At 54.7% G+C, this 65756-nt stretch overlaps 3 protein-coding genes across 3 annotated transcripts; 1 reads left to right on the top strand and 2 right to left on the bottom strand.

Annotated features, from left to right (window-relative positions):
• Window positions 1-5810: 5810 nt before the first annotated feature.
• Window positions 5811-42439, bottom strand: LOC119094264 (immunoglobulin superfamily member 10-like). Its single transcript, XM_037217339.1, has 7 exons — window positions 42344-42439; window positions 12748-12900; window positions 11749-11958; window positions 10873-10991; window positions 6844-6912; window positions 6268-6421; window positions 5811-5878 (listed from the first exon to the last, which is right to left on the bottom strand). Exons 1-7 carry the CDS (start codon window positions 42387-42389, stop codon window positions 5811-5813), a joined length of 819 nt encoding a protein of 272 aa, XP_037073234.1. The 5' UTR covers window positions 42390-42439.
• An 8719-nt stretch (window positions 42440-51158) lies between these two features.
• Window positions 51159-59725, top strand: LOC119093809 (aarF domain-containing protein kinase 1). The gene is made up of 11 exons (XM_037216819.1): window positions 51159-51322; window positions 52434-52590; window positions 53201-53337; window positions 53569-53727; window positions 54391-54549; window positions 54895-55061; window positions 55787-55880; window positions 56232-56429; window positions 56940-57082; window positions 58881-59022; window positions 59567-59725. The coding sequence occupies exons 1-11, from the start codon at window positions 51176-51178 to the stop codon at window positions 59678-59680; spliced, it is 1617 nt and encodes a 538-aa protein (XP_037072714.1). The 5' UTR covers window positions 51159-51175; the 3' UTR covers window positions 59681-59725.
• Window positions 59726-64388: 4663 nt separating this feature from the next.
• LOC119094263 (phospholipase B1, membrane-associated-like) lies at window positions 64389-65324 on the bottom strand (the record flags this gene model as incomplete). The annotated part of the gene is made up of 2 exons (XM_037217338.1): window positions 64389-64881; window positions 64963-65324. Coding segments are annotated over 2 exons (855 nt in total), but the record flags the coding sequence as incomplete, so codon positions are not given.
• Window positions 65325-65756: the final 432 nt, after the last annotated feature.

Below are 65756 nucleotides of genomic sequence, written 5' to 3'. Positions count from 1 at the left end.
TATCGTACTTTGCAGGCTTGTTTGGTGGCTTTGTTTTTTAGCACTGAGTACCGGACACTACGCCACGATATGCTATCGAAGTCGAATTTACATGATGGTGGCATGCGACGGAACCTGCTGCGATCACATGAATTGCCTGCTGAACTGAACTGCTCGGATGTGTGTCTGCTTAAAGGGAATGTTTCACATTTGAATATATTGAAGCAAGCATCAAAATGATGCTTGATAATGATGAAACAAGCTCACAGAACTACTGGCATCCTTTTGAAGAGGAAAACTGTTCTAGACAGCACAATTCTTTGTTTAGTAAATATGCTCCCCAATGCAGTCATGGTTTGATTATGTCATCGCGCCTTGCACAACATTGATTGAGAGTTAATTGATGACTGTTATATCTGGACATCGTGCTCACGACATCCAGATATAAACACCTCGACAATTATCTTTTTCTTCGTCTTGATCACCGATTGGCTTATGGATTGGCAGCATTTAAATGAGGTGATTGTGATGCCATCAGTACCAAGGTGACCTTCAAAAATTCTGCCCGAAATATTCCACATTTTCGCGGGCATGTAGCTCAGAAGCTAGAGGGGCTCAGAGCTTGAAAAAGCAGGATTATGAACAGCACCGGAAGACCTTCAGAACTGTTATTTCAGCTCAAAACCCCATATAAATGTGGAGCACTCCCTTTGAAAGCTTGACACATCATGATAAACGCATTTTGCAAGGGTTAACGCGAACAGACCACCTGCTTATGTTTTAGATCAACGAATTTAAAGCAACGTCGACATCGGTTCGCTGACCTACAACAGATTAAAAAAATTTAGCTATTGAATTCGATAAAGAATGCCGGTTTTTGCTGTCAATCCTGCGTTCCTTCTGCGGTCAATTGGGTAATATTCGATCGCCCGTCAAATTCCTTCCTGGACAAATGCCATTCCGGCCTGTCGGAGCCATTACATGCTCGCATCGCCCGAGATTACATAACCTGCACCAGAGCCCAATCTGTCCGCTCCATTCATTCCTTACAATCCAAGCTACACATTTGGGAAGGCGAGATAAGCACAACTGAGCGTGAATGGAATCCATGTACATAAATATACCCACTGGGTGGAGAGACGGGATGGGCACATACACCGGCTTTGTCAACATAGCCCTCTGTCGCTCTCCCAAAACTGTCGTCCAAAAATACACACGTTTCGCGATTTTTCATTTCACGATGCTAGTGATGCTCAGGCTGTTTCCTTGACATTCTGGCCCGCCATCGCAGGGCCCAAATCGTGGTTACATCCACGCCCGTTGCGAATACAGCCGGTGAGTCGCGGCTCAGGACCGCAAGTCGCTGGCTACGCATTGTGCGATGACTGGACTCTGGACTCCCTCGGCTAAACTACATGACTGGCTGAAACCGATCAGGTTGGTGAGGAGGCCAGGTGAGGGATACGGTTGCGGTATGTTGTATATATTTCATAGGAGCGGAAAAGTGCAGTAATGATAAGAAACTACGCCAAGTTGTGTCTCCCTGACGCGCGGGTAACGTTGAGCTGCGAATACAACGTGCTTCTTTTTGACAAATCACAAAGACGGGCGCCAGCGCTGGTGTGCTGATATATGTTCCAGTGAACAGCAGCAGAGTACAACTGACAGCTGGAGGCTGATCCGCAGCGTCAGCGCGCTCGGCTGTGTTACAGACAGCGACAGCGAGGAGTCCGGCCGGCCGGGCAGAGGAGCCGACCGGGATCCCGCGCCGCCGGCGGGGTCCCAGGGGCGCCGAGGCGCCGCCGGATCGTGACCACCTGGAAAGTTCTCCCACGACCTCGGAACCCAGTTCGTTGCGTTTTCGCTGATGCGCTGGAGCATCATCAGTGTAAATCGTAAATTCTGGCGCCCGAAGTCCCAAACTGTCATCGTCATTTATTATCAGCCTTACGGAATGGTCAGAGATTTGTCGCTCGCCCTGATATAGGAGATTTTCCAGTGGATTTACCGTCAGATCGTCAACACAACAAGGGCAGATCCATGGATGTCGATCCGCATCCCATCGAGTGATTCACTACCTCCACCCCCCGATATCTGAGTTGCTCCCCCCTCACCAAACGGTGGGTTTGCCCCCCCCCCCCCCACCTTCTGGAGCATAAGTACGAGCCAGAACATTAAGGGTCAAAATTAGATGAATTTTGAAGACAGTTTCTAGAAAATGCTTCTCAAATATAAAGAACAAATATGTAAACATGTCATGCCTAGCTAAATCGTGCTAACTTAGCCGATGTAAATCTCCGAGCTCGTATCATATTCACTTGTGTATATTCTTTATTCACTACTTGCTGGATGTTTTGAATTAAAAGTCTTGTTGACTCTGGTCTAGTTTTTTGTATGTCGTTTTAAAGGTCCAGCGGTGGTTAAAGTTTTACAGCGTGTAATAAGTTTCGTTTTTCTGCCACCATATCTAATCGGTACACTTACTGCGAATGAAAACAAATCGGTCACATATTACCACCCCAAAACGTGACGAGCCTTCTAGTCGTCTACATCTGGGAAAACCATTGAAATGCGCCGATCTCTACTTCGACGTAAACATTTAATAAAACAGTTATGAAAACCTGACCACCGACTCCAACCAACGACACTAATAACGGTCGTCATCCGACAACGACCACCATAGAAGCAACACAAGCCGTGTTGAGCACGCGCGAGGCGGGTGCTGCCTCCCAGCCTGCAGCCCGTACTGCAGCCCCCGGCCGCAGGGGCTTCTGTGGCAGCATCCCACAGTTGTTTACATCAACTGGAATTATTTGTTCCCGAAGCTGTACAGGTCCAACAAGATCTATAGCCACATAATATCGACCATATGTCGGTAAGCGAAAGCTAGCTTTGACAATTGACGCCCCCCCAAATAAAAATAAAAATGATGTTCAACGGCGGCATTATCCGCCGAAATAGAGCGAGGAGGCGTGGTGTAGCAGGGGTTTGCTTTCTTCTTCAGTTGAACAGGCTTCAGTCCCGAAGTTAAGGGAAAGGGGGTCAAAGCGAGGATGAAGCCTGTTTTTTGCTCATTCTGAGGTAGGTTTTGAGCTATTTCTCACTCTCATCCCCTGACCTATTTCGCAAATCTTCACCACGGTTGTGGAGCTTTAATGATCGTGGCTCGCAGCGCATTCTGAAAGCTGGCGTTGCTGACCAAGTCGGACGTGTCAGATCTAACAATAGATGAAAAATACGAAGATGGTGGTTTACTCCCTTTAAATGTCCCCTGCGCAGGCCCCATCTAAGTGCCCAGCACGTACACCGCATAGGGCACCCTGTGTTGGCTTACGTTCGGTGGATGACTAGCTAGGTGCGCGTAGTTCTTCGTCTCCTTTGCTAACATCCCTCGTCATCCCACAGCCCTGAAATGGTCATGACTAGATGCCGATAGCGCTGTGGGTCTGCGGAAACAGACGCTGACGTCTGAGGTGATGTCATGTGGCCTCAGCAGCTGAGTGTGTTCCTCAGTGACACAAATGGACATGACTGACAGAAAGGGATCTCATCCAAACACCATACTGTAGGTCATTTCACGTTAGCATTACTATAAATTTGACTCCAAACATGCGATACTCGCAAACCGGATAAACAAAAGCAGGATCATGGTTTGTCGTCATAGTTATAATAGCCGTAACTGATCCCTCCATATGCGTGTTAACTTTGTCGTTTGTTTCTATTTGTCATTTCACGTTTGCGTTGCTTTTTTATTCGATTTTACGGCACAAACCACAGAAATGTAAAATGACCAAGTGCACACAATGAAAAAGCAAAAACGCTGCCACGGTTAAATTTACCATCTATGTTAACATGCCTGAGTAAAAACAATGACCTTAGCGCGCTGTTCGCATCATTTTCCGTGCTTTTCAGGATGCGGTGCCTGAGTCTTGCGGCAGGATCCGGAGCGGTCTCCCGCCCCCGCAGCGCGGTTAGGGGGGGGGGGGGGGGGGGGTCGCGGCCGGGCCGGCCGGCGCCGTGACGGCTGGCGGCTCCGCCGGAAGTGGCGCGGGGTGACCTGTCCCGTGGGATCGACGCCGCCTGATGTCACACCGGGGGCGGAGGACCCCGGTGTGACATCACCGGATGGGGGTGCCGTGTTGGCCAACCGGGCATGGGTGCAAGACGACGTGGGAGGGAGGCTGTTCCGGGAGTGGTCTCGCCGGATGGGGGCGCGACGTCGGCCGACCGACCGGGTCAGGCCGTGAGAGAGGGAGGCAGCTCCGGCGGTGGTGTCAGCTGAACCTCGTCATCAGGCCCCCGGGCCGGCGCTGCACGAAGGACACCCATAGGCGGGCGCTGGACGGATCCGGGAGTGGTGTCATCATGCGAGCCGCTCTCTTGCGGGGCCCACCAAAGACGGGCCAGTGAAAAGACAGTCAGTGCCACTGAACTTCGCAATGGCTAGAAACTTCAGCTGCACGACCGGGTGTTTTGCTTGCTGATTGGTGTTTACGCGACCCCATGCTGCACGACTTACCAGCTAATGTGACCGAATAGGCGAAACGTACGCTCCTACTTTCGTGCGACGTTCTGGCCTCGTCTCGGAGCCGCAGCTATCCTCATATTTATCCAACGCTGACCAATCACCCCGAGTCGCAGCCCCGTAACGCGCGAGGACGGCGCAGAACAGCTGCCTGTCGGCCCATCCGTCACGAGCGCATCCGCCTGCTCTCAGCTGCTCAGCTGGACCCATCACCTCAGCCAGGCAGCCGTCCTCAACTGCGTCGGCGGGGCCGCTGCACGGTGCGTGATCCGTCCCAGCCGGCGGGACCACCCTCCGCGACCGCCCTGGGCGGGTCCGACCTGCCGGCCGGCCGACACTAGCCCGGACGAGACGCTGAGCCGGCCGCCGACTGGGCACGCCGGACGGGCTGCTTCGGCTACGGTCATGGGCGCAGCGAGCTGGGCACTGGGCGCCTGCTGGGTTGTACGCGGCCGGACAGGGGTGCGGGAGCCGGCTAAACTTTGGCCATTAAGGATTTGCGGGCAGACTTAAAACAAATGACCGACAGTGACCGATGACCCCGACTTCCACTGTCCCTGGGACTAACGATACCAGCTATTTTGATACGGTGCAGGCGGCAGCATTGGTCTGAGAGAGACGATATCTTTAGTTCTGGCGAGACAACATACGGGAAAGGAGCCGTGCCACTTTGCCGACAATGACATTAACTGATCGATGCCTGCAGACTCAGCACGTGCCAACGGTGTCAGGGCCCAATGCGTTGCGGAAGAGCAGCAAAAATGCAAACAATCTTAAACGAGCCATGGAATGACTGCACCCGTGCGAGGTATTGCGTGACGCTGAGCAAACAGCAGCACGTGTGTTTAATCAGCGACAGCCGGTCGTCAGGATGAGCCCTGGGCGCGTGTCTCGGCTATGAGCGCGAGCCCGGGCCAGCGCGGAGCGCCGACACCACGTGGACGTGACAGTGACGTGAAATGCCTTCGCCAGCGGTCGACGTCCACCATCTGTCCCCTGGCTAGGTGCCAGCCGGCCGGGGCCGCGGCCGACCGTCGCCCTGGGCCACGGGGCAGTGACCCGGCCCGGCTCCGTTCTGTCCGCTTGACAGGACCGCCAGGCCGGTGGCGGCGCTCGGCGACGCGCAGCAACGAGCCCCAAACGTCGGCCGAATACCGAATTCTCTCGATCGGGGCCGGCAACGTTCCGACACACGACAGAGGCATTGGGGGCATGGCGGGGGAGGGGGGCACTGATAGTGCCGATGCAATCGTTCTGCTCGAATCTCGACACCTCGGCACACAGGGCAGGACGGGGACCTCGACGCCTAGGCACGCAGGGCAGGACAGGGACCTCGACGCCTAGGCACACAGGGCAGGACAGGGACCTCGACGCCTAGGCACACAGGGCAGGACAGGGACCTCGACGCCCAGGCACACAGGGCCGGATGGGGGCGGCTTTGAGGCGCGCACGTTGGTGAGCTAGGGAAGTAAGGCAGGGAAGGCAGGGGGTGCTGAAGTCGCAGCAGGCACGTCGCACGGGTATAGATAGCCCTCAGTTCGACCAGAATCGCCCCACAAGCAACGACGGCCGAAACGTGTCCTTAGTTTGCAGAACGAAAGGACACGCAAATGCGCTCAGCAATGTGCAGTTTGGGGTCACCCTGCAAAGTTCAACGAACAATGCAACAGCCGGAATGACATGCCCGTTGCACACGGCGAGAAAAAGAGAGAGAGAGAGAGAGGGAGAGGAGGGGGGGGGGGGGGGGGGGGGGGGGCACTTACGGACCACCTCGAGCCGCGTGGTGAGCACGTCCGGCGGACCAATCCCGTTCTGAGCCGTGCACGTGTACGTGCCCGTGTCGTGTGGCTCCACTCTGTCAATGGTGAACGCCACGCCGCGGGACGAGTCCTCCTGCAAAAACACCAGGTCGTCGCCCTGCCGGACGAACCAGGTCAGGTCAGGTCAGGTCATATCAACCATCCGTGTCAAAATTGCACGCGATCCTCGTCTAGAATATTTGCCGGGTCATTCCGTTAACTTTTCCTACGCCAACAATGCCCGTCCGTTGAACTGAGAGAAAAAATGTACCCCGACAAAAGCAAGAGTCCGATGTACTCGCTGATACGGGGGAAATAGAAAGCGAGCGTAAACATGAAACTTGCCAAATACTAACGGTTTCTAAAGCGGAAAATGGTTCTGCAGCACGACAGAGATATTGTGAGGCTACATCACGACTTTCATGCCGTCTCACCGCACGGTGAGTCAGCTGACGCCACAAGCACGACTAGCTCCCCAGCTGGCAAAAGGAAAATTCGCCGGCCGTTTACCAACGACAACAGTTAATAAAGCAAGCATACCTCTGGTAAACTAGTAGTCGCTAGAAAATCTCCGTTGTCAAAATAGGGTCCTTCGGTATCCTCAACACGCTGAAATAAAGCCAAAACACACGTAAAGCGGGCAGCCAACGGACGTAGTCGCGGTCGGTCGGCAATTAGTGTGTGTGCCAGGGCGCGTGCCAGACTGTGCGTGACGACGCCGGCCGGCCGCGGGACTGTCGGGGGCCCGGTGGCCGTCGCGTCAGCGGCCGCGGCAGACGTGGCGCGCCGGCGACGCGCCACCTGATAACCAGGCGGTGGATGTTTAGCCGCGGCTTCCGGTGCGGGGACCAGACTAACTAGCTGGATCATTACCACGGCCATTGGTCATCATGGCGCCCAGATAGATGCATCTCTAGCGGCCGAAGGGCCGTTGCTTACAGAACGGTGTAATGACTACGCTTTAGTTTTCTGCTGCAATTAGCGTGAGATGCTTCTCACCGATGACCGGCACGCTTGCATTTGTCGCTCGCGAGAAAGGCAACTCAGGGTAACTTTTGTACTTAACAGAGGACAAGGCCGGACGGTTACCAACACATCCAGTCATGAAGCAGCATTTGCAAAAAAAGGATTTGTGCTTTGCAGGAGCGAATTACCTCGTGCATTAACCATTTTGTGCATCAATCGGGACCTAGTGGGGCTGGATAAGCGAGCACTCTTTCTATGTGCAGCATTGGTGCATTACAAACATTGACGGACCTTGCACGGTGGCTTTAAAGCCACCTAATGTGGCGATTTCGTTCAAGGAATAAATGTTCGCTCGGATGTTGACTGGCGGCCGCCCCTGCATCGGCACCGAGGTCGACCCTCTGCAGGAGTAAAATATGAAGTGCAGAGCAGGGGTGCCACTTTCTAAAGTCCGTGTGTGGTTGGGTGGGGACGGGGGAGGAGCTGAGCCGATGACGCGGAGCTATCCTGACTCCAAAACTCGATTTGTCTTCGGATTTCGGTTACTTTGGCTGGCCTCCCCAGTGTCAAAACAAAAAAAAACTTTATATTTGATCGATATTTGTCGCTGACTGGGAAAACCTTTCGTCAGTGGCAGTGTCTGCGCTAACGACAGGTAACGCCAGTGGGCACGTGGACCATGCCGAGACTTGCGGCACGTTAGCATTAGCCGCAATATTCCGCCGCTGACCGCCAATTTCACGATCGAATGGCGGTCACGGACCAGCGCTGCTTAGCGTAAGGCATGATCCCAGAATTGTCGAATCGAAACCCCACAGAAGATGCGTCTTCGAGGACGATAACGGGGATCCTGTCAACACCACCTCAGAGCGCTTCAGCGCTTCAGACTTAGGATGGGACGTGTCACCCTCAGCAAGATCGAACGGACAATCGACCAACCGCAGAACGTTGAAAGAAATCTTCCATGCTTGTAAACGGTTTTAACTGAGGCAGCTTCAAGATAATTCCATGCAATTATAAGTTATGCACTCTTCAAAACTGAAATTTATCTCATTCCTGACCTAAAAGCGCGCAAACTTGTCCAAACTATTTCGCGTCCCCTATTTCGAAATCCCTCAGACGTCCTCAATAGCCATACTGTTCAGTTACATAACAATGTGACCATTTACTTATTCTTGTCTGGAGTGCGTCAGCACAAATCGCCTTATTAACAGAAAACAGTTCAATTTCAGTCAGCTTAAGCCGGCGAATGCAAGTCCGATAACAAACCCGTTTTGTGATGCGTGATATAGGCTATTGGACACTCCTTTGAGTTCTAACGGACATGCAGCTGGGAATCGAATGACTTAAGAATAGGGCCGTAACCGAGAATAAGAATACAAGCAAAAAGTATAAATCACGGACAAATATATGAGAACACCATGGCAAAGGGCCAAAACACGCGCACGTAACAAAAGTCGGACCCACTATCAGCGTTTAAATAAACAAGCCACCTTGCAGCGCGTTGAAGTACTACAAGTGCGTCAGCCCGTCCACCGCATGAGCAATTCTGACATGGCAAGTCTAGCAGGGACTCAGCCATCAAAAGAAGGTTTCATGACGTAATAAAGCGATCGTGCATTGGGGAACGTATTTATTACGTAACAAAATTTTTGTTATCTAGAGAAGTCCCTTCACGTAAAGCATAGTCAGTCACAAATGAGCCTTTTCTATTAAAGGTGATGCTTTCCTCCATTTCGTCAAATGTGAAACATTTCCTTTACGCTGTTAGGCTTCCTGGAACGCCGGGGGCCATCTGGACCATCTTTTGTTGGTCCGATTTGACGTTTAAACTTTTGCCTGAACCCCTGTACTGTACTACACATATCGCAGCCTATGTTTTGTTGATCCATCCGTCTTATCTTGTGAGGAACCTGCTAATGCTTGCAGACTGGCGTGACATTCGAGATATCGGGCATCACAAAAACGTGACATGTGTACCTACCGGCTACTCTCTGGTGCGTATGCAACATGTTATTTAGTGACGTGTCTAGATACCTAGATACCTAGAGAAACAATAGTTTGCAGGGAGCCAAAAATCTGCATTTCTTCGACCTCGTACTTTTTGTTTTGTTCATTTGCATCAAGGAGGGAGAGGGGGGCTCAGAGGGGCATTGAGTGACTCAAATGAGCATTTGGGATAGGGTTCAACCCCCCTCAAAGGCATGTAAAGAGTGTGGTGCAGAGTCTGGCACGCCACGACCCAGCTGGGAGTTAGTTCCATTGTGGGGGCCGAGGTAGTACGAGCATCCCGTGAGCGATGTGCACATGCAACAGAGACCCGCTAGTCGGCCCAGCGGCGCGCGAGACGAGCGATGGGCGGTGACGCCGGCAGACGGCCGCCGAGCCCCCGTCACTGGCCGGCCGGCGGCAGTCGTGTGGGGAACACGAGCCGGACGGGACAGCGCTGACCGCTCCGCCCGTCCGGCGGAGCGAACCAGCGCGTCCGACAGTCTCGTGAGTGCCGCGTGCCAAGGGGAAGCACGACATAGCACCTATCGGATGCCAGCGCACGGAGGACTGCGAGCCCCGCGGCTCAGCATATGTGCAAGAGCACAGCTGACGTCACACCGGCGGCAGCTGCACGCACGAGACATTCCAGACACGGGTCCATACAGGGCACGGGGGTTGGCTGTGAAGTCCCCGGAGCTACCCACTACGTGGAAAACGACTGTTCCAGTAGCCGTTGCATCGCAGCCAAATCATGTCACTGAAGCGTCTACACCATGTGCACAGCGTCATAAATATATGTACATAGGAGCACGCGAACTCATTCCACGTGCGTGAGTATGCTTGGCTAACTTCGGGACTCCCTGGCACGCAACACGTGCGGGTGCTGTAGTGATCAGGCATGGGGCAGGTATCGGGCGGCCCTCCCGGTCCCGGTAGCCGGGTGCAGAAAGGACACATGCTGGGCGCGGACCATTGGGGTCCGTCTGAACGAGCCATCCTGCACCAGACACCTACCGAGATGGCCCGTTGCGGGGCTGGCCCGAGGCAGACCAGCCGGGGCCGCAGGCCACCCCGGGACAGGCGGTCTGTCGGTGAGTCAGTGCTACCTAGGAACTGGTGCGGGCCGGATTGGTGTGGACCACGCGATGGTGTTAGGATGCTTTGATCCGCGTCTTTTGAGCCTGACGGTGCGTGCATCGGCAGAAGCCGTCGTGATAAGCCAGCTCTACCTGCGGCCGTCAGTCGGGACTAGGGGATAGCTAAGGTTCATTTATCTGGAAGAGAAGCAGGAGAGGACATCTGGTTTGGAACGATAAAAACGGGAGATGGGGACACACAGCACTCTCCAGTTTGGACCAGGAAACGGGGAATGACGTCAGTCACCAATTTGGACCAGGAAACGGGGGACAGGCAGCACTCACCAGTTTGGACCGGGGGACGGGGGACTGACGCCACTCATCAGTTCGGACCGGGGGACGAGGGACTGACGCCACTCACCAGTTTGGACCGGGGGACGAGGGACTGACACCACTCACCAGTTTGGACCGGGGGACGAGGGACTGACGCCACTCACCAGTTTGGACCGGGGGACGGGGGACTGACGTCACTCACCAGTTTGGACCAAGAGACGGTGGGACGCGGTACGCCATCCGCCTGGCACACCAGCTCGAAGCTGTCCCCCTCCGGCACCTGGAAGTGGTCCCTGTCCATCGGGTGCAGCTTGGCCGGTCCTGCGGGGCATGACACATTTAATAGCCGCGGAGTATTCAGCACGGTGCAGAAGGATAAAGGCGTTGGCTGGACAAAGAGACGCATGCAACACTTCGGTCGTCAGGTCTCACGCAACGCCACCCGAAAAGGCAATATCAACCAACAGCATTCATACATACTTGAAATAGTATGAATGCTGACAAGTGGGATGGCCTATCAAATTTGAAAACTTCAACTAGCACGAACTATGCACTATTTCAAACATTGCCGCATCACTGTATGGTTCCTTTCCTTGTCCTTTGAGCCCGACAGCATGCATCAGTTGCACAAAGAGGCAGATCGCATAAGCTTGACAGGCCGAAGAAATTGAACGGCCAGACGGTCCACCTCCAGCTGCAAATCGCTTTGCACGCGCGGGCACACAACGAGCCCGGATGACAAGATGATGATAAGCTGATGATTCGAAGACGATTACTTTGCTTGGCCCGTGACAAAACTGTCACGCGGCACGTTAGCGGCATTACAGCAGCTCATTGAAACGAGACCCGCTTCATCCGCATCACAGCCTGGTCACAGGGACAGCCCAGCCACAGGCGCCCGCCCAGCCTCGCTACCGGGGTCATCTGGAGACGAGCGATGAATATAGCCAGTATGCAAACTGAGAACGTAGGAGGGGACATACAAAAATATTTATCGGCGCTGTCGCTTCACAGAGGGGCCGGAATATCGGTAGGTAAGGAGCCGCCGACCACATCCGAGCTGCACCACGTGACTTACTCTGCACGGTGACGGTGTGATGCAGCTCCAGCGGGTCCGGGTACAGCGTCAACGCGCACACGTACGTGCCGTTATCCTCAGCTTTGACACCTTCGATCAGGAGCTCGTTGTTGTTGCCCAGCTTTATTCGATTGTCCACGGACATCTTGATCACGTCCGTGAACAGTATCATGCTTGGCAGCTTCTTCCATAGCACGACGACGTCAGAAACTGAAACGAGGTACGCATGCTGTCTGTCGGGTATCGTGTACAAGGACTCGGACCACCCTATAACAAAGATCATGCATTATGTCTTCAAAGACGTTCATTATCTTTGTATTAAACATTGCTATAATGCTAATGAAGCTACCTTAAAACGTATTGAGCAATATCGGTAGTTGCAGGTAATTATGCGGGCTTAAGACCAGCCAGCACCAGCTATATGTGCATTATTTATACTGTGGGAGGGAAACGTCCCATTATCTATATGTTAAATAATTTAAAGATGCAAACCGTACTTTATGTAATACATTAGAACTCCCCTTAATCACTACTTCTGTTGCTCTTTTGTCATTCAGGCTCCGATCATGCACCTTCCAGCTACGTCCTACATTTAGAGTAGCATCGGTAGGTACAACCAATTGCGTCTTATGAAGAGCAGGCACCTGCACTAACCTAGATAGATATTATCTTGAAAAAAAACGTTCAATTACATGGATAAGCCTCGCAATTTCTTTACAATTCATTCTTATCACGCAGCAGCCTTGCAAAATGCTCTTATACACAGCCCCAAATACATTTCAGAGCATTGCAAACCGCTCGTATTTGTATTGCGAACCTCTCGTCGAGCTTCGAAGACATATCTTTTAGATGCGCCTATCGGCGTGTTCCCTTTTTCTGTTAGAAAGCGGGCAGTCGTTGACCCACCTGTGCCCTCCCACTGGCAGGATAGCCGCTTACCCACTTGTGCCCCGCTGACCCACCTGTGCCCTCCCACCGGTGGAGCAACCGCTGACCTACCTGTGCCCTCCCACTGGCAGGGCAGCCGGACGTTGTCACCCTCCTGGACTGTCAGCTGCTGTGAGCTGGAGGTGATCTGTACGTCCAGAGGGTAGAGAGCCTGCTCCTCCGGGTACACCAGCTGCTCGTCCTCAGCCAGCTGCGACGCGCCCCCTGCCAAGCAACGGAGCACAGGTCAGCACGGAAACAGGCGAGCACAGCAGATGAAGCACACATAGGTGAACACAGACTGACATTGCACGTGTAAGACATAGACAAACTACACAGAAAAGGGCACAAAGACTGAGAATCGGAGCGGAAAATAGAAGGACCACATGTGGAAAGCAGACGGAAAGATCGTGGCAATGGAATACGCGGGTGAATGACGCGGTTGGCATTCGTGGCTTCTCTTATTTTTCAAAAATGGCATTCTGGTGAGTCTTGGTTATAATGCGATCACATCCACTCAGCTTTGAAATCATTTCTGGCATATGCAATTATTTCACATACATGCACTTGCCTCACTTACGTATTTGTCACTTTCACATGCGAGCGGCCCCGGACTGATTGATGTGTTCTACATAATGACTATCCGTAAGTGGAACACTGTTCTGTTCGTGATCAGCTGAATGAGCCCATACATGCACATGATGAGTAAGAATATACCCAAATATTGATACAGTCTGTAGAAGGTTGCTGATTTTAGATGTGGGTACTACTCATAGCCATATATCTTTATGCACGTGTTTAGTATGCATTACTGATGCTGTGGATGTCTTTCGTTTCACTTCTATTATTTGCCTGTCGCCCGCTTCAATTTAAATGAGTTCAAACACCGCCGGACCCACTGCGGCGGCTCTCCACCACAGCTTCCCATCGATCTCTTTTTTTCTTTGGATTGTTTAGAAGGTACCGCTCCGGCATGGGAAAACCCCGAGTGAGATCTCTCCCGCCACGGCTCGAGGACATACATCCGTCGTCGATCGAAAACCTTATCACATAAACCCCGCACAGCAAATAAACACGGATCAGACATAACTGAACCAAGCCGTGCTCGTGATTCCAGAGTGAGTCCACACTTCAGTAAACATTCGAGAGCTGTCTTCATTTAGCCGGGACCTTGAAGAGGTCGCTGTAAAATTCAGAGACGTTGGAGAAGCGTGTTTGTATTAGCACTAGGCGACGAATGGCGCGGGACGGGGACGCAAATCTGATGATCCGTCCCGATGGATAAGACACCCGGAAGAAGCGGAAGTAGGGAAGACGCTTGCGACTCTACCCTAGTCACGACGCCAAAGTCATGTGAGGTTGTTTTTTCCTATGCAGCCCCTTGCAGAGACTTTTCAAAGGAACCAATAACGGCTCCACTGACAGAAAACTGTTTAGCCATTGAAAGCTCGCTTCAAGTTTATGACTGCTTCATAAAACCAGGCCTGGCTGATGGCAGTTCCAATTTCAACACGCCTGCACGACTTATCCCCAGACCTCCGCTGGACACCTGCACTGGACGGTGCGAGTGCGACCGACCCGACTATAATAGACGGTCTGGCAGGCCCCCAACGGCAACACGTGCGGCCGTCTGTATTTTAATATAGTGCCGGGCCTGGTGCCGGCCTGGCCGCGGCCGGCCGCCGCTCTGAAGCGGCTCGGGGTCCACATATCACGCCACAGGCGCGTCCCAGCACCTCTGACTAACGAGCCGTCTACCAGCCCGGCCAGCCGGCAGCCTGCAAGCGTCAGGTGCGGAATTAAAGAAAAACAGACAAAACGGATTATACGTTTGGAAGACCCAAAGGAACAGTGTAACAATTTTTTCAAACGGCGGAAGGTTGTATACTGCCATTTTAGTAATAATAAAGCAGGAAGACATCACCTTATAACGTGCACATAGTCTTACAACACCATGCACTTATGGTGTATCTCTAACGTCTTGCAGTGAGCAAAAAAACCTCTACCGCACAAAGAATATTCCGTCATCCGTAAAAATAGCCATAAGGTCATTAGTGTTCCAGGCCCTTACGTCGGTTGCGCGTCAGCCAAATACGTTGGTCGTTCTTCTGATAAATTCTAGCAAAAATGTACCGAAAGAAAATGTGCCGCATCTTAAGATATAGCAATCATCAACGATGATGAAATAAGCTCACTTATAACTACTGATATATACATATATATATATATATATATATATATATATATATATATATATATATATATATATATTTGATACAATATAACAACCGTGTCATCATAATTATATTAACAGTCTTCCTGAAATAGTTTGTGCAATCTTCGCAGGCGTGTAGCTCAGAAACCAGAAGGCCTTAAGTCTTAAGAAGGGCAGGTCTGTGACCTGCAGCGAGTGATCTCCAAGGAAGCTTTTCAGTCCAAAACCCCGTACAAATGTGCAGCAATCCCTTTTAATAATGGCGAATCCCACATCACATCTTTGATTTTTGATAGCTTGGACCTCCACATAAAATGGGTGCTGCATACTGCGAATAGGTTTGGTCAAGCGCTTAGCACATTTCTGGATTTAAAAAGATCTTTAATGCTTATTCCCTTGCATTCTGGACCAAGAGAAAGGTTTGGACGGACGGCTTTTGGAGGGTTGTTCCCTCGCGATCGTTCATCAACACTGCTCGCTAGACGCGGCAGCCGCAGGTGGCCGTACATCAGCCGCCGATCAGGCCCAGCTGAGGCCGTCCGCCTCGGTAACCCGTCCACACGGACGGCCACTGCGCCACGGCAACCGGCCGGCCCGCCCGCGGCGGTGGCCCCGGCCGATCCGCCGCTCTGGCAAGGGCAGAAGAGCAGACCCGAACGCTGCGGCTGCGGCTGCGGCGTCACCGCAGGTTGGCGGAGACGCTGCTGACGCCGGCGTGGCCTGCCTCGCGCCGGGACGAGCCGTCCACGGCAGCGGCACAGCGCGCCGGGACGAGCCATCCATGCCAGCGGCACAGGACGCCGGGACGAGCCGTCCACGGCAGCGGCACAGCGCGCCGGGACGAGCCGTCCACGGCAGCGGCACAGGACGCCGGGACGAGCCGTCCACGGCAGCGGCACAGCGCGCCGGGACGAGCCATCCATGCCAGCGGCACAGGACGCCGGGACGAGCCGTCCACGGCAGCGGCACAGCGCGCCGAGACGAGCCGTCTCCGGACGCGCGGCGGCGTCGCGCGGAAGCGCTGTGATTTACGACGCCGTTGGCGTCTGGACGGCTCGCCGCGCTCGCCCGGGACGCGCAGTCGGAACGAGAGGGCAGCGGCTGAACACGACTGAAGGGGGGGGGGGGCCACCGTCAGCTGTGTGGCACCTGCGGTGTGACATACGTGCACCGCGCCGCTGCACGCAGGCTCCACGCCGCGTCTTAACGTGCGGCTGCTGCGTGGGAAATCCACCCGAGCTGAGGTGCAGCCGCAGAGAAAGAGCGGAAGACGCGTGGACGCACTGGTGTGCTCCCGTGAGCGGATGTCACCGGCGCCGTGGGCGGGCTCCGGGTCTGTCCGAGCCAGGCGGACGCGACGGCCGATCGCATCCGACGGGCGCGCCTGCTGTCGCCAGATCGGCTTCTGATTGGTGAAAAGATCCGCACGGCAGAGACTGAGAAGTCGAGATGAAACGGCATTTCTTAATCGTGTGCTAGCTAGCAACCAACTAGGAAAATATTTCGATGCCATAGAGTGTGAAATAATACAAATCTTAAAAAGCGCTAGGACAAGCGGTTCTTGCCAATAATTGCACGCCATAATGACACAGCACGAATAATACGTCGCCACAAAAGGGCTCGCTTCACCAGAATAAAACACGTTCAGTTCAAAGGTGAGCGTCTGATGCTTCAATAGGCACATCATAAGCTACCTGTTTACTTGCGACCATTCACCATTTTATTTTACCATTTCATTTCATTTCACCATTTCATTTCATTTCACCATTCACAGAGTTCTTCATCTATGGGATTCTTAGAATTCGGTTCTATTCAATCCAATTGTAGACAATTTGGAATTTTACAATCCACACACTGATCTACGCACTCACAAAATGCAAATCTGATCTGGTAACGCTCCTCACAATTAGGATACATCCTGCCACAATCGTGTCAATGTGTTAAAGTTCAGCCACCTTTAACATGTCCTTAAATCGACATTGAGATCTTCAGTCCGTTTCAAGCCACTTGTTTGTCATTTGTCAAAACCAATCCAACTCTTACCCGTGTCATTCATCATTCATCATCTAAATCCATGTACTTATCCCATCTGTATCCCATCCCACTATCCCATTCCTGCAAGGACATGCCGGGCTTAAGATACCGCAGTGGGGTAAATACCCTCCGGATCACTATCACATCGCAACAGATCACAACGCTGGGAGTGAGGCAGCTAACAGCCCCTGAACATTCTGAGCTTCTGTCCACTTGATGTCAAGTGCCTGACGGCGATCAGGGATGTCGTTGAGATCACGGGCGACACATGCAATGAGCTCATCTCGGCACCTTTAACGTGCAGATATCGCTGAAGGGAGCACTCTGCCTCATCCATTTATGTATTTCGCCCAACCAGTGTGTTGTTCCCGTGACCAATGATAAGGATCAACGCTAGTTGAAAGTCACGATGCAAATGCGGCTCCCAGGAAGCAGGTGCTGACAATACGAATAGGTCTGTTGGCAAGGCGACAGATCCACATTAAGTACGCACGGTCGCTTCCTTCCCGCTCTTCGAGCCGCGGTGACTGAGGGCCGGCTTCCCCGCTCCACCAGTGTTCAGCACCACTCTTCACTTGCTGGATGTCAACGACGGGGCGGCGGCCACGGTGCCCTGCACTGCTCTCCAGCGTCCCGCCACATCGACCGAGCCTCGGTACCAGTGCTCACCACCACTCTTCGGTCTCCACCATCCCATCACAGCGGTGGAGCCCCGGTGTCAGTGCTCACCACCACTCTCCAGTCTCCAGCATCCCGCCACAGCGGCGGAGCCACGGTATCAGTGCTCACCACCTCTCCGGTCTCCACCATCCCACCACAGCGGCGGGGCCTCGGTGTCAGTGCTCACCACCACTCTCCAGGCTCAAGCATCCCACCACAGTGACCGAGCCTCGGTGTCAGTGCTCACCACCAGTATTTAGTCTCCAGCATCTCCAGCCCCGCCGAATCGAACCTCGGTGCCACTGCTCACCACCTCTCTCCAGTCTCCAGCATCTCCGGCCCCATATCGAACCTCGGCGCCGGCCGAGCAGCTGGTGCTCGCCACCCCTGCTCTGTTTACAGCGGCGAGTGGCGGCGCGTGACCCCCCAAACGGCCGGCGGCAGTCGGGCGGCGCCGGGCCCGCCGACGCGGCTATCCCCGGAGCGGCGTCCGCGGCCTGCTCGCCTCCCGGCCGCCGCATACATGAATGGCGGGGCGACCCAAGCAGCCGGTCACGAGACCTGTTGATCGGGCTCGGGAGCGGCGCGTGACCGACCTGGCCGGCCCCCGCCGCGCCGGCGCGCCGCCCTGCCACGGCCTCCAGCTGGGGCGTCGGCCCGCGGACACTCACGGCTCGAATCGGCCCGACGGATCTCATGCAGCACCTCTTCGCGGACCGCTCAGCGCGTCAGGCCGTTCGCAGCCGGGGTGCAGTGGCGGAATCTCCGGTTTTATTTGGTTTTCTCCTGTACAATGACTGGATTTCCTCGCGCGTTGTTGTGTGCATTGAGCCGCTGTTCACTATCCGTAAAAGGTTAAGTCCGCGACAAGATGAGATCGAAAGTACCGCAAATGAAATCAACATCATACGCATCTGTGAATTTTTCGGCGCTACCTCGGCCGCCAGCTGATGGCAATACCGGTGTTGGTGCAGGTCTTTCAACATTCCTTATTGTGTCACACCACACCGTCAACATCTCCGCTTGGCTGCCCAGCTGCCTCAGCATGAGCTCTTCTGTCAGAGGACCGACCCTCCTCGCCACGTGCGTCTGGTGACGTATGACCGGCCGGCCTCTCCGGCGGCACGTGCCGTCCGCCGCGAGCCAGGGAGGCCCAAGCGACCGCGCCGGCTCGCCGCCTGTTTCCACATTCGTCTCCGGCCTGAATGCGAATGACTCGCCGCACTGACGGACCGGTCCAGACTAACAGGCCGGCGCCCACGACCCGGCTTGTGCCGGCGCGCACGTGCGAGCTGCCACGGACCCTTCCCCTCCCCACCGCTGTCGACGCGGTGACACGGCCGCGGCTCAGGTCAACAGCGGACCTGCGAGCCGAACATTGCCGGCTGACCCACAAACTGCGGAGCACAGCTGTTGTTTGGCAGAGCGGAAAGGCGCGACCGCTGACGACCCCATCCGGCTATGAAAGGGGCACTGTCACATGCCTCGTGGCCGCGCACGTGGCATGGGGAAGTGGCTGGTGCGCGGCCGTCCGTCGGCTCTGACGTCCGTAGGTGCTCCTGCGACAGAGACGGACGGGACGCCGTCCCAGCCGCGCGCAGTTGAGCACAGATAGGCCTGCTGTAAACATGTCGCTAACGACCAGACACAGTCGGCATCTTTCTAACTGGAATCTTGTGCCGCACAACTGTTGTATTTGTCGTTGGACCGGGGCCAGGCAGTGTGTAAGGCAGTTGGTGGTTAACGATTTCTGCAAAATTAGGCCACTCCCATTGGAAATCGCGCTTCATCGCAGCCGACGTCTTCGTGATCATTTTTTTCATGCAGATCGGACAATGACATACGCCTCAGCCCCGACCAGACTAACATCCACATAATATACCAATGAGTTGCACCTTGTTAGCGAAAGATGAGCGTCAACAGAATCAAAGCAAACACATTGCTTTGTTTTTGTCTCTCCGTACCTTATGGTATGGAATGCACGGTGAACATCTCCATGCTGACCCCGTTCAAAGAAGCAAATAAGCTATCGACTGATATGCTCTGAGTGCCCAGACCCATGGACACTTAAAGTCACTCCATGCCGTTATTTTTGACAAACATCCTACCCACGCAACTGTAACTCCTCAACAGCTGATTACAACGGCCACAACCTCAGCCGCAGGGAACGACAATGGCCCGCTTTGGCCTAACAGGAGGGTTGTAATTACTCTGACCGGGGACGCCAATAGGTTCGCTGGTACGCAAATAGTCGGCGGCGGGGAGAGCGGACGCACGTGTTTGTTTGTAGGCACTGTTTGTTTTGTCTTTCGGCGGCTGGCCCGGGGAGCACTGAGGATTCGTCCCGGGAACAATGAGGAGTCGTCCCGGGAACAATGAGGAGTCGTCCCGGGAACAATGAGGAGTCGTCCCGGGGAACAATGAGGAGTCGTCCCGGGGAGTACTGGGAGACCGTCGCGGGAGCACTGAGTAGCCATCCCGAAGAGCACTGAGGAGCTGTCCTCCCGGGGAAGCACTGAGCAGCCGTCCCCGGCCGTGTGTTCGTCTGCAACATATCTAGGGGAGGGGAGTGCCGCCCGCTGGGGCGCGGAGTGTGATCCGCGAAAGAAGAGTGTCGTCTACTGAGGAGCGGAGTGTGGTCCGCGGGGGCGGGGTGTGGTCCGCGAGAGAGGAGTATGGTCTGCGGGGGTTGGAGTGTGGTCCGCGAGAGAGGAGTATGGTTCGCGGGGAACGGGGTGTGGTCCACGGGGAGAGGAGTGCGGTCCGCGAGAGAGGAGTGTCGTCCACTGAGGAGCGGAGTGTGGTCCGCGGGGGGGGGGGGCGGCGTGTGGTCCGCGGGGAGAGGAGTGTCGTCCACTGAGGAGCGGAGTGTGGTCCGCGGGGGGGGGGGCGGAGTGTGGTCCGCGGGGAGAGGAGTGCGGTCCGCGAGAGAGGAGTGTCGTCCACTGAGGAGCGGAGTGTGGTCCGCGAGACAGAAGTGTCGCCCGTGGGAGAGCGGAGCGTTGTGGAGCGGTGTGCACTGGTCGCGGTCGGCTGTCCTGAGCGCGCGGTCGGCTGCCCTGAGCGCGCCCTGAGCGTCTGACTGGTCTGTGCAGCCGGCCTCATTTGTCGGGGTGATGCCGTAGTGCGAGTTATCGCCTGACCAGCAGGCCGGCACCGTCTGACGGGCTGCGGCCCCTCAAGGTCGGGTCAGTCACGAGCACGAGAGACATGGCCATCCCCGGTCGTTAGTGGACCGCCGACAGCGCTGCGGAGGTCGCCCCCTGGTTATGGCGGTAATCAACGGGCTGCAACGGTGTCAGCTATCCCACGAATGGGATTGATCAATTAATATTGAATAACTGCGGTCGTTTCGCAACATTGCGAAATGTCATCGGAATGGCATATGTAGGTCACGTAAGCACCAGCACGACGGACACAAATCGGTTACGCCAACTTTTGGGGCCCTGGTTTACCGGGCGCCTTGGAATGTTCTACCACGACGTTCACAGAGCGTGTGGGGTAGTCCGTAAATTACGTTAAGAATTTTTGGCTATCTCCAACCCTTTCTCCCCCTGGTTACGCATTGGTAGCCAGTTACGCTGGTGACGCATTGGTTCCACTGGGTCGCCCCTTACCTGGTTACCCTCCGTTATGCACAACGTATTAAAAAGTAACGCCTACGTGTGGCCCCTAAGTGAGCTGGAGTTGCGAGACAAATTACCGGCGCATTCCGTGTTATGCGAGAAAGCCAACGGCATCCATCTCCAAGGTCTTAATCATGATTTTTCGTCATACTAGAACATAACGTGACTATCCAAAACCTCCTCGCCACACTCAGTTACGTTTCCATTTTGCATTATCCCCCTCTCCTCTTCCATGCGTATCGGAGTCAATGGCCGAGCACTGCTCGGGTAACCCTGTGTTGACGCAAATCAACGCACCGAGTGCTCGCTCTAAAATCATGACAATTTCAGGCTAGCCGTGGACACCTGTACCTGTACCCGGACACCTTGTATTGCACTTTTTACACCAGTCCTTCCCAATTTTCCGGAGGGAGGAAAAACCGTATGTGAACAACATTAGCCAAATGTTTGTCTTGCATTAACACAGTTATTACTACCATCCAGATTTTCCTGTAGATCCATAATGCGCCTTCTTTCTCTACTCCTTCAATGATGTAGCACGAGATGCTCTGCAATTACAGCAGACAAGTCCGAGGTCAAATGTAACGATCGATATCATTCCAAAGACAGGAGTGATATCAAGCACCAGTTTCATCCTAGTATTTGCCATGGACGAAGAACGCACGGCTCCTTCCTACGCTGTGCGAGGCTTCAAAACCGACTGCTTTTCCGCAGCAATCCCGGAAATGGTGTTACAGTTCGTGCCAGTGCCTCCCAAGTCATTCCACTAACGAGTGGCTCCAGGTCCGCCCACACTCAGGAGGATAATCAAACCTCTCTGATTCTCCTCAAACGGACTCATGGGCGCTCGAAGCCTCCCGCGGCCCTCTTCATGAACGAAGGAGGGAGGGGAGCCTTTCATGAGTTGTGAAAGCTCATTTGACTCTCCGAACACGGGCACGCCCACTCAAAGTACGGGGACTAGCAGCCGTCCGTGCCATGCCAGTCCTGAGCCGTCCCGAGAAGAGAGAGAGAGAGAGAGAGAGAGAGAGAGAGAGAGAGAGAGAGAGAGAGAGATAGAGGAGAGAGAGAGAGAGAGAGGGTGGGGGGGGGCGGGGAAGCACTGGAGAGGCAGAGTCCAGCCAGGTCCGAGCGGTGAGCTGGAGCGGAAGCTGCCGCTGGTACCCCCGGCGGCCGGCGGCCGACGGGCGGTGTCGTATTTCAGGGGCGGCAGCGGTGCTCCTCCCACGGGCCGTCGGCGGGCGGCACGAGAGACGGCAGTAAAGCGCGGGCCCATTACCATACACACTGGCCAGGTGCTGCCGCCGCGCCGCCGCCGTGCAGCGGCACCTGACCTCGGTGCCGCCGGGGTCAGCCGGCGGGCCGGCCGCCGCGAACCCTGCCCCCCGCCGGTCGGCGAAACACCGCCCGGCCGCCGCTATCGCACCGGCCCGGCATTGTCCGGCAGCGGCGGCCGGGCCGCGGGTCGCAGGGGTCGACTCTGCCCAGCGCTGACGCGGCTCCAGCTCGGTCGTGACTCATCACGCAGACCGACCATCAGACGAGCAGCGCGTACTCTTGGGCCGCTCGCACCCCGGGATTAGCGCCGCGTTCTGCTCCTCGCAGCCGGCGACGCAGCGGGACCTCGGCCGTTTGCCGCCCGCTGCGCCCGACCATGGTTTTTGTCACGGGGCTCTGTGCAACCAGTGCTGCACACTTCAGCCGGTGCATCGGGCACGAGGACGAGGAAGCGAAGTGTGCAGACGCAGCACGATGAGCCGTGATCGTCGACGTCTTTTTACTCTGCTGGGACTGAGTGCGACGGGTCGTCTGCCATCCCTCAGATGGGCTAGAGATGGTCCGAACGGACGTGAGGTATGTCTGACCTGGAGGGAGGGCCTGCATATGCACGGAATTTCGCTCGCTGCCTCCAAACGCAAAGAATCACGCATCATCATCGTGCCAGGTACCGTGACCAGCAGCCAGTACAACAGCGACTGCCTCGATTTGTGCGGTGTCTCGGGCTCCGTCGTCCGCGGACTCGTCCCCGACGGCGGCCGCCGAACGGGACCGTCGTCCGGCGCCTGCCGCCGTCTCCAGCCCCGCTCTCCGGGTCGCAAGGTATGCCAAGCGCGCCGCTCTGGCTCGGCCGCCCCGTATCCGGCACGCACCGTCGCGCCTATCATGCGTCTCACGTTTTTACAAGGGCTAGCCGCTCAGCGACGGCGCAGAAAAAGACGGCGGCGTGCCGGCGTCACCTGTGCGGCCCGGTTTCGTTGCGGTGCGTGACAGATGACACGACCGCCGCCCCCGCAGCTCGTCCCCAAGCGCCGAGGCGCCGCGCCTCGGCGCTCAACGTCTGGTGCGATGGGGCGGCGCCGCGTGGGGAGAGGGAGGGGGGGGGGGGGGGGGGAGCGCGTGCGGCTGGCGCGTCTGCAGCCCAGGACCGGACGGACGGCGACCCGTCCAATCAGCGTCATGACGTGACCTTCAGGACGCGTGTTCTGGCGTCGACCGACGGCGGCGGCGCGGCCGGGGCGTGCCGGAGTCTGCCTCCGTCGAGCCGGGAGCAGCGCGGCGCGGCGCGGCTGCCAGCAGAAGGGATGGCCGGGCACGCCGCCAGTACTGGCCTGGGCCGGGACCGGCTCCAGCCGCTTACAAGGCGATAGGTGGCAATCAACGCCACCGGGCAGGCGTCGAGTCTGCACACCACATCAGCTTACCGATGGGTGACAGTGGCAGCACCGCCAACGGGAGATAGAGGTGGAGGTTCGGCGTAAGGGACCGCCAGCGGAAAAAAAGAGATGGAGGCTCGGCACGAGGGAGCCCCAACAGAAGAAAGAGGTGGAGGCTCGGCACGAGGCGTACTGAGGATGACAGCCCAACTCCTGTGCACGTCTTCCCTTTGCACGCTTAGTCCCAAAGGCCGTGCGCGGTTTAAAACCACTTAGACAAGACTTCGACGTGAAGAATCTGTTCGGCAAGATGCAGAGGGAGGCCTGGTTTTCCCTGGAGGTGCTCTGGTCTGCAAACTTGCACACGAGAGCGGCGTGCGGGATAAACCGTCTCCGCGCACAGCGAGGGCTGACGTGAGCGTTCTGCACGGCTCTCGTGGCGTCCGGGGGTTTCTTGCGCCTGCTCTCCAGCTGCCCATCGGCAATTCTATCTAAATATTTGCACGGTTACGTATTTCGCTTAACACAGCAGATGTAGCTCTGTAAACCTGCTTAGATATCGCTTACCAAAAGGCATGCAGAATGCTTGCTAAATACCGATGGGTTTACCACGGGCTGAGCGAAAACGCATCAGGCCACGTCAAGCTAAGATAAAGGAGCCTCATGAGACAGCGACGTTTCGGCGATCACCGCTGCTGTGACACCGACATCCAAATAAATCAGTTAATGTCACGACCAACAAAAGTCTGGCAGATACCGGCAAATCAGTGGCCACTTGAGTTTGCATAGAACCCGCTATCCCGGCAGTGTAGACATACCCCGTTAACCCGGCAGTGTAGACATACCTCGCTGACCCGGCAGTGTGAACATACCTCGCTATCCTGGTAGTGTAGATATACCCCGCTGTCCTGGTAGTATAGACAGTATTGGCGTACCCCGCTGTCCCGGTAGTATAGACATACTCCGCTGTCCTGGCAGTGTAAACATACCCCGCCGTCCCGGCAGTGTAGACGAATCCCACCGTCCCGGTGGTATAGACATACCCCGATGCCCCGGCAGTGTAGACATACCCCGATGTCCCGGCAGCGTAGACACACCCCGCTGTCCCGGCAGTGTAGACACACCCCGCTGGCCCGGCAGTGCAGACATGTCCCGCTGACTCGGCGGTATAGACATACCCCGCTGTCCCGGTAGTATAGACATATCCCGCTGTCCCGGTAGCATAGACATTCCCCGCTGTCCCGGTAGTGCAGACATGTTCCGCTGTCCCGGTAGTATAGACATACCCCGCTGTCCCGGTAGTATAGACATATCCCGCTGTCCCGGTAGTATAGACATATCCCGCTGTCCCGGTAGCATAGACATACCCCGCTGTCCCGGCATAGACATACCCCGCTGTCCCGGTGGTAAAGACATACTCCGCTATCCCGGCAGTGTAGACATACCCCGCTGTCCTGGCAGTGGCACCCGCCCCGCTGTCCCGGCATCAGGCCTGACAACGGAGCCCACCGCACCGGCAGCGGTCTGGTAAACAGACCCGATGCTTCAACGGTGGGTCAGGTCTGCCGGAGCCTCAGCGGCGGGGTGCGGCCCGTGGTGGCTGCTGTCGATTGACGCCGACGGCTCGCGCTGGTAATTAATTGGGTGACGCGGGCCCTGTCCCTCGGGAGATCCGCCGCAGACGGACGGGATACGGCGCACCCCGCGTCCGCCCCAGCTCTAACGACCTGCCATCAGTTCAGACAGCGGCCAGCTGACTGGTCCACCGTCGACTAGCGGACAGCTGATTGGTCCACTGTTGACCTCACCCGCCGTATGGACGGGTGCCTGAGGAAAGTCGGGCCGTGTCGAGGCGCGCCATTGCTTGGGCATGTGTAAGTTTCACAACTGGGGCACACAGGAGTGTGGTTTCGCCAAATAAATTGGGGAAGCTAAGCAGGTCGAGCGATAAGAAATGCACCGAGGGCGCATACATCCCCAGATTTTAACTACTTTCATCCCAAAGTTGAAGGCGACGGAGTCGCTGTAGATCTTAACTGAATACAAATCTATATACCGGGGAACTATTTTTTGCTTCATTTTTGCTCCTTTTTATTTATTTTATGAGTTCGCCGCCGACGCCGATGATTTCACTTTTGACAATTATTTACATAGATTTCAATGCATGTCAAAGTTTGACTCAGGGTCCATCCCTTGAACACCCTACTGCTTCTTTCTTTATAATGCACCCATATGCTTAAGTTTGATGTGTTCTTGGTATAGATGTTATGCTTAGGCAGGCCTATTCACATCATATACCTCGGTTTTTGTGTTTCTTACGTTCATTATTTACCTGGACCCAAATTTGAGGGAGCTGCTTCGGAGAGTTTTGATATCGGTCTAAACAAAATTATGCCACACCGAACTGCCTTCAGACGCGTGCTTTATGGTGCTTACCTAGGTGTCAAACATTTCGCATGATAGGTGTGACACGTGTTCCATATTCAAAAGCAATTCGTCGTGCCTGATTTTCGCGTTGTATTGCCCGAATTCAAGTATACCGTTAAAATCTAGAAAAGGGCATTTCAGTACATTGTATTTCAGCTCAGAAATCGAAGATCCTCACACACAGATAAGAGCAGCACAGGAAAATAAAAACAGCTGGATCTTGCAATGTTGCAAACACACTTGTCATGCACATCGGAAGCCTTGGGTCAAGGGGGACAAAAAGCAGCTCATGACTCCTGCAAAACAGCTGCCATCCCTGTCAGGTCAGCTTCGGCGCGACAAAAACCTCGCGATCGTGCTGGCTCCTGACGGGACGGGACATGCAACTGGCCAACTATGTACAAACCGGAGCGGATGCCATGGCGTCGGGCCACGTGCCAGGCACACATCTGATGTGGCAACCGGCAGTCTGAGGGCTAGCCCGACATGGGGCTGTGTTTGGGCAAGACGGGGCGGAGTCGGAGCGTCAGAGCTCGCGGACCGAAACAGGCCAAGGGTGCGAGAAAACGAAACTACTTTTCAGTGTGCTGTTTTACTGGAGCCTCGCAGCATGATGCAATGGTGGAGCAACATAATGCAGCTTTTCAGTCATTGTACAAGAAGACACTGTAACTACCGTGGGTGAGGTGTGAGAAGAGATGACTTTGCAATATCTGATGGCAATGGGCACGGTTCTAAGAACGTACGCCTTACTTCGATCGGCCATGCGATGAAGCCAGTTGGCAAATTTTCTAAGAATCTACCTGACACGGGGATGTCGTGTATCTCTGAACGGCAAGGAAAAGGTCCACTCGAGACCTGTTCGGCTAAATGTTCGTTGATCTGAGATTGCCGTTCTTGCGTGGTCGTACAGGGAACATAAAACGACAAGCGTGACTTGAGGAATGCTCGTGATTTAAGGCCACTGGCGCAAGCTGTTTGAAACATACCGCAAAACATTATGTCGGCACCAGCCTCCCGGCACCTCAGTCACTTGGGTCAAGAGCCAACTCTGATGGAGAGAGGAGCGAACTGATTTGTGGCGACGTGCATGTCGTATTACCCCTCCGGACGTCGGCAGCATCGCTGCACAGTCGCGACACTCCGCAACAAACGAACCGGAATCGTCTCAGTCGTCCTAAATCGTCCTCATGATGGTAGGGTGGTGCATCTGGTCACCGTCAACTGCTCGGAGGGGGTGCCGCACGTGTCGCGCGCCACGTGCGGCAGCCCTGCCAAACATATTGCCGACAGCGCCACAGTAAGCTGACATGTTGGCAACAGCGCCACAGTAGCTGACATGTTGGCGACAGCGCTTAGCCCCAGCCACTATCATTATGAACATGGGAACTGGACAGCCGCGGTGCAGACGTGTTCCTCGTCACGGCCCGTGTTCCCGTGCTCCCGTGTTCCCTAGCCACGACCCCCGTCCAGCGCAGCCCTCGCCGAGTGGCGGTCGTTCGCTGTCAGCCCGCGTGCCACGTCATTTCCCGTAATTTGACCGGAGCCCGGAAATGTAAATCGCTTAGTTTACTGTCGGCTGCCCTCAAAAGAAGTGGCACCTCAGACGCATCACCGGCCGATTTGACAGTTTGTCTGGGCATGACGCATAAAAACCGGCCCGACGTCGGCTGAATCACGAGGTCGAATGCCTCCACCGGGTCTGAATGGCTCAAATCAGACGCTCAGCCCCGCACCGGGCTGGTTCATGACCGGGACCTAACTCAACCGCGACATAGCCCTGACGGACAAAGGCCACCTCCTCAGGCCAAGTCCTCGTTTTTGCTGCCTAGTCGTCGCACCCGAATAATATTTTACGCCGCACGGTGCACGCCGCAGGGTGAAATTGGACTGAATATCGTGAGTACCGCCACGATTCTTTCAGGCACCTCAGCCGGCCTTTCGTTTGCACCATCCGAGCAACAGGTGGTGCAGACCACGAAACAGTCAAACGAAAAGAGCAGCGCAGAGGCGTGCCGAGACACGGACGTCACTTCACGAGGCACCGTTATGTTGTCACCCTCCGAGGAGACGAATGCCAGACCAAGGTCAGGCGGAGTGACGGAGGAAGTGATAACAGCCTCACTGCTAGAGACGAGACAACAGAACTGGCGGATATTGGAGCTCCGTGAACTCGTGATTCCGCTACTAATGTCAACCAGCTGCGGATAAAGCACCAAGGAAAACAAACATGGGCCGTCTTGCGGTGCAGCAAACGCGGAACACGCCTGGGGGTGCAGCAAGCACGGCACACGTCTAGGAGTGCAGCAGGCACGGCACACGTCTAGGAGTGCAGCAAGCACGGCACACGCCTAGGATTGCAGCAAGCACGGCACTCGTCTAGGAGTGCAGCAAGCACGGCACACGTCTAGGAGTGCAGCAAGCACGGCACTCGTCTAGGAGTGCAGCAAGCACGGCACACGTCTAGGAGTGCAGCAAGCAGGGGACACGTCTAGGAGTGCAGCAAGCACGGCACACGTCTAGGACTGCAGCAAGCACGGCACTCGTCTAGGAATGCAGCAAGCACGGCACACGTCTAGGAGTGCAGCAAGCACGGCACACGTCTAGGAGTGCAGCAAGCACGACACTCGTCTAGGAGTGCAGCAAGCACGGCACACGTCTAGGATTGCAGCAAGCACGGCACTCGTCTAGGAGTGCAGCAGGCACGGCACACGTCTAGGAGTGCAGCAAGCACGGCACACGTCTAGGATTGCAGCAAGCACGGCACTCGTCTAGGAGTGCAGCAAGCACGGCACACGTCTAGGAGTGCAGCAAGCAGGGGACACGTATAGAAGTGCACAAAACACGGGCCACATTTATGCGTGCAACAAACACGGGGCAAATTAGGAGTGCAGCTTTCGTGCGGGGTTCCGCGTCATAACTTTTGTTGAAAGTTGTGGCTTGTGAATGCAACTTCAAACTGTCATTGCATAACAATTCGTGCGTGTTAGTTAACAGGGGGAGAACGGTAAAGAAAATGGGTGTAATCAAACCGCTTTGATGAACATGCTTAGATTATGCGATGCTGCGAGTTCTCGTAAGCCTCATGTAGCCGTCGCCACGTATGTCACGCTGCATTATCCACCAATATGTGCCTTCACATGACCTCAGATCCTTGTTCAGGCTTATATGTGTTTTGACGCCAGTGTTGGAACCCAGAGCCTCATGCTCGACTGGACTCCACCAGAGTATCTGACACGGTCTGTGGTTCACTGACGCGGATGACGGCGCCAGGTACGCGGTGAAATGGATTCGCATCGGTCTGCCCTACAAATAGTCCCGTCATAATGATTACAGCGCCCTGTGTGGCTTCAGATCATCAATATTGACGCCTCTCCGCTGTGATTCACGGTACCCATAACTCTCGGCGACAGGGAGGATCTCGACTCGGACTGCGACCAGCGGCCGGACCCGGTGACAAGGAGGATCTCGGCTCGGGCCGCGACCAGCGGCCGGACCCGGTGACAAGGACGGGAGCTGGGGTACTGACCAGCGGCCGGACCCGGTGACAGGGAGGAGAGCTGGGGTCCCGACCAGCAGCCGGACCCGGTGACAGGGAGGAGAGCTGGGGTCCCGACCAGCGGCCGGACCAGGTGACAGGGAGGAGAGCTGGGGTCCCGACCAGCGGCCGGGCTCGGCGCTGACGGTGGAGCGTACCGGTCCGGACCCGGGCCGACCTCCAGCTGGCTCCAGCCGGCGGCACCACCAGCCAGCCGCCCAGATGCGTCTGTCAAGATACAGCGACGAGACCCGCCGCTGTTTTTGCCGGTCCTCCTCCGGACAGCCCCCGGCCGGATTACTGTGAGGGCTTACATCGCAGATAAGGTGGCCGCTCCAGCTGGGCCGCCGAAATAGCGCCCCACTCGTCACGCCTCCTCCAGTAAGCAGGCGGCGGCCTGTCATCCGACCGCGTCGCCGCCGGCACCGCTGCGCAGGCGGTGGCGGCGGTCAGAGAACCCTGGGCAGGCGAGGAGTGCGGGCAGCGCCGCGACCAGAGGACAGTATACCGGGAATGGAGCGGGCTGTGAACAGAGGACGGCAGGCGAGGAAACAGGCGCACTGCAGCCGCTGGCTGGTGAGCGAAGAGTAGGCACCAGAGAACCACACGCACGGATGATGTTTTTTCACCCAATCCACCCGCTGCCTATGGGGATAACTAAGCCCATACCTATATGGGCATTGTTATAACTAGTACAGGTGTACCTATTTCAAATCAGTTGAGCCCAGCTGTCTGCACTGCCCTAGGACATTGATCCTGAGTTATGGAAGAAGATAAGATCGATTTAAACACAAACTTGCTTTTTATGCAAAATTGTGAAATCAAAGAAATTATGAGCAAAACAAGTGCAGACTGCAGTAATTCGTAGTAGTTCCTGAAGAATCAACCCGAACTTTAGTGAGCATCTTACCCATACCCGTAACCAAACCCATCATCTTCACAAATATGTACTTGAGCCGACCCGTTACCCATTTCACATGAACCCACGGGTTTGCCCAACCGGTGAGGTTCTCTTGTAGTGACCATGCCGTGGTCAGGGTACGGCGGGCGGGAAACGAGGACAGTCCGGCAACCTGAGGCTGGAAAGAGAGGAATGAGGAGCGGCCGTGCTGCGTCAGTGCCAGAACATGGCAGAAGTCTGAGAATGGCTCGCTTGGTCGGACCCGTATTACTACAGAAACGAGTGAGCATTCCAAGACGCCTCCCGGACCAATTTGCGATAATCCGATGATCACATAGCTCTGGGAGGGCGCCATCCAGACGTTGCCACTGGCACGCAATCAAAGGGTGGCCAAACGAAAAAGTCGAACGTTGTTCCTCGCAACAGACGGGAGGACAGTCAGACAACAGCGCTATTCATTGCCGACTGGAAGTGACCTTCGAGCTCCCCCGCAGTGCCCCCGACCTCCACCGCGGCGGGGAGTCTTCGGACCGCTCTCGACGCCCCTCTGTCAGCAACTATCCACCATTCGTGGAACACGTGTTGTCCGACTGAGCCCAGGCGCCCGGCGGGTGAAAGCCCGGTATGACCCCCGTGTTTTGACAGGCGTCATGTGTGCCGGGGATGTCGCCGTCTTGTTTAGAGAAATGCTCGTCCTAGCCAGGCAGGGTTAGCTCTCACAGGCAATGACCGAGTACAGCGAGCTCGACATGGACTCCACTGGTAACTCTCGCAGGCGCTGACTGGACACCGTGAAGTCCCACAGGCCCTCACTGTACACAGTGAACCCCTGCGAGAGCTGACTGGACAGGGTGAACTTCAGAAGCGTCATTTTCAGAAGGATCTTGGGATCAGAAGGAAGGCACAGTTTTATTCTGTGCTCTATCAATAACTTACTTACGTCCCAGAATGTTTTTTTTTGGAAACGAGCTGTATTAAATAAGTTGAGATGCGTACCAATTTGCGACACGAAAAATGGGGTAACGCGTCCAAAAAAAAAACAAGGAAACTTCTGTCCCTGTTCGTAAAAACGGGTAACTCCCACAGGCACTGACTGGGCACAGCATGTTACGGCAGTACCTGACTGGACCCAGCGCATTATCACAGGTATTCGTTGCTTACAGTGAACCACCACCTGTATTGACTGGTCACAGCAATTTGGCATCCGCGCTAGCTGGACACAGCAAACCTTCATAACCCTCGGCTGGACGCGGCGAACCTTTGCACCTAAGCCCGGGCCCATCACTCACTGCTTTGAAGGATGGAGCTTCAGTCCGGTCTTCAGAGTAACGCAGGGTTTGGAAAAGCGTGGTCACAAAACACATCTCTGGCGACGACTGGGCGCAGAAGAGTACGCCGTTGGGCGATTATCATACTGTTTTGTACCTGCACCAAGATCGGGGTTTCGCGACTTTTGATATCAATGAAAATATTCGCGAACCCCACGTGGAAAACAATAGATATCAGGCAGGCAATGTCAATGTTGACCTCCAGACGAACATCACACAGCCAGCACTGTTTATTTGTTTGTTTATTTGCTTATCTAGAGCATAAGCAGTCCACAGGCAAAAGCCCAACTGCGGAAGCAATGCAGTTTTAGAAACAATAAAATACAAGCTACACACACAAACAATAAACCCAAACAAACACACATACACATTAGACAGCCACCTTACACACTCAGACACAGCGGTCATCAAAAGAATGCTTCACCAGTGCCGGCGAACCAAAGCAAATCAGATCCGAATGATTTTGTTTACTTAAAGAAGTCAGTTGGGGAAAATGCTGTAGAAAACAATTGCAGGCAACGGGCAGACGTGTGACTAATCCATTTTTACCAGCATTGAGCCTTGCAAATGGCTCGTGGAAGAGGCCGGTGTGCCGAGAGCGCTGGGCGGGTGTTGCCAGACCGAACAGCGATGCCAGGTGAGCGCAGTCAAGCCTCTGATGATATACGTTGTAAAGAAATAAGATGCCAGACCGAGGAAACCATGCCTTGATAGATGCTGTTATGAAGTAAATGATGCTGTTTGGAAGTATTTGGTTTAGTGTGAAATGTGCCAAATCCTATGCTGACTGCATTTACTCCATCAGTCAGTCATCAGTCAGTCATTTCCAAACAATATGTAGCACCTGTATTAGCACTTCTTAGTCATACAAGACAGTTCAACAAAGTCCGGGATGACGGAGATTAATTATCCTGACTCATCATATTGCACGTCGCCAACCTGTGGCGTCTTTGGCGCGCCCGAACCAAAGCGAGTCTGTCTTCATTTGCGTTTGACAGGGACCCCACAACCTGTGCAGAAGCCACGCCCTTCAGCGGGCGTGAGACGCTGAGGCAGCCGCCTGGCCTCGTCCCGGCTCGCGCGCGCCGTGCGATCGGCTCCTGCTGTATGCCGGGTCATAATTGGGTCAGCGGCGGCGGCGCGCGCCCTGAGCTCGCCCCGCTAGCCCGGGCAGCGGCCGGCAGCACGCCAGACAACGCTGTTCGCCGCTGCAGACGTCATCTGGCGCCGCCGGGAATGTCGGCAGTCAAAGGCGCAAGAGCTGCGGGGGCGACGCTCGTGGGCTGATTCGGTCGGTAGTATAAACAGGACTAGACGGTAGGCCGACAGCCTGTTGTGGGCCGTTTATACGGCCTGGCGCAGCGGCGTCGTCCTCGGCACACCGGCTCCACGCCAAGCCGAGCTGCGGCGGCTGCTGACCGCACCGGTACCTCGGACGCCGAGCTGCCGTCGCAGGTGGGTTCTCTCCCGGTCCGGCCACCCGGCATTGGTGGCCCCCCTCGCCGGCGCGTGGCCAGCCGGGCCACTTCAGCCGCGTCGGCACCGTCGGCGGCGACGGAGCGCCGTCTGGCCGTGCTGGAGGCCTGCCAACGCCGCACCCTCTCACGCTGGCGCTGTCGGCGCGGCCCGGCACCACTGCCCAACGCCCGCCGGCCCCACCCGGCGCCCTTTGACCGGCCCACCGCCGCCGCCGCAGGCCGCTGCTCTACCTACCAGGTGTGGGAGGCTCCACAGACGGGGCCAGCCCAGCCCATCAGGCCCATGGGAGTAACGAGTGATCACCCAGGCGCGGCACTGACGGCTCCCTAACAATGGCGGCTCGGTCCACGCCCGTCCCGACCCGACCCGACCGCACCACCGGTGACGGGGGAGGCGCACCTCCATTCTTCCGTCATCCATTTCAGATGACTCGGTCGCTGGCGTTGCATTCCTGGCAGGAACTCATGCCTGATGCTTTGGAGCAAGGTACCCAGTCGGGGGGCAGCTCTGGTTGTCCGATCATCGCATCAATGCGTCATGCAGCAGGCCTTGCGAGAGACACGGCGGGCGGTGCGCTCGCTCCGTAGCCTGCCCCTGAATGCAATGTGCCGTTTTGATTTGTGGCCTGCCTGTCAACTGCTAGGTAGTGCACCATCAAACACAGCGACTGCAACGTTTGCTATCTGCCGGCTCGTGGCGGCGACAGGCTCCGTGTACCAACAGGACATCGTGAGATCTTGTCACCAAGTCTTCAATCCATGTCGAATGGAGGTCGGTTTTTGCTCGGCGGCATAAATATTTGATGGCGCTCATGTGGCGATCACCTCGAGCCTCGTGTCACGTGTTTACATCCACGTCCAGTATTCAGATTTGCATGCAGATACACCGCCCCATGCTAAGGTGAGCGGCCGATCCCTGGACAAAACAGGACCCCGGTGCAGGATATCGGAACCGTCACAACGTCACATCAAGTCACACCAGGACCGACAGAGCGTAACCTCAAGCCACACCAAGATCATCAAAGCGTCACCTCAAGCCACGCCAGGACCGTCAAAGCGTCACATCAAGCCCCACCAGGACCGCCAAAACGTCACATCAAGCCACACCAAGACCACCAAAACGTCACATCAAGCCGCATCGGGACCGTCAAAACGTCACATCAAGCCGCATCAGGACCGTCAAAACGTCACATCAAGCCGCATCAGGACCGCCAAAACGTCACATCAAGCCACGTCAGAACCTCTGGACGGCTGGGACAGGACCCGGTGCAGGATGCTTGGATCATCACGACTTAATATCTGACGGAGAAGACTGCACTTTGGACAGCTGAAGGCGGTCAGTTTATTGACAGCGGATGTTCTCCTAACGTTTACGGCACCCGCTCTGGCTACCGACGACGGTTTGTCCGTGCTTCACAGAACCCTTTCGCCAGAACAATAAATACGCTGAGCCGTTGCAAGCAGCGATCGCATGTCACTTTTTTCGCATCGTCCTATCGACCGCTTTGAAAGGAAACCGGCGAGGAAAGCTTTGTAAGGAGTCAATGTTGTGCACTGACCGCAGAAATCTCTAACTGTACGTGTCGTGCCAAACGCCGAAAAATCGGTAAGAAATGGAGGGCAGGTAACGGTTTAGTGCAACAAAAATTCCAAAACGGTTGTAAAATGTTTGGTGAACTTTCACCGCTAACAGATGGAGAGTGACGTCACCCGACCACCGTCTGGCTAAGTCCGGCTGCAGCTCCTCCATAGCTTGGACAGAGGTCGCCGATCAGCTCCAGCACTCACCGACTACCAGTGGCAATGCCGCCCGTATCGAAACATGACTGGAGATCGAGCCGTGGCATCGAAGCTCGAAAACATTGTAAACGTTCTGTTGCTGGCCGTCCGCCGCTCGGCGGCGTCAGCTCACCACGCGGGTGCCAGCTCAGCTCCAACTCGGCCCTGCCGCCCCGGCAGATGCAGACGGTACAAGTTAGGCGGCTAGAAGGACTCCTCGACATGTGCTAAGCACATTTTCATCAAGAGATGACGTCACGCAACCATGGGCGAGCAGCCACGGCACTGCTTAGCGTAGCTAATGTACTCAGCGCGTATCCCTTGCTCGTACGTCTCAAGTCACCTGCGGGGCTGACGCTGCGGGGCTGGCTGCCGCGTATAATTAAATACCCCACGGAATGTGCGACGAAATATGAAGCGTTGTGCACGCCATAAGGGAGGCGAACGAAGATAATTAGGAGGAGTATGTTACACGACAGTTTGCAAAATAACCACATGAACGATAGGGACCAATAAGACCAAACAGCTAAGCCAAGTGCGTCCAGCATGGTTAACCCGATGCGATCATCACCTGTACCATTGCAACCTTCAAACATTTTCTGGTGCCATACCACCAGTCTCCCTATAAATGGACAAGGCGAAGTGGCTGCAGACGAGGCGTGGCTTATGGTTACGGTAAACTAACCAGGACACGTCTGCCATACACGTCACAGGACCTGGGACCGCGCGTGCGTAGCGCTATAAATAACAATCATTCTTCACGCGCCAGAATGGAAATAAAACGACTGTTTAGTTCTAGCCAATGCCGAGTTCTCTTCCATTGGGCTTTCAGTATACAAAAGGTGGATTTTCTTTCACACAACAGAAGTTAAGATATCATCAATCAGGCAGCAAAAACGAACACGTGCCTTAGATTACTTGAATAGAAGAGCCGTCCGTCTGTAAGATGGAGAAAGCATTTGATATAGTGGTATAGTAACACTGTATGCGTGCCGTGCGTTCACCGTTCAAAACACAGCCAATGCTTCATTCTCCGTGATCTTGACCGCAAATAATGCTTTTGTAGAGGTATAGAAGTAAAGGACTTCTTTGAATGTCACCTGCTACATTGATAAATTGATATGAACAGATAAGGCGCAACCTTTTGAAGCCAAATGCAGCGGCTCATGGTTTGGAAGCACGTCAGCAAGTGGGGCATTGGAAGCTACAGGCTGGGAAGCCCACTATTGCGGATTATTACAGACAGTAATAATAATAATATTAGTATTATAATATAATCTGGGTAATACTCACAGGTCTTACCCAGAGTTAAAGATCGCTTTATTGTCTATTGTATCATTTGTTAACCTTTGCTCGTGCTGTGATATATTTCGAGGTCAAATTTCACTTTTTCAACGAAAAATCCACCAGACTATAAGGGTACATTGCCTTAGTTTGTGCTTTGAGCGCCATAATACTCTGAAAAGGCAGATGTCCTGACTAAACCTAAAGATGGAGCGACGTTTTCGTAGGTGACATTCTTTGAGTTCGGTACAATTCGATAGTTGTTCCTACCAGCCATAGGTGGTGGAGTTCCCTCACGTCACACAATGTCACAGGTCATCGATCAGCGGCGGCCGCGCGGGATCACAAAATCCTCGCACCTCACACGGGATCACAAACGCCGCTCACCTCGCACGGTACCGCAGACTCCTCGCACCTCGCACGGAGTCACAAAAGTCTCGCACCTCGCACAGAACACAAACGCTCGTCGTCCGTCGCACCAAAATTCTCCACCGTTTCAACCCGCCGAGGGACTGGCCAACGCACGGTGCGCCGTGTTTGGCCCCCCGCCGCTCGTTGCGCCGCACCCTTCGCTGTCCGTGCACCGAGCCTGACCCCCTGAGGTTGAGCTCGGCCAGTACAACAACCAATATTGTCCGTGCCTCCTCGGGGGCCCTAGCGCAGGCCGTTTTTGCTGGGAGTTACGCGCGTTTTTGGACAGGGCACTGCGTGCGCTGCATACGTATCAGCTGTTATCGGGCGAGGAGCGCACCTGGGTGGTGGCGACAGAGTGAAGCATGAACGGCATGCTGCCCTTTTGTTCTGCCTGCCACGGGAGGCGCGAGGAGCTCGGACCCTTCGAGCGGACACCTGTGCCCTGAGGGGCGCGTGATTCGCTCAGATGAGGGACAAAAACCACTTTGATGGTGGCGCTTTCACATGCGCGCGCGCGTAACGGCTCAGGTTTTTATGCCGAAAAAGGTTTGATCGTCCTCGATCCGTTCTAAGGCCATCAAGCCATGGGCGCAGGTGAGAGGGAGCAGTTCTGCAGCTCAAATCGAAGCGACGTCAGAGCCGAGTGGGTTACAGTGGTCACGCATTTGTTGATGACGACTACGTAATACAGATTAAGTATGTTGAACACTTAAGCGAAATAAGCGTAACAAAACATGCTACCCGCATTTTTCGACAGTAAATTCAAAGACATAGTCATATAATGTCATCCGATGGTCAGTTAGAATGTGCAACTTTGCCGTATCTAACGTAACTCGTGGTTGACGGTGTGGCTGGTTAGGATGACGCAAAATAAGTGATCTGCAAATACTGACGGCAGGGGCGGTCTATAATGGCAGCTGTTGCTGACAAATTGGGGTGATCAGTCCGAGACTGTCGAGCCTGGTTTCCGCTCCCACCTCAGTTGCCAGCCAAGCTACACATACATGGCGTTAAGCATGTGTGCAGCTTTGCCCTGTCACGGGCCTGACATAGCACCTACATTGCTGCGAAAGAAAGAACCTGGTTCTCCTCACTTTTTAGTCCGTGGAAGGTATGCAGAGCGATCTACCACTGATGTGATATATGTTGGGCGTTTTCAGTAATTTTCTAAGCATGCGGTTCATTCCACACTAGTCCAGTCACTTTATGGCTCACGCTCCCCCGGCCATTCAGATAGACATTAGCCTAACAAATATTCGCACTGGATCTGCATGCGCACGCCCGCCATTAAACGAACACTTCCAAACGTGCGTGCCACAGCTCTCGCCACGACAAAGACGTGATTGCCAGCAGAGTGTGGGTGAGCTGTGCATTTACCCGGAGCGCGCTCTGAAACTGCTCCGCAGAACGCTTCTTAGAACAGCGAGACGATAATAGACATTAAAATACACCCACCGAGGCACGCGGACTACGACCAGTGCCGTCTACGGAACTCTTGGTGCAGTCAGACAAATTACGACGATCAATTTACGAGCGTCTTTCAATTAAATGAATTAGCGGCCAAGGTGGCGCAAATACGGAACAGCTATTTGCAGTTTGGGATCAGACAGCGAAGCCTGCAGGGGCGTGAAAGCCGGTGGCGCGACGACCGTCCGGTCGCGCCGGGCGCCGGGCGCGCGTGTGTTCCAACCGCGCCGGTCGGGGCGGGCGGCCGTCCGGTCGCGCCGGGCGCAGGGCGCGCGTGTGCTCCAGCCGCGCCGGGCGGGGCGGGCGGACCGGTGCCCCAGCGGGCCGGCACTGTGAGAACCGCGCAGAGATAAGCAAACAGCGAACCGCGCCGGATGTAGCAGCTGGCCGGCGAGCGAGCAAAGCCAGCCCGCAAAAAGCTCGCCGAAATCTCGGTAGTAAGCGGGAAATATTCCAGCCAAGTCGCGCGGCCTCAGATGCGGTCAGCAGTGCACCATTGTCTCATGGCCTATACGCGTGATCGACAGTCAAGCCGTTTTCGTCGAATGTGGACAAGTGCAGCACCGTTGGAATATTTCTGACGGGGCTCGGTTATCATCACATGTACTTCGTGAACGCAGCTGTGGACATTAGTAATGGCTTAATCATATATCACGACGCGGATTTGCGTAACGTAAAATGTACAGTTGGCACCGCCTGCATGGTAAGAGAAGGACAGGGAATGATTCCGATGGTAAATCGAATTTTGGTACAGTTTTAGCAGGGGGTAATGTCACGTACGATTTATCAAACTCAACAGGATGACAACTCACTGAAAGGTCGTTTATAAGCGCAACAAATCCAACACCTTCCAGTCAGACACTTTATAAATAAATAGCATAGCCTGCTTCCATTTCGGCACTGGAATATCTGCCATTGCGTAAGAAGGGCGGATCGCGAACGGCTGCAGAAGAGGCATCGGCCGCACTTGCCTCCCGTTCAGGTCACGGCCAGGCCATGACCGTGGCAGGCTGCCTTTTTGAGGTGTCCGCGTGCCATGCTGACACCTACCAGAGCATCTCTCGGAGCGACGACCAAGGCCTGCCCGGTAAACACAGGCCGGTGTATTTACATTGATTCGAGCGCGCCCGGTTCCGCGCCGAAGTGCAGCGCGTTCTACGACCCCACGCCTCTCGAGACGAGCAGACGGGCGGCTTCTTCAGTTCCAAGGGCGCGGTGCACCGCGGCATGTGCGACGCTCCACCTCCTGCCGCGGTATGTGTTGTGTACTCAGGAGGCGCTGCAAAGCTGCACGCTGGGGCTTCCGCCCCCGCCCCCCTCTGGAGGGGAGGTATCCACAGGGGTACGTCACTTGAGCCCGCGTATGACCGCGACTGCGGACCGCCCCGCGCCGGGTGCGGCCTTGACAGTGCCTGCGGAGCGCGAGGAGCACGAACTCGTGACCCGGGCACGGCACGCCGCCGCTCCAGGCTCATGTTTTGCCCAGGTGCCTGTCTGCTCCAGCTAAGATGTTTATGGAAAGGTCACGGCGAGAAGAGATCCCTCCTTTAATGACAAGAAGGGCGCCCTGCGTGCATCGTAAGCCAAATGGGTTACAGTTGGCACAGACGCCCAGAAAGAGGTGTTTGGGGGACACACACAACCCCTTGAGTCCAGTAAATAAGCGTCCGAACAGATTATGCTGGCTAAAACAATTATTTCCAACATGGTCACTTCCATGTTTCAACAGTGCTTTAGCTTGGTCAGTCATAAGTGTCTCGGCACTTGTGAAATGTTGCCCACTGCTCTCCCCGTCTCGAGCCGGACTGTGGATCCTCGCAGTGCCTACGTTCAGCGGGCAATGCTCCGTCGTCAGCGATGCCCGCAGCAAACCACAGCCTGATTATGTCGAATTCCACTGGTGAGATTCACAGCCTCAAAATGCAAAAAGTTCACTCAAAATCCACCCGCGCCTTCTTGGAGGAAAACATATGTTGCAAGTCACGGGATTCCTCTCCATGCCATCGTAAAACAAGACAAACCCCAATCAAAAGGAGACAGTTGACTCTGTTCATTTCGTTTAGCGTTCGAATTTCACTCCAAACTCAAAGGAAAGACGCGAACTATTGTTTGGTACTGCGGCCAGTTTGACTCAACCGGAAATCGAAAAAAATCAAAATAGGTACCAACGCGTATAACGTGCAACATAACTTGCGCATATTTAACGAGCTGATATCGCAACATCAAACCAATGACGTCGTACGCACAAGAAGACACCTTTCTCTATGCAGCACAATACTTACGTTAACACCAAGCCGCATTGTTTACACAAGAAAGTAACCGTTTCTCACAAAGCCTACTACGTGAATCGCACTAAAACGTTTGCAAACATTTTTAGCTGTTTCAAGGTTTATTGCGGTTGCTATAGTCGAAACACAAACAACTAACTATGCTGGAACAACCTTTGCTGTGACTAAAAAACTGTTGATAGCAAGAGCCCTCAAATTCAAGTTGTTTAAAGAATCATAATCCACACAACATTTGGCGAACTTCGTTACGGTTTTGAAAAAGCCCACTCACTGTAGCCTCGTAGAAACATTTTGTGGCTGGTCTCAACAGTTTGCGGCGGCAGTATTCAAGGAGAGAGGAATGGGGGGGGGGGGGGGGGGGAGGTGGCACTCAACGGGAAATTCGTGTCCGTCCTTTGCCAAAGTTGTACTTACGTTCACAAGCATGCGAATAGATGTCGACAACTAACTGAAGGTGGATGTGTAAAATAGGCAGACCAAAAATTTGTAGTGCTGTTACACTCCGTGAAATGGCCCAATCCCAAATCCTGCAGACATCCTCGACAGGATGCGTGCATATGAGCATCACGGATTCGGAGCTAATATCTATTGTCCCTGTCGATTCCATTGCTCATACCCCATAGTCCATGCGTGGTTGAGACGTTTAGGATAAGTATGATGGCACCAAATAAAAAGCTTTATATCTTGCACAGCGCGCCTGCATGGCTTCGCAGATGTGCAGGAGTTGTATCTGTTCCTCACATGAAACCAAAGAATGTCTCAGCTCTTCTCAAGCATCGATCCTTGGCAAAGGGACGGGACGATATTTTCTGGAAAATCACGGAAGCAACGACCAAAGCGTAGTCTGAATGTCTGTGGCTCGACATTGCTAACAATATTGTTCTACTGAGTAGACTTTTGTTAGTTAAAATGCAGTCGACATTTGTGCATTCCCCTAATCTAGTTAATGCCGCTGTTTGAAAGGCGCTGCTCCTTACTCGTAGTAATTCTGCCAAGTTTTGTCCAAGACATGGTCTTTAAGGAGCCAGCAATCGACAGTGGCTCATTCAATTATAACAGCATTGTAGACGATAGCACTACGGCCGACAACAAGGAGCAGCATCGACACAATTTCGGTGATTTGGGATTCGCTGCGACTGAAAAAGCCGCTATTTGGCAACATAATCTTCTCGGCGAAGATAGAAAGCAACGCAACTTTTTTGGTGGGGCTCAGTCACTCCGAAGGGATCATGTAAATCAACCCTGATTTAATGTGAGAGCGTTTTCGTTGTAATTAGCCGGCACCGAATGCCTCTGTTCCCAGGCCAAGGGGAAACCGATGCAACCGGCGGTAAGCTCGTTACACCGCAGCTGAGCCGTCAGTCTAAAACTGAGGACCTCCGCGGGGTTACTCAGGAAGGAGCTGCCAGCCAGACGTAAAGCGCCTCGACGTTAGCTCTCAGACCATCACATCTCGAAACATCACCTCGATGCGACACAGACAGCGAGGACACTCAGGCCACGGAGGAGAGACCGTGCGGCGAGCCGTTGACCTCTAGAGACCCGGTATCAGGGCGGAGAGCGAGCGTGACTGACCGGAGGTGGCGGCCAGAAGCGTGAGGAGCGCGACGCAGCACCACATCTCTGCGCCGGTCACCGTCCACCACCCAGCACCGCTGTACACAGCCCCGGCACGGCGCCAGAACTAAACGGCCTCCTCCGACCCGGCGCCGGCCGCCGACCGACGGCCGCAGGGCGGCGCCACTGCTGCGGGACGCCACAGGTACCAACCCGAGCCCGGCCCCAGAACTATACCCGGGTCTCGAACCCAGAGCGCGTCTCCAGGCTCTCCTCCGGGACTACATGGCCTAGGACCCGGCCCAAAAGCCAACCTTCGTGCCTGACTCCAAAACACTCGGGACGAAATAACCCTGGAGCCGGACCAAACGGCACGCCTTTCGGACTCTCCCGGCTCAACTCGAAGTGCCTCGGAATTCTTTACCTCAGGACCCCTAGCCCGAAGACCCCCTCCCCAAGCCAGACTCCAGTACCTCCAGGGCTAAATAAGCCCGCGGGCCGGCTCCAAAGCCCAACCCCGGGCGCGACTTAAGTAACGCGGGACCATAACCCGGGCACCCGACCCCAGGTCCCAGCCTCGAGTCACATCGAAGAACTCACAACAGACCCAATACTGATCAGCAGCGGTCCTGACCGGCTGACTTCTGGTCTCAGCCACAAACCGAGATCGTTGTCCGCTGCCAACTTCCTGCTGTGAGCTGTGCCGTGCCAAGCAGGCGCGTGAGGCTTCGATGTCATGGCCACGTGTTGTGTGATATCGTCATCAGCTTCTCTGGCTGTAGGACGCTCCGCTCGGTGCTCTTCAGGAGGGCTTCTCTCGGCAATTGACATTGGTTAAGAATCGGCAGTGAGTGCGAACATCGTGACGGAAATGTCGACTTCTAAGCAGGTCGACCGCAAGTTAATGCGATTGAAAGTGCAGACCTGACCTTCCTTAAGCCATTTTTCAGGGTGGCATCGTCTTACGAAAGAAGAGGCCTTGCATTCCCATCCTGAAACGTCGAAGCACCACATTCATCATTGTCGAATGCCACGGACCGATATCAAAGGTTGAACCGCGCTATAATAGTACGTGTTCAGAGTTCTGATCACGATGGCACGAACGTCACTTTGCATGCTTTTTCACGAACCATTGATAGCTCACAGCACTGCGCCGAAAATAACACTCAGCTCGCATCCTCCATTCAATACACGAAATCTCACGCTTAACACGCGCCCGGGCGGCTGGTTGGAGCCCTTCGCTCGGGTGGGGGTCAATTTGACCCCATGAGATCTCAGCAACTAAAAAAGCTAGGAACACCAGATTCACAGGGTGTGTTGGCCTGCACGTGAACTCACCGGGGTCAAACTTTGACGTTCCTAGGTCATGGCATTTGGGTAAAATAAGGCCGAACAAAGTCAGAATCCAGATTGGCGTCCAAAGCGCCTCCCAAAACATAAACACCTGTTCTAAGCAGGAGTTCACATGGTCATTTAAGGATTTGTAACCTTATCTGACCTTTCGAGGGTCACAGTGACCAAAATCAAACAAGACGACCTTAAGTTTTCCATTTACACAAGCGCCAAGATTACGCCAAGTAGTCTGTTCCTGAAACAAAATATTGACTCAGCCATTTTAGATCAGTAACCTATTCCGACCTTTAGAAAGACCATGGAAAATGTGTAATGTGATTTTGTTATCAATGAATTCGAAATGAGCACCAGAAACTACCCCACACAGCAAGAATGCTAGTAATAAAGGGGGTTGGGTTGACCTTGGTCTGACCCTTCATACCTGACCCTAAGTCGATGGAATTTGTTCATTCGATTGCTGTGTTGCCTAAGGAAAATATTTCAGAGATGTATGGCTTTGTCTAACACCTAGTTGTTGCATCAGATTGAACGATTCCCTAGAAATTACCTTCGCCGAATCCACGGCCTGACTTTGACCTGCCGTAGGTCAGCGACCTTACAAGGCTACCTCTAAATTTGAGAAAACAATCAATCTGCTGTTTAATTGTGTATAGCTATGAAAAATTTGGCGTGACTACGCCGTGCCGTTTGGAAGCCACTACGGAAAAACCTTCGGGGGTCCAATTGGCCCCCACTCGAGCACATGTTAAGCTGAAATGTGGTCCGCAAGTTCACAGAAGTTCGGAACGCAAATCACACGTGCAGGTGGGTGGAAATTTTGATCAGTTGCGTCAAAGCATTGAGCTGCATTGCGAGCAAGGCCCTGCGGGCGAATTGTACCGGTGGCTTGGCTTTTATCATCCATAAAGAAGCACTAGAACTAACTCGAGTCAAATATGAAAAGGTCATGCTGGTTGTGTCGAAATAACGTGATTAGCGCTATCAAAGCGACCAGATTGGAGTCTTTTTGTGTTGCTGGTATGTCTTGGTATGCTAAAATGCAGTGAGAGTCAACAGAGGTCAGCCATATCACTCTAACCTTACGATTACGGTCACCAGGAGTCATTGCAGCCTTCACCATTTACGATAAGTCATCATAAGTCATTACGGCTCTTCGCTATCTTTTTCTTTCACGCCATAGATTCATCCAGATTATTTTGGTTGCAAAATGTCAGGAAGCTGTACATTGATCAAGGCGTTCATTCGTAATAATTTATCCTTCATTTACATCAGTGGTGACTTTCCAGGGGCGGTTCCAGCTCGGGTTCAAACGCACCCTTCATTGGGGATCGTCACGGGTTAAGTCATCCGCTGTCGTCACTACGGCGCATGCGCGGCCTAGAGATGTCATCGACGCTACACGCCGGGCACCGTGACATCGGAATGCAACCCTCGCAGAGAGCAAGTCGACTCAATTTCTTGTGGTGTCAGAGCAGCTGAAAGCGCTGACAACCCACATAAAGCTGATGTTGCATTGGAGAAGAGGGCGAAGCATTCCCTTCCCAACAGGCTATTGTATTCCTATGAAAGTTACCGCCTCTGGACAGAGGGAGCAGTGGCTTCCAAACACCGCGACCCCCCATACCGCATCATGAATAAGAGCGTGACCCCAGGTACACTTTGGTAATCGCATCATCTCCTACCGAACGTAGCAGGAGTGCGTGCCTCACTTCCCTGACCTCAGCGCATTGGGCTTGTTCTTGTGTGGATACCTCGACGACAATATGTCCATAAACAAGCACGGGACAGTCCAGGACCTAAATGATGTCATCGGTGAGGTGCGTATGAGGAAAGCACGTTAAAGTTGTGCTCTGTTGAAACCCTGTCATATAAAATCTTTTCACGTTCTCTGTCTTACTTTTGTCTGAATAAAACTGCTGATTCGTTCCATACGCCCTTAACTCTTTCTTTGTTTGACAGAATGGTATGGAAATACAAGTATTCATTTTCCAAAACATTTCTTCATGGATAATTGGTCATGCCATGGATGACATTCAATCTGAATGTTAATTGTACAGTGAAGACACCTTTTACGCCGTCGGATCACTGACTGACAGCAACGTGACCCTGTTGTCATCACGCGCGGGATGACAAGGCACGAGCGCGAGGAAGGAATCGGCCCTGCGTCTACAAACAGAGAATCCCTCTTTGGTGAGGTTAATAAGAAGAGATTCACTGTTGGATAGGTTTTGCGCACATTTTGCAAATGGCAGTGATAATCTTGGTTGGATTTTAGCTTTGGCGTGTAGAGAGACTGCGGTTTTATTGTCGAAAATCGATAGCCGTGGCTTGTGGTTTGAGTCAAGACCTGATCAAATTCTTGAGACAATACGTACTTGCCATGCAAACTCCTCCATACAGCAGGCCAGTCTGAAAATACATGGCAAGTTTTACGCATGATAACAGCGGGATAGGGATGAAGAACAAGCTACTGAAATATGTTGCATATTCTACGTGCGTAGTTGCCCAGATAAAAGTCGACCGGTGTATCCCTCAACAGTGTCATGTATTTTTGTTGCGCGAGCGTGACTGTGGTGGCGCCTATTCAACTGTCAATTGATTACCAAAACACGATCAGCGGCAGTGACAGTCAACAGCTGTTCACATCCGCCCAATCGTGACCGCAAACGGTGCTCCAACGCTGCCTCCAGGTAAAACCCCCGACCGCCCAGGATCCGCAACAGCTGTTCACATCCGTCCAGTCGTGACCGCGAACGGTGCTCCAGAGGAACCTCCGGCTGTCCAGGATCCGCGACAGCTGTCCTCATCCGTCCAATCGTGACCGCAAATGGTGCTCCAGGTAAAACGCCCGACTGCCCAGGATCCGCAACAGCCGAATCTGCTGTAGGTAGTCCATCGTTTGGTCGGTTGTCCATGGTGCTACGCCTAATTTTAGAATCAGCAAACCATTTTTTTTTTTGCTGAAAAGTCATTTTGCACGGTGCAAATGTGAGTATACCAATGAAGTCATGTAAGTCATGAAACAAGTGGTAGTGATCTTCTTACGATGAGTCTCCAAACATCTTCTGATTTGGGTTTTTAATAAACGATGGGCCGTGTCCAAAAGTTGATGCAAAAATGAATACTTTCAAGTGTTTCAGACATCTCGATTTTATATATAAGAAAGCAAGAACACTTGCTTTATGGCTAATCAATTTTCTAACAAAGCGGCGTAAATTAAGGTGGACCAAATCCGGGCAGAAATACGTCTTTGTTGGTGGGAGTAGGTTAATATCAACAGTTCCCCAACCGATTCTGGAAAGTGATACCGCTGGCTGCATGGCAACGATACCTACTCAACAGGCTGTTTACCAATGTTTCTAACATCATAACGCTTGACTTAGATAATGTGTTTCTTACTGTTGAAAAATTGATTAAACTTTCATTTACAGACCCGTCTTCAGAAGTTGATGCTGGGGGATTTTACGAGCTTACGAGCTTTTACGAGAAGCCCAACAGTGATGTATTGTGACACAATAAGTGATCCATCGCATGGGGCTAGCGTGGTGCTATAACATACCTAGCAATCCTCCATTCTCACATGAAGATTGCTGCAAACTGAATAACTCAGTCCTCAGAAGCCATGGTTGGTTTCGGCGAGCGCACAGTGAAGTCCGCGTCATTCATGACAGTCCAGCAGACAGAGATTCACATGCATTTACCAGCTTATATGCAGTACGAGCTGGTCATAACTTGGTTGGGCATTCGTTTTACCAGGTACAACATTTTTGGCCCAGGAAAACGATGCATTTGTAAAGTTTGTTAGTTTTTCCTAGAAAAGCGGCCACAAAAAAGGCAACAAAAAAACGTGAGGTTCTGAAAGCCAACACAATGGTCTTTTTCGTATTTTGACCTCTCTCGGGAGACCACGCAGTTTCTCATCATGCCGGGGAAGCAGGTATAATGGAATATTTTCCGTTCATATAAAATCATTCAGTAAGACTCAAAAAACTTAAAAGACAGCTCAAAGCACGAAGAACGTCATCATGGCATCGTTTTACCATCGACATCAGCATCCATACATTGACATTATGCAAAGGTTTATCGCGAAAGGCAGCCTTAAAAATTGACCGATGAAGTCAGTTGACGAAAAGTAGCCAAACACTGAAAATTGGAAAAGCAAGGGAACTCATCAAACAAAAGGCTGGTGGAGAACGTCCTAATCACTCCGTCGGCTGGGTCAAGAAAAGGTAGCAGCAAGACCATTGGGTTCAGAACGTCAAGGCAAGACTTCAGACTGTTCTCGTACAAGGTGAGGTTACACCAGAAGCTTTATGCAACCGATTATAACGAGCACGCGTGTTACAGTTCCTGGTTCCTTTGCCAGTGCAAATCTAGCCCAGCGTCAACCAGTAAGACTTGGTTCAGCAAAGAAGTGCACCGTCACTTAGACGCTACATTCAAACGGTCAAAATTTTGGTTTACCGACACTTCTACATTAATTTTGTGCGGCACCACTGCTTAGTGAGAAATGCACCGCCTGGTGCGCCATCAGCAGTTATGTCGTAAGAGTTTCTGAAACTTGCAGCCGTTAATATGCGCCCGGATGGCCGGCTGGGTACCCTTCGTTCGGGTGGAGCGGGGTCAATTGACCCCGTTGGTATCTCAAGATCTACGAGAGCTAAAGATACCAACTTCACATGGTGTGTTGGCCTGTACGTGAACTCATATAGGTCAAAACTTGTTCCTGGGTCATGACCTACGGGTCAAATAGGGCCAAACAAGGTTAAACTCCAGATCGTCGTCCAAAGTGCCTTCAAAACCTAGATACCTACTCTAAGCAAAAGATCACATGTCCATTAAATGTCAGTGACCTTCTTGGACCTTTCGAAGGTCACGGTCACCAAAATCGCACAAGGCAGCTGTGAGCTTTGCATTTGAAAAGTGCCGAGATTATGCTAGGGGGTATGTTCTTCAAAACAAAATGTTGACTCAGATCACTTTAGGTCAGTAGCTGTTGTGACCTTAAGGAAGCCCATGAAAATGCATAATGCGGTTCCTGTTATCAATGAATTCGAAATAAGAGCTAGAAACTACCCGAATATCGGAAAGCCCTAGAACACAAAATCAGGCTGGTTTTCATTTTGGTCAACCTGAACCTAGGCGAATTGAATTTTTCGATTCAATTATTGTGAAAAAGAACAAAGGAAGTGAAAGAAAAAGAAAGTGACTGATAAATGTATGGCTACGTCTAACACCCCATTGTTACAACAGGCTGAACGATTCCCTAAAAATTGACATCGCTGAATGCACGGCCTGACTTTGACCGCCGTAGGCTAGCGATATTACAAAGTATACTTGCATTTTGATGCCAAACGACCTGCTATTCAATATTCTCCAGCTGTGCAAAATTTGGAGTGGCTACGTCGTCCCATTCGGCGAGCGCAACCCAGCAGGTCCTCACGAAATGCGCTTACCTTGCCTGCAGGCATCACAGACGATTCCTGTCTGCCGAACGTTAAAGGAATGGCTAAAATGCATTTGGAGCTCGAATTCCACAAATTTTGCGTTAATGTGAAGTTATTATTGCATTCAGCGGCAAGAACTTCCGTAACGTATTGCCAAAAGTGGACGAATAATCGAAGTTCGTGGGCTTCCTAGCGTACTGCACCATTTAGTAGCCCACATTTTCTATCACAAATACAGAAATGCCGCAGCTGTGATGTTCATAAATGGGGCTTTAATGACAATCATCAAGGTACCTTCACTGGTTAGGTTCGGAACTCCGGAGCGCTGTGCGTGTGTTAAAGGAAGGTAGGGTTGGTTGTAGCTTACATTGGTCTGAGGTTTTGCATTTAAGAGGACCATGAATTTTGCTGTAGAATGCATATGCCATAACGATTCAGACAGACAGAAGCTTATTTTTAAATGCTACATATTTGTCCGTCTACAGCGGACCCAGAACTTCATAAACCGTAATCGCAGTACGGTAAAAGGATGTGTCAGATGGTAATGGTTTTTAACCGAATGATACTCATTCAGATTTGTGCATGAACTGTGTTGATCCATCACACTGTTGGGAGCTTTAGCAATATGCCTTCTAGTACTTGATTTGTGTTCTCGGCATTTTATCTTGTAGCTGCTTGTCTTTTCAGTTATGTAACCCTTACAGTAAGGAGGATGTACAATTGCAGGTTGTAGGGATCCCACACTTATCCCCACTGAGTGTTACCACCTACAGGTCAGTGGGTTTGATGCCCTGGTGGCCTTTGGACCAATTTAATGGTACATGAAACAGCCAGAAATAAGCCAAGTAACATTTCAGGATTGGCTCCATTCAAGATGTGTGTTCTGCTACATTCCATGCACATGCCTTCCTTTTTGTGTAGGCAAAGAAAAATGCTCCCTGCAAAATACCACTTAAATTTTAAACAAATGCTTAGTTGTATTTAGTGGGCATTATATTTGTGCCATTAGCCTGCACATTAGATTCAGTGTTTGTGATGACAAGATTAACTGCCCTCCTGCAGACCAAAATATTCTGGCTCTGTTCTGGGCTTGTTGAGCTATTTGCCTGTTTACTAAAATTTTAGGGACTTGCATGTAAGGTTAATTCCATGTCCTCTAGGGCCTTACAAAATATGGCCTTTCAGAAAAAAACTGATGTCTCATGTAATGCCATATGTTGTGGTATATAATGTGTGATGCAGCCTTCCAGTAAATTTTCATTGTATACACTACCTGACAATTTCAGGCATTTGGTATTAATTGGCATTGACACCACAATTTAAAGCAAAGACTGATTAACCTTATTGATGTTATGCTACATAACATATACCAATAAAATGCTCTTTGTTCAGTTGAATGACTGGCATTGATCATTATACTTTTGCCTCACAGGATAGAACTGACTATGCTTTACTCCTCATATATCAACCATGGGGTCTTATCTGTTTCAAGTGCCTGATGCATTCAGAGCAAAGTCTTCAAAAGGCTGCTGGCATGTCCAGGAATGTGCCAGCACTTGCTATGTTTACATGAAATACCTAATCAAGATGTTTATGTGACAGGCATGTGGAGTAATACTGGTGATTACAGAAAACACTCCCAAGCTCCTGGCCATTTTAGATAATGTCTAAAAGCAGTTGTATGGTATGATAATGCTAACTTACAAAGATAACATAAGGTTATCAAGTTACTTTGGTTGCCTGTTTTTTGCTGAAATGTCAATCTTTGTGAACCATGTACAACATATACATACATTGCACTTTATCATATATGGTCCTTGTTATGGGACTCAGTGATGAAAAGCCTCAATGTATTGTGTCACACTTATTTTTACATCATGCATTAATGGACTGGTGCTGTTTTTATCAAAAGCAATGCTACATGGTGGGATAACATATTCATGAAATACACTGTAGCCACACAGAGCACCTATGCTCAAGAAATCACCCAATAAGATCTATGGATTGTCTTTCTTCCACCAGATCTGGGGTGGTCCAATCAGTGCCCATCATGAAGTGGGCCACAGTGTACCGGCGCCGCGCGCTGCAGCTGGCCGCCGCCGCAGGCCTGGCCGGCAGCGTGTATGCCTCGCTGCACGCCAACCAGTGGGACGTGCACGCCATCGGTCTGGTGCGGTTCGGCCGCGCCGCCGTCACGGTGAGGACGCGGCCGAGGGCCGGACCGGGGTTCTGGTGAGGACATGGGACAGTTCTGGGTGTCGAGGTGAGGATTTGTCGTGGGGTCGGGGCAGAATTTTAGTTCCTGTTTGCTTGGGGAGGTGGGCTTAACCCACCCCAACTCTGAAAAGAAAAAGGACCGAATCCGGGGAGAAGCCCGTTTGGTGGCGTGCTTTGGGAGAAGGTTATGCCATTTTCGGCTGCTCATCTCCCCCAAGTTGTTCTGCGAAACTACGCCTCTGGTCAGGCTCGAAGTCATGGCCTGTCATTGTGAGGTGGGCTGGACATGGGTCAGTGCTGAGCCGCTGGTTGTGCTGGGATTAGTTTGATCTGGTAAATGATGCTTCCCATGGGCCATGTCACTGCTTACTCAAAGATAGAGCAATGTGTTTTTTTCTTTCCATGTTGCCTGCTGCCATGCATGTATAATGTGGTGTGCTGGGTGTGGTAGTGGCCATGCAACTTTCATCAAAGGGGACACCATGTTACTATTGCTGCTCTGAGGATGCCCACTCCGACAGGTTTGCAACACCATATTTTCTTAGCATTCTTCCACCCCTGCAAGCGACTGATAACTCATGGGTGCTAATACTAATGGAATGATGCCTGGTTAGCAATGCTAGTTATGCTACTAGGAAATGGCCTGTATTGCACATGTCAAATGTTTCCAGTGCAATGCATCATTTATATGATTAGAAACCTAGTAACATTGGAATTCCCAGCTTTTAAAATCAAGAGCCACACCATCTCTTCTGTGCACCATCCCGAAACTAGAATATGGTGAGACGTTATAACCCAATTGCAGCTGTATTTAGGACTAGGGGGCGTTTTGCTTTGTTTCCATGCAGCGTTTGTCCAGCAGTCGGCGCGGCATGGTCCAAGTATTTCGAATCGTAGATACCATCGGTGACGCCATGGAAAGCGGGTTTGTGGTTCCTCGCCCCCGCGTTGCGGCTCGACTCGTCCCCGCTCCTCGCTCTGAGCCCAGTGCCCGACTCCGACCTGTTGCAGGTGCCTCTGGCTGGTCTAACTGGGAGTAAGCTTTGCCGGCCGCCCGGCGTGTGCCGTGTGACACGTGTCGCCGTCCCCAGGTGGGCAGGATCAGCTGGGACTATCAGCGCACGCTGTACTGGAGCGGCGTACCGACCACCTCCGCCGAGTACGCGCGGCTCAAGTCGGAGGTGCACACGCGCGGTGCGCAGCGCCTGCTCGAGCTGTGCTGCGCCAACCGCGGCTGCTTCGTCAAAGGTGCGCCCGGTACAGAGGCCGTGATGGCCTGCGGGGTGTTCCGTGGTGGACCCGGTGCTCTTGTGTAGCGGGGAAATAGGCTTGTCTGAGCGTTCTTTGCGTGGCAACACCCCTCCCTCTTCACGTGATGTTCACACAGGATGCCTCTGCGCCGTTGTGTGTGCGGCAGTCTAGCATTGTTGCCTATGAAAGCTTTCAGTCAGAGTCATGGAGAATGTTTTGACGTGTTTTGTCATCACTCGTGCTTACCAGTGCCAAAGAACAAATAAGTCTGCCTGCCAGCCTACCACCAGTAACTCAGACAGAGCCCTCGCGTCGCACGATATTGGACCGAGTCGAATCGGTTAGATATAGTTATAGTTCGTCCGTTATGAGTAGGATTATATATATATATATATATATATATATATATATATATATATATATATGTATAATTAAAGTTAGTAAAGGATGGTTGTGGTCTGTCAGAGCAGCAAGATTGACAGCCACTGGAGTGGCGGCTGAGACCATGGTCTGCACCTGACAGTGACAGACCAGTCACCTGGAGCTGGTGTCGGCCGGCGGCTCCCGGCGGCCTCCTTGGTCTGACGTTGGTGCCGCGTGTCGGCAGTGGGCCAGCACCTAGGCGCACTCGACTACCTGATCCCTCCGGAGTACGTGCGCACGCTGCGCATCCTGCACTCGCGCGCGCCGCAGACGCCACTGCCCGAGCTGCTGGCGCTGGTCCGGTCTGAGCTGGGCGTCGAGGTGAGTGGCCACCATTCGCTGTCCACCCGTCGGGGCGAGGGGCTCAGTTGCGATTCTCAGTTAGAAATTTGCATCACGAATCTTTGGGTGCATTACTGATTGGCGAATTACGTGGCTGCTCGTTCCGTACGCGACAGGGCGGCGTGGTTGGCTCAGAGCGGGCCGGTGCGGTCACTGCGGCGTGCCGGTACCGTGGGCCGCGCTCTGTGTGACGCCGCCCCCGGTCGGCAGCCGTCAGAGCTGATCGCGGAGCTGGACCCAGAGCCGCTGGGCACGGCCTCGCTGGCTCAGGTGTACCGGGCCGTGCTCCGGGACGGCACCACGGTGGCGCTCAAGATCCAGCATCCCAAGGTGCTGGCCAACTCGTTCGTCGACATCAAGACCATGGAGGTAACCACAGCGGAAAGCTTACCGGCTGGTGAAGAGTCAAATACTTGTGGTGCTTCCTAGACCACCTGCTGTTGTAACTGTACCGCAACAGTTTTGTTTAGCGGGTAGCTGCATGCTTTCTTGGTGTTTTGAATCAGGCTTCCTTTGTTCACCCGGCGCTGTCACGCGACGTTCCTTTGCCTCAGGGGGTATGGGCGTTTTCCGGGACGTTGTCCCACGCCCCCTTACCATGGCGAAACGCTACCACCTTCAGGCTAGCGGTCATACGATTTTGTGCCTGTCATTGCTGCCATTGTGCCATGTCTTTTTGACCAGCGTCCCGAACCGCAACCGGCTGCAATGACGACATGCTACTGTAGTATCGGGTCTTACGGCCGCGCCTGGTGGCTACGGTGAAGACCTGCTATGGTCCGAAGTCCCGTACCTCATCCGGTTGTCATGATGACCTACCACTGAGGTTTACGATATTGCACCGCGTCCGGTTGCCACAGTCACTAGTCGCTATGGTGCAAGCTGTCGTGCAACGTCCAGTTGCCATGATGACCTATCGCAACGGCCGTGAGTCTCGCGCTGCATCCGGTTGTCATGGTAACGTGCTGCCATGTTGCCGAGTGGCGTGGCACGCTCCGCCGCGCCCGGTGACGTCCGCTGCCGTGTCGACAGGTGCTGGTGCAGCTGGTCTCCTGGGTGTTCCCCGACTTCCAGCTGATGTGGCTGGCCGAGGAGACGAAGAAGAACCTGCCCAACGAGCTCGATTTCAGCAAGGAGGCGGCGAACGCCGAGCGCGTGGCCGAGATGTTCAAGCACTTCCGCTGGCTCCGAGTACGCCTGCTGACCACCGCACGAGCTTTTAGGGAATGACTTCGAGTTCCACAAATGTGGGCACACCTCTGCGTGTTTAAAAGGCTTCGTCTCACGACAACCTCCTAAGATATGTATTTTTGCGTCCTTCCTACTCCGAGGATAAGAGAACCACCTGCCGTTTGAAAAAGTAACTGTGCGCTGACCACTAAAGCAAGCTGCCAGAATACGAACACTTTTGTGTGGACCCTTCCGCGATCACCGACCTACTAGGTGTACTGTCGTGCTGCGACGGTGTCCTGTGTCCGGCCCTCTCCCCCACCTCCCCCGGGTTCGGTGCTGACACCGCTCCTGCGCTGGCCCCAGGTGCCGGCCGTGCGCTGGGACCTGACCACGCCGCGCGTGCTCACCATGGAGTACTGCGACGGCGGCCAGGTGAACGACCCCGACTACCTGCACCGCCACGGCATCTCGCCGCGCGAGGTCTCGCAGAAGCTGGGCCGGCTCTACTCAGAGATGATCTTCGAGCGCGGGTGGGTGTCAGGCAACGCAGCGTTCGGGCGGGGTTGGGTGTCGGGCGATGCCGCCCTCGGGCTGGGGTGGGTGTCCGGTGACGCTACCTTCTTGCTGGGTTGGGTGTCCGGTGACGCTACCTTCTGGCTGGGGTGGGTGTCAGATGACGCTACCTTCTGGCTGGGGTAGGTGTCAGATGACGCTACCTTCCGGCTGGAGGGAGTGCTGCGTGACGCCACCCTCCGGCCGGAGTGGGTGTCAGGCAACACAGCATTCGGGCTTTAGTAGATGTTGGGTGACGCCACCCTCGGACTGGGGTGGGTGTCGGATGACACCACCCTCAGACTGGAGTTGGGTGCCAGGCGACTGCGCCCTCGGGCCGCGATGGGTGTCGGGCGGCACGGCCCCTCTGACTTTGGTGTGACTGAAGTGTGGGCTGACATCAGTCAGGTCCGATGGACCGGATGATCGGTTGATGTTGATCTGTACTCTATCGGTTAGCATGCCAACTCACCAGGCTGTAGGTGTGGGACCTCGGACAGGGCTGTAGCGTTTTGTTGAGTAAGTGGAGACTACGGACATGACCTGCTAGCTCTCAGCGACCATGAACAGATGAAATGGTACTCGCCAGCCTGCTGCCTGCCTGGAAGCGCCGTTCTATCTTTGAAAAGGCGCGCGTTTCTAAAACATGTCAAATTTTTGTCGTCTCCTCATCCCGAACATTTAATTTGCGACGCATTCTCAGCTACATTCACTGCGACCCGCATCCGGGGAACCTACTGGTGAGGAAGAAGGACGCCACTGTGGAGATCGTGCTGCTCGACCACGGCCTCTACACGGTGGGTGGAGCGCACTCCTCGGGAGCGGGGACTCTGCTCCCTGGGGGTGGTACCATCAAGGGTACTTAATCTACAGAGTCATTGTTATTGTTAAAGAAGCGTTGTTGTTTCGCTCGAAATCGGTTGCCGTCCTTTAAGTCGTGGTCCCTGTTCACCAGTCGTGATAGAGGAGCCCTCTCTGGAGTGCCATGATCCCGCGATGTCCCACACCGGCCGTGGTGTGGGGGCTGGCTGCCCTGCGCGCCGTCACCGCCGGCGTGGCGTCTGGGGCTGCTCTGGGCACCGTCATCGCCCGCCTGGAGTCTGAGAGCTGCTCTGCGCGCCGCCACCGCCCGCCTGGCGTGCCGACAGACGCTGCCGGACCGACTGCGCTGGGGCTACAGCCGGTTCTGGCTGTCGATCCTGTCCGGCGATGTGGCCAGCATGGAGCGAGAGGGCGCCGGTCTGGGCGTGGGGCCGCTGTACGGCCTGCTCGCCTGCATGGTGGCCGGCCGCTCCTGGCAGGCCATCACGACCGGGCTGGACCGCCAGAAGCTCACCGACGCCGAGGTCAGCCGCCGACAGATGGCACTCACCACACCCTCTCGGCCCTGGCCGCTGTCACCGGCGGGCTGGCCAGGCGTGCCCGCGCCGGCAGATGGCACTCACTACACCCTCTCGGCCCTGGCCACTGTCACCGGTGGGCTGGCCAGGCGTGCCCGCGCCGACAGATGGCACTCACCACACCCTCTCGGCCCTGGCCGCTGTCACCGGCGGGCTGGCCAGCCGTGCCCGCGCCGACAGATGGCGCTCACCACATCCTCTCGGCCCTTGCCGCTGTCGCCGGTGGGCTGGCCAGGCGTGAATGTAGCAGACGGCTAACTTGATTTGCTCTTGATGATATCTGCTCTTAATATGCATCATATGGTACAATTTCGATATCGCACCTTACCGCGGCTACACCGTGACTATCCCCTGAGAGTCGTTGTCGATGGCAGCACGAGGCACTGGTGACGCTGTCGCGCCGGCCGAGTTCGGCGCGGTGCTCACATTCGGTGCGCGTGTGCGCGTGTGTCGCAGGAGGGCACGATCAAGGAGGAGGTGGGCCGCTACCTGCCGGAGATCGCATCCGTGCTAAACAAGGTGCCACGCGAGCTGCTGCTCATCTTCAAGACCAACGACCTGCTGCGGGGCATCGAGTACAGTCTGGGCACCAAGGGCAGGTACGCGGGCTGTTGGGTACAGCCCGGACACAAGGGGCAGGTACGCAGGCTGTCGGGTACGGTCCGGTCACCAAGGACAGGTACGCAGGCGGTCAGGTACAGTCTGGGCACTAAGGGCAGGTATGCAGGCTGTCAGGTGATGGCGTAATCGGGTGTGTCGCGCCCTCTCGCCGGCCGCAGTCCGAACTGCGTGAGGCGGACCCAGAAGTCTCGCCGGTCTGTCAGCAGACCGCTGTACAGGTAGAAGCGTCGCGCGAGAGTGATCAGTCCCTTCACCCTGTTACGGCACCGCTGGTACACGCGGCACGCCTCTGTGGTACGGCGGCGCCGCCAGGTCTCGCGGGCTTAGTCGCGGTCCTCCATAGCTGCGGATACTTCGGTATCTCCACACAGCCATGGGCAGCCGGGCGGGCGTGACGTCACGGCGATGGTCAAGCGGTGAGCGGCGACTGCGACGTTCCACACTTCCATAAATGCGGCCGCCTCTTCATCAGCGCTGCTAGCGGCGCAGAGCAACTCCCAATGGGCGAGCAGCAGACTCAGGTTGAACGCGTCCCAGTCGGCGTGTTTGCACGGTCGCGCGGTAGTGGTGACTCACCGCCGGCGCTCTTTGGGGACGGGAGCGCGGGGAAGCACCGGTTGGTGGTCCGCTACAGGCTCGGGGAGAACCTCAGCTGAGTCCCGGAAACCGGTCACGTTGGTGACGATCAGGTCTGGCAGTGTTGGTGTCAATTGGAGGTGGGTAGGCTTGATGGCCAGCTGTTCGAGATTCATGTCTCTCAGGGTGGTCGGAAAACCGCGTACACCGGGGCCGTTCGGGATGAGAAGATGTATGTTGAACCATCACAGTGCGAATACGGGTTTTCTTGTGGCGACGGCGGCCTGTAGTTGGTCTCGAACGTTCTCCATCCATGGGGACGTTGGTCCCCCGGCTGTCGGTAGATGGCACCGATCACCACGGTGCGGCGGCCTAGGCCGCTCACCGAGAGCCACAGGGATTCCACCATGGGATCGGTACCGCCTATGTCGAGTTTCGATGTGCGGAGAGAGTCCGCGACGAGTATTGCGACCCCACCCTCGCGCGGCTGGGTCTGCTGGGCAGCTGCCGGCTTGGCGGTCATGGCGGCACCGCGGTCATGCCGCAGTGTGTTGAAACCCGGGAATATCAGCATCCTGTCGAGCACCTCAGGCTTGAACCATGTCTCCGACACACACATGATGTCCATGTGATGTTTCTGCAGAAGCTAGTTGGCTTCGTCCAGTCGGCGTGCCAGCGACCGGGCAATGATGTGACCAGTATTGTAGTGGTGTCGACTGGCGGGCTCAGCCGCGCCCGCCGCAGCCTCATACCCCCGGTAAGTCTGCGGCGTGGCTCGCCTGGCGGGTTACACTAGCGTCTGTGGCCGGTGCACTGCATCAGCAGCGCGATCAGGGCGGCACCGGTCGGTCCCGCACACGACCCGAATCGGCCGGCGGGGTACGCAGGCTGTCGGGTACAGTCAGGGCACAAGAGCAGGTACGCAGGCTGTCGGGTACAGCCCGGACACCAAGGACAGCTACGCAAGCTGTCTGGTACAGTCTTGGCATCTAGGGCAGGAGCGCAGGTTGGCGAGTATGCCGTCACAGGCTGTTCACCCTCGCAGCATGACGGCACAGGCTGATCTCCCCTCGCAATATGACGTCACCGGCTGTTGTTCCCTCAGGACGTGACATCACAGGCTGCTCCCCCCTCGCATCATGACGTCACGGACTGTTCTTCTCTCGCAACATGACGTCACAGCCTGTTTTCCTCTCGCAGCATGACGTCGCTCATCACCATGTCCGAGTGCTGCGTGCGCTCTGTGTACGGCGAGCGGTACGAGCAGTGCAGCAGCGTGGCCGGCCGCGCCGCTCTGCTGGCCGGCAAGCACTGGACGCTGCTCAAGATCAAGCTGTACGAGGTGAGGCCGCTGGCCGCCCGGTCCGACAACGGCGATGGTCCGGCGACCCTCGCCGCTCGGCCAGTCGCATGATTAACATGGTCATGATTCACGTTAAGACGGCTCGCTACTGGTTCAGCCACTTGTGTGTTCCTTGCGAATGCTGGGGAAGTTCGTGGAGCTGGCGGTGTGTCATTGTGGCGTGATCTCGTCACGGTGCAAGAATGCAGCATTGTGACGACTCAGATGTGTTAGAACTGGTGATGACAATATGTCGCGATCATTTGATTTTGACACTTTGTGATCTTTGCTGACAGTAAGAACGATTGCATGTTATACATTTAGAATTACCACGATAATCTGTATTGGAGTCCTCGTGGTAGTTCGTAATGTTACATTCCTTGCAATGATGCATCACACATGTTTTCTATGATTTGTCCATTCGTACGGAGGGATCCTAAATGAACATTTCTTCGCCGGCGGAGGCGCTGACATTGCTCTCACCGAGCGTCCGCCGGTAGCGTGTTCGGTGTCGACCCACGGCCACCGCTCATCCCATCCGCAGGTGTACCTGCGACTCTTCCACTCGCCGCTGGGCCGGCGGCTGGTGGCGCTGCTCGCCAGCTGGCGGGGCAGCAAGCCGACCCGACACCAGCCGGCCGTGCTACCGACCGCCTGACCCTCACCTCTGCCTGACCCCCGGGCGCCTGACCCCCGGACACCGCCTGACCCCCTACCCTTGCCTGACCACTGGCCGCCGCCTGACGCCCGGCCCCCGCCCGACCCCCGTCTGCCTGACCCCGGCCGGTCTCCAGCTGTCTCAGCTGTACTGGTGACCGCCTGACCCCGGCCAGTCTCCAGCTGTCTCAGCTGTACTGCTGACCGCCTGACCCCGGCCAGTCTCCAGCTGCCTCAGCTGTACTGGTGACCGCCTGACCCCGGCCAGTCTCCAGCTGTCTCAGCTGTACTGGTGACCGTCTGACCCCGGCCAGTCTCCAGCTGTCTCAGCTGTACTGCTGACCGCCTGACCCCGGCCAGTCTCCAGCTGTCTCCGCTGTACTGGTGACCGCCTGACCCCGGCCAGTCTCCAGCTGTCTCCGCTGTACTGGTGACCGCCTGACCCCGGCCGGTCTCCAGCTGTCTCAGCTGTACTGGTGACCGTCTGACCCCGGCCAGTCTCCAGCTGTCTCAGCTGTACTGGTGACCGCCTGACCCCGGCCAGTCTCCAGCTGTCTCAGCTGTACTGCTGACCGCCTGACCCCGGCCAGTCTCCAGCTGCCTCAGCTGTACTGGTGACCGCCTGACCCCGGCTGGTCTCCAGCTGTCTCAGCTGTACTGGTGACCGCCTGACCCCGGCCAGTCTCCAGCTGTCTCAGCTGTACTGCTGACCGCCTGACCCCGGCCAGTCTCCAGCTGTCTCAGCTGTACTGGTGACCGTCTGACCCCGGCCAGTCTCCAGCTGTCTCAGCTGTACTGCTGACCGCCTGACCCCGGCCAGTCTCCAGCTGTCTCAGCTGTACTGGTGACCGCCTGACCCCGGCCAGTCTCCAGCTGTCTCCGCTGTACTGGTGACCGCCTGACCCCGGCCGGTCTCCAGCTGTCTCAGCTGTACTGGTGACCGTCTGACCCCGGCCAGTCTCCAGCTGTCTCAGCTGTACTGGTGACCGCCTGACCCCGGCCAGTCTCCAGCTGTCTCAGCTGTACTGCTGACCGCCTGACCCCGGCCGGTCTCCAGCTGTCTCAGCTGTACTGGTGACCGCCTGACCCCGGCCAGTCTCCAGCTGTCTCAGCTGTACTGCTGACCGCCTGACCCCGGCCAGTCTCCAGCTGTCTCCGCTGTACTGGTGACCGCCTGACCCCGGCCGGTCTCCAGCCATCCCGACGGTGGCGGCTAAACGGCCAGGATGGAGCCCCGTGCTGCTCAGAACAGGCCTGACCGAGGCCGGGGACCGGCGACTAGTGAGGCTGCGATCCAGGCTCCGCGGCCGGGGCCCGCTAAACCTCCTCCGAGCCGCGCTGGACTCAGTGTACCACCACGGATGAACTCAGGGATTCGAGGAGAGGTGTCCAGTGTTAGCGCAATCAAACGGAACACGTCGTGCGCCGTGCCTCCGATATAGCGCAATCAAACGGAACACGTCTTGCGCCGTGCCTCCGATATAGCGCAATCAAACGGAACACGTCGTGCGCCGTGCCTCCGACATATTACAGCGACCTACTAGGCAAACGTGTTTATGACGGATCGACGTCTCGTTTCAACTTGCCTCGCTGCCAGTATCATTGCCGAAAAATTTAGCTTTGGTGGAGCTTTAGCACGTAGCTTTGGCTCGTGCAGCTGCCATTGGCAGGGGACTACTCCGTTTAGATCATGGCAGGAGCGTGAGAAGTGATGTGTTTGTGGCCCTTCCAGCGCCGATTCCTGAGACTGTTTTAACAGTTTTACGATGTAATGCTCTGAACTGGAGGCGCGACATTGAGGTGCCTATTGCCGGTGTTCGGGTGATGTCAGTGTGTTGCTGCCCCGTGAAGCATCTCAGGAAGTGTGCACTTGCTCAACAGGAATGACATTTCTAGTTTATATTAAATCACGGGAGACATGCAAACAGGCGTGTCCGTTGCGGTCTGTTTGTCAGTGATCGTTCGTGATGACGGGTGGTTATGCCGGTCTACGCATGAATTATGAACATGAAATGGTGGTTGTAGGCAGTGATCGTGCGATCTTTACCATAGCGGCTAAGCTCTAGGCCGTTTGTTGTTAATGCCGTTGGCACCGGTTGGCCGTTGGATGTTCGCTAAGATACGTGTTGTTAATCAGCGCCGAAGTGCAAAGGCAGCAAGTCCATGCGTGGACACAAGTTTAGCATCGTTACGAGCATCTCATGACTTGAATACACGACGAATGGCGAATGCCTATCTCTATATTCGTAGCTTATGGCCAGACGAAGGCTCTGCTGCACAGTTACGGTGCGGGCGGAACCTCCGCTGTGATTGTCAGATCTCTGTCCTTCAGTTGCTCTCGTGAACTGCACAGCTCCCGTGCGGGCGGAACCTCCGCTGTGATTGTCAGATCTCTGTCCTCCAGTTGCTCTCGTGAAGTGCACAGTTCCGGTACGGGCGGAACCTCCGCTGTGATTGTCAGATCTCTGCCCTCCAGCTGCTCTCGTGAACTACACAGTTCCGGTGCGGACGGAACCTCCGCTGTGATTACAAGATCTCTGTCCTCTCGTCGCTCTCGTGAACTGCACACTTCCCGTGCGGGCAGAACCCCGCTGTGATTGCCAGATATCTGTCCTCTCGTCGCTCTCGTGAACTACACAGTCCCAGTGCGGGCGGAACCTCCACTGTGATTGCCAGTTCTCTGGCCTCCCGTCGCTCTCGTGAACCGCGCAGTCCCAGTGGTCAGGTCCCCGAAGTCCGCCGAGCTGAATAATTATCGCGCAGGATGCCTCGGCCGCAGGGTTATGGCCCAATAGTCCGATCCAGATGTTTGTCTTTGAAACGCTGCACTGCATTCCGAAGCGGCCGTGGGACATACAGCACATGGTCTACATACACATATAATTACACGCCTCTACATCTCAGTCATACACAACATGAGTCCGTGTCAGCATGATCTACACATCACAGAGCGCACATGTAACTGCGTTCTGACGCAGCTACTGCTACGTTTGATTGGGAGGCGAAGCCACGGCGGTGTCTTATCTATAATCTGTGTGCTGGCGGCGTTGCTCAGACTTCCACACGCTCTGCGTCACACGCCCTTGTTATACACCGCTTACAGAGACCTTGTCAGGTCGCTGTGCAGCACATGCGTCATAGCTGTTGGTGCTAGGATCACTGGGTCGATAAACCATCTAGGGATGCTTGATCACAGTGCAGATTGCGTATCCCTGCAAGTGCGTGATACCCTCCCGCTGCTCCCGGGGGTAAAACACTGCTGATTAAACACTGCAGGAAGCTAACTTAAAGAACATGGCTTCCGTCCCAACATCGTCCCTCGTCGTATAGATAAGGTACCATTGCCGGTGAAAGAGCATGATATCACATTATTCAGCTCTGAAGATATACAGTGAGGCCATACCCCTCCCCACCTATGGAGATCATGCGCACCTATGGAGCTCACACCAGTTGGTGCGTGTTGGCACGCCGCTCGTCTCCAGTGCCGCGAAGCAGTCTTAATGTGCTGTGTCAATTTCAATCATATGAAAAAATTACAGGGATAAAGGTAATATATACACACATATATATATATATATATATATATATATATATAGGTATGTACTATATAAACATACATACAATCTATATGTACACACACACATATATATATATATATATATATATATATAATGTACGTGCATGTGATGTTAAAAAATAGCAACAAAGTTGAAAAAAAGATTACACGAGTGCCCTCCCCACCCGCCGCGGCGCATCGAACCACACTTACACGCCCAAATACGGAACGGGATGTTGCAAAGCCACCGTACTCTGGTAAGAAATATGAAAGTCGCCAACAAAGAGGCAAGGATAACGCAGAAGTATAGTTCTTTCCAGGTTAGTGGTAAGGAGCTACGACACATAAGAATACCTTAAAAGTGGAGGAAATGAAAGTATTTGGTACCAGGTATGGCTAATGGCGGGTCGCTCATGTTACTCTCCATGTCAATCTAATGCTACAAAACTACATGGGGTTAATATAGCTACCTAGCGTAAGGCCAATCAGTGGGTCAAATCAGCGCACACCAGGGCAAATCTGGCGCGGTCACGTGCGCGGATTTCGCAAGGTTACGATTACGATCCCGGTTACACAGTATTTCACAATAGCAGAGGAGGCACAACCAGAGTTTCACTGAAAACTAAATTTAGCGCGCGGCGGTGGCGCGCAATATTGCGCGTATCGTATAGAACGCCGCCTGTTCTTGATTGGATCTTTACGTGTCTTCATAGCATTTTGAGTCATCAATAATTTCGTCTCATAGATGTTAACTAAATGTTATCAATGTGGTAAAATGGGAGGACACGTGCCCCCAGAGGTTGTGTGCGTACGCCGCTGTCCGCCGGTCCACAGGGGTGCCGTTGTTGTAATGAGAGTTGGAGCATAGTTAACGTGCAATTTTAAGAGTTGCTTCGGATGCCACAAATGCATGCACATGCGCATACATGCATGCCGCCCCTCCCCCTTCACACACTCACACTTAAATGACGGCATTTTTACGTTTATTTTTTGTGCTTTTTTGGTTTGTCGATTTTTTGTCGGTTTGTGATTCTACGCTTTATTTTGGCTCAGCTTCCTACTGGTGGCGGGCAGTTGCGGCGCCCCGTATGCTCCACTCGTAGGGGACCGCTGCTCGTGGGCTGAACACAGACCAACAATAGCTGATGTATATTTACAACGCGGCACTGCTGACGTTCGGCGAATTTTTCCTCGTTGGGAGGAACGGGTGCTCGGGGTCGGGGCACTTGATCTGATCGGAGCTGTTTCGGCCCTGCTCCACTTTCTCCGCAAGCGGGGTCAGCATGCTGTTCCACAGCATCTTGGCCAGGTACTCGTGACCCCAGACGCTCGGGTGGAAACAGTCGACGGCGAGGAAGGCCGGGTCGACCACGCCGCGCCGCGTCGGGATCGCCCCATGCACGGTGAACGGCTGCTCAACCACCGTGAAGTCGTCGCGCGTGTCGTAGCGGCCCGTCTCCAGCAGACGGAGCGCAGCACGCTGGTACTGGCGCACCAGGGCGCGTACCTCGTTCTGCCGCCGGCCGCCGGCCAGACACGGACATAGAACCGCCAGCGCTGCCTGGCAGAACGGGTCACGCTTCACACGCTGCAGCTGACTCATGTCCACCACCGGCACCAGGTTGACGAAGGCGCGCGGCAGCTGGCTGTGCAACAGGTCCAGCGCCGAGCGCAGCGCCCTCACGTGACTCTGTGCCGAGGAGCTGGCGCTGCCGGCACGCCAGCACTGGCGGCAGATGTTGTTGCCGCCGATCATGACCGTCACCAGCTTCCAGTCGCGCTTGAAGTCGACGTCGGGATGGTCGCGGAGCTGGCGCAGCAGCGCGGCTGCCTGGCGAACCAAGCTGTCGTGCTCTGCGCCTGGCACGGCCAGATTGAAGCCGGCCGCGTCGGCGCCGGCCGCCGCGCCGCGCAGGCCTGGCGCGAAGCGGCGCAGGATGTTAGGCAGCGTGAGCGAGCCGGTCGCGCCGCCGCCGCTCCAGGCGTGGCCTCGGTAGGCGCGGCCGACGTCCGCCATCAGCCAGGACCGGGCGCCGCTGCCGGCCGACAGGCTGTCGCCGATGGCGGCCACCACAGCCAGGTCGCCCGGCCGCAGCCGGTGCACGCTGGCGGCCGGCCGCGCCGGGTCGGCGTGCCCGGCCGCGCAGGCCGGCAGCGGGCTGACCCCGGACGGCGACAGCTCGGCCGAGGTCAGCTGGAGCGCGACCGAGAGCGGCGCCGCGGCCGACCAGCCGAGTCGCGGGGCCAGCCGGAGCAGCGGCGAACCGCCGCACAGCGCCGCCACCACCACCACCAGCGCCACTCGGCGAAGCATGGAGGGGCCGCGGCGAGCTGAGATCGAACCACACCGGCCGCTCCGCGCCGGGTTTACACCGCCGGCTCGCTCGCACAGGCGCGCCCCGTTGGGGTGTGTCTGCGGGCGAGGGCGCAGGAGCACGCGCCCCTCCGGGCTACTGTGCCGACGTTAAGGACCTTGACGGCCGACCCGACCGCGGGAGGTCCGCCGGCGACGCAGCAGACG

This window comes from Pollicipes pollicipes, unplaced genomic scaffold (genome assembly GCF_011947565.3).
Source record: "Pollicipes pollicipes isolate AB1234 unplaced genomic scaffold, Ppol_2.1 Scaffold_4002;HRSCAF=4701_pilon_pilon_pilon, whole genome shotgun sequence".
NCBI lineage: Eukaryota > Metazoa > Arthropoda > Thecostraca > Pollicipedomorpha > Pollicipedidae > Pollicipes > Pollicipes pollicipes.
The sequence above is the reverse complement of the archived record's forward strand: the minus strand, read 5'-3'. Positions and strand labels throughout refer to the sequence as shown.

Coding starts and splice junctions, on each gene's coding strand:
- LOC119094264 (XM_037217339.1), bottom strand. CDS start 42,389: ATGTGGTGCTGCGTCGCGCTCCTCACGCTTCTGGCCGCCACCTCCG. Junction 10,992..11,748: donor TCACACCGTCACCGTGCAGA/GTAAGTCACGTG, acceptor CATGCCCCGCAG/GACCGGCCAAGCTGCACCCG. Junction 6,422..6,843: donor CGACTACTAGTTTACCAGAG/GTATGCTTGCTT, acceptor TTCGTCCGGCAG/GGCGACGACCTGGTGTTTTT.
- LOC119093809 (XM_037216819.1), top strand. CDS start 51,176: ATGAAGTGGGCCACAGTGTACCGGCGCCGCGCGCTGCAGCTGGCCGCC. Junction 54,550..54,894: donor AGCACTTCCGCTGGCTCCGA/GTACGCCTGCTG, acceptor CGCTGGCCCCAG/GTGCCGGCCGTGCGCTGGGA. Junction 57,083..58,880: donor AGTCTGGGCACCAAGGGCAG/GTACGCGGGCTG, acceptor TTCCTCTCGCAG/CATGACGTCGCTCATCACCA.